Here is a 72,089-nt window from a genome sequence, read left to right as displayed (position 1 = left end):
GCATATGAGGTTGGGCAGTGATGATGCACCTGATCTAGAGGCTTCTGATGATGATGATGATGAGGACGAGGAAGAGAATGAGGAGGATGATGCTGCGCAGGAGCAAGGCCCTATCCCCATGGATTGGGATACGACGCAGACCTTTCACAGGCAGCTCCACGATGAATAGATGAACTATTGGCGTGAGCAGCGAACGTGGCAGGAAGGCCACTTTACATCCATCTTTGCAAGACAAGATGTCCACACCGAAAACCTTAACCGCATGAGAAGGGCGGTGGAAGAGAATGATAGGAGGATTGCGGCGCTCGAAGCTAGATTCGATAGGCAATTCCAGCCCTTCGGTGATAACTGATGCCTTCCTTCGACTGTCCTCGACCTTGACACTTGACATTTGATACTGCGTCTAACTAGACATTGGTTACTATGGTTGATGGCCCCATTTGAACATTAGGATCCCTATGCGCGGGGTTCCGACTTTTATTTTACTTCTTTACTTTGCTTTATTTTTATTTTTATTGCTTTATGTCATTTACTTTACAACTGCTTTACTTATCTGCATTACTATTCGAATAATTCTACTTATTTACATGCTTTATTATCTATGTTTCTGTTTTTATTGCTTTTATATTTCTATCAGCTTATAATAATTGAATAGTACTCCGAAAAACCCTTTTGTATGTTATGTCTCCATTTCTTATAGAGCATCTATAACGGGAGCAGGCCTATGCTGGAAGCTAAAGTGTGGAAAGAGGGATGCATACTTGGTTTATCCTCTTATCCCTTTTCTAATTTTAAACCTCGTTTTGATCTTTAAAGTGTGGAAATATTTCTTTATAGCTTTGTGTATGTGTCTATTAGAGCTTACCATGATTATTAGGATCGTTTGATGCATACCCTACGTCCCAGAGCAATTTCCAAAGTGTGTAAAGGGATCTTTATTTGTCTATCCTTAGAACCTCTGTTTATTCCTTTACCCGTCGCATGGAACATCGAGGACGATGTTTGTTTTAAAGTGTGGAAAGGACGCACTTTGTGCTTTACATGCTTACATGCTTAGTATAAGAAGTTGAAGCTCTTGGGAACATGCTTACATGCTTAGTATAAGAAGTTGAAGCTCTTGGGAATGATAAGCGGGTGCATTTGCAGTTTTGAAAAGAGAGTTATTATTTGTAGCGGGTGCATTTGCAGTTTTGAAAAGAGAGTTATTATTTGTGTTATGTGCATTTGCAGTTTTGAAAAGAGAGTTATTATTTGTGTTATATAGAGAGAATTTTGACTGGATGCCCAAAAATTTTTACTCTCGAAATATCTTTGAGGAAGTTACTTTTCGCACCCACGAGAGTGTTTAGAGCCAAATAAGTTTATATTCTTGCCTGCTTGCATGATGTTCACCTCTTATTTACGTAGGACCTTAGTCAAGGATCTCTCGAAGTGGGAGTGTGCACTTTTTAATTTGAAAAAGATAAAACTAGCGAGGCCAGGAATTGAACTAACCTTGGTAGGGCATGGGGCAAAAGGTGAGCCTGATAGTAAGCTTAATGAGAAAACAAAACCCTTGAACATAAATAGAAAAAGGCACGAGGGGTTGACATGAGGAGAAGTCGAAAAGGCAAAAGGCCAATCACCAAGAGTTTAAAATTGAGGAAAGCCAATTCATTGGGTTGTGTTCAAACCATAGTCTTTGGTAAGCAAAAAGCTTTATCTGGAGTCGGTTGTTCACATAAAAAGATCCCAAGAATTGAGAAAATTGAGATGAGGTGAGCCGCTTCGCTAGGATTCGGGTACCCATTGCACTGACCTTCGAAAAAGCATAGAGCTCCATGTGAAGTCGGGTGGCTCGATGACGTTATCCTAGGAAGTGAGAAGAAAGAGGGACCGCGCTAAGCCAAAAAGCGGTGAGTGGTCCATGCCCCTACCCTCATTTACATTTACGTTGGGCTTTGGCATATAAGGATGGAAAATTGATTAGCTAGTGCACATCGTTCCCACTAGTGGGATCGGCTAGAGGCCCTATTTAAATAAAAGGTGAACCAAAACCTTGGAAATGCATGCTTGCTTATGGTGCGAGGAGTGTGATCCCTTGTTTTACTTGTTTATCTACGAAAGGTTTTTATTTCCCGAAAATATTTCTTGAGTTGATGACATCTGACCAAAATCCTTTGTAGATAACACAAATGATTTCTCCCGTTTCAACAGTCATAGACACCCATCATTTTGACTTGTCAAAAGCTTTGTTTTACATGAGAAAGTATCTCGGAGACTTATGTGCTTAGATAGAAAAAAGTCTTGCTTGAGGGCAAGCAAGAAACAAAGTGTGAAAAATTTGATAAGCCTCCGAGATACCCTTAAATCAAGCACATATTAGGATGTTTTATCACGTTTATAGCATCCTTACATGGTGAATTATGCTCAAAAATGCTTGAAAATCGCTAACCGACACACAGAAGCTACTTTTAGCCTAAAGGAGGTAAAATAGGAGTCCCGGGAGCAGATAGGAGCAAAAGTTGAGCTCAAAGAACAAACCAGGCAAGAACGGAGCCCCGAAGGACCAAACTGGATGGCCACACGCGTGTGAGCGTGCGTGGAAATAATCCAGTAGCCTCCCACGCACACTCACACGCGTGTGGATGGCGTGGAGACGGTGCTGCGCGAATTTCGTCTATGGTTGCTTTTCGGAGACTATTTAAACCCCTTTGATGAATTTTCAGAGGAGGATCCCAGAAATTTAGTTTTCCCTTTCTTAGTTTTTCTTTTGGAGAACTTTCTCCATTTTTCTTAGATTTTTAGATTAGATCAATCTCCATTGTAGCAAGACAACAAGCTTGGATTGAAGATCTTCTTCTCTCTAGGTGATTTCTATTTCATTTCTATAATTTTAGTTATCTTGTTCTTAGATTAAATTGGCTTTTGTGTTGAATTTCATATCATGAGTGGCTAGTTTAATCTTGGGATTTGGATTGTGTGATTGAATGTTGCTAGTGTGATGATCTTATTTCTATATCTAGGATCTATATGTTTGTGTTGATGGATTATCTATTCTTGTCTTTTGATTGTTGTTTTGATGAGATCTTGTTTGGATCTGGCCAATCTAGATGAAAGATTGAGCTCTTGACTCTTTCATGTCTTTGATTAGAGTTAGGATTTGAAGCTTTGCACAATCATAGTTCCTATGGACTTCTTAAAAAGAACAATAGGATAGTGTGTAGCTTATGTGTTTGATAAAATTCCTCTTAGAACTTAGGATGCTTGTAGGCACTCCTTAGTCAAGAAACCTTAGTACACAAGGGTGGAAAAGGACTAAGACAACACACTCTTGAATAGACAATATCCTAGCATTCTCCGATCCATTACCTTAGTCACACTACAATGCAACATACATGAACACTATCCAATCCCTACCCATTTTACATATTTACAAATCTTTTTACTTTACTCTACTCTCTTGCACTCAAACCAAACCAAATGAACTCCTTCCACTCACAATCCACTCAACTCCACACTCGAATCCAATGCATGACCCGATCAAAGTAAACTCCCAAACACTTGACACACCTCCACGTCCTTCCTTCGAGACTGACACTCGGGGAGTCACTGACTTTCCGTTTTATCATACAAATATCTTTTGACGAATCATCCCACTCAACATTGCTTCTTCATTTACTATGAGGGCAATTTTGTCCAAACACATTTAGTCTTTCAAGGCTTATTAATTTAATACTTCCTTAATTATTAAGCCTAGCGTAGGTTTTCAATACTACTTCTTTAAGTTTTCAAAAATAAATAAATAAATAAATCTATATATATATATAAACAAAATCCTCCAAAACGAAATCCTATTTCCGGCCCAAAATATTGTACATTAAAACAATAAAAACAATAAAATAATATTAAAAGTACAATAATATTAAAACATGAAATCCTATAACATCAAAACATTGTTATGCATTAGGATTAGTACATTTTTATAATCTATATATATATATAAACAAAATCCTCCAAAACGAAATCCTATTTCCTACCCCAAATATTGTACATTAAAACAATTAAAACAATAAAATAATATTAAAAGTACAATAATATTAAAATACGAAATCCTATAACATCAAAACATTATTAAGCGTTAGGATTAGTACATTTTTATAATCTATATATATATATATATAAATAAAATCCTCCAAAACGAAATCCTATTTCCCGCCCAAAATATTGTACATTAAAACAATAAAATAATATTAAAAGTACAATAATATTAAAACACGAAATCTTATAACATCAAAACATTGTTATACATTAGGATTAGTACATTTTTATAATCTATATGTATATTAAAACAAAATCCTCCAAAACGAAATCCTATTTCCCGCCCAAAATATTGTACATTAAAATAATTAAAACAATAAAATAATATTAAAAGTACAATAATATTAAAACACGAAATCCTATAACATCAAAACATTGTTATACATTAGGATTAGTACATTTTTATAATCTATATATATATAAAAACAAAATCCTCTAAAACGAAATCCTATTTCCCGCCCAAAATATTGTACATTAAAACAATTAAAACAATAAAATAATATTAAAAGTACAATAATATTAAAACACGAAATCTAAAATAATATTAAAAGTACAATAATATTAAAACACGAAATCCAAAATAATATTAAAAGTACAATAATATTAAAACACGAAATCCTAAATAATATTAAAAGTACAATAATATTAAAACACGAAATCCTAAAAAAAAAAAAGAAAATGAAGCAAGTGTAGGGTGACATTAATTTGATAACTGCTTACTATTTACAACCACCATATGTAACCAAACTTACTCGGTAGTACAATGTCTCATTTCTGTCATGAAGTCGGTTTAAGATCCTCCATAGGACGATTGTTCTATGTTCCGCCAGGGTGTGGAGAGTTATACTATCTTAGATGTCTTTTAAATTTCGTACGCGGACCTTTTAGCCATGAAGATATTCGCACTGTTGCAGGAATCATTCATAATTCGTTTAGGGATACGTGTTATGAATTTGGATTATTAGATAATGACTAGGAGTACATTGATGGCATTATTGATTCGAGTTACTGGGCATCCGCGTATGCTTTGCGAAGGTTATTTGTTACGCTTCTCACTTCAAGTTCACTCAGTAAGCCAGAAGTAGTTTGGAATGCCGTTTGGGAATTTCTTGCCGAGGATGCACAGGTTCAACGTCGACGTGTCTTGCAAAATCCAGGTATATCGAGCTCAAATCTATTTATTTGACTTTGTTATTTGCTTTTCATTATTTATAAATAAACTAATTTGTTTTTTGTTTTTGTTATTAAGAGTTGATGTTATCGGATTCAGATAAAAAACAGTTTGTTTTGATGGAGTTGGAGAATTTGCTATCTTCGTGGGGAAAAAGCTTGAAAGACTTTCCGGAAATGCCAATTCCAGACGAAAGTAGCATGGGTTTGAGTGAAAACATGTTGATAGCCGAAGAGTTGGTGTATAACAAGGAATCTTTGAAGATAGAGCATGAGATTTGCTACACAATTGACCGATGAACAAAAGAATGTTTACGACTCTGTGATGAATGATATTGATTCAAATGGAAGTGGGTTATTCTTTGTGTATGGTTACGGAGGAACAGGCAAGACGTTCGTGTGGAGAACGTTATCATCAAAGATAAGTAGCCGTAGTGATATTGTTCTAAATGTTGCTTCCAGTGGAATAGCATCTTTGTTGTTGCCGGGAGGCAGAACGACGCATTACATATTTGCTATACCACTTTCTTTGAACGAAGATTCCACGTGCAATATATCGCAAGGTAGTGACCTTGCTGAGCTTATAATAAGGAGCAAATTGATAATATGGGATGAAGCACCAATGACGCACAAATACTGTTTTGAGGCTTTGGACAAAACCATGAGTGACATATTGAGGTTCGCCATACCGGGTAGTGCTGAAAAGACTTTTGGTGGAAAGACAGTAGTTTTGGGAGGCGATTTTAGACAGATCCTACCTGTTATTCTGAAAGCAACAAGACCAGAAATTGTCGGAGCAACTATTATTTCTTCATACCTGTGGACAAATTGCAAGGTATTAAGGCTGACCAAGAACTTGAGACTACGGACCTTAGCTTCAGAGAAAGATAGACATACAGTTGATTGGTTTTCAAAATGGATTGCAGACATCGGAGATCTGATTGCAGGGGTTGTCAACAATGGTTCATCTGATATCGATATTCCGGCAAGGTTTTTGTTGGAGTGTGGACACGATCCCTTAGCAACTATAGTTGAGAGCACATTCCCAAGCTCGAGATATGGCATGCTTGATGAGTCGCAACTAGAATGCCGAGCGATCCTCTTGCCGACTTTAGATGTCGTTGATCAAATTAATCAGTACATGTGCGACATGAATACTGCAGAAGGATGAACATATATATTTAAGTTGTGACTCTTTGTGTAAGGCAGAATCAGGCGGTGAAAATCTATCAGAAGTGCACACTCCTGAATTCTTAAATAGTTTGAGATTGTCGGGTTTTCCTAATCATTCATTGACATTAAAGGTCGGTGCACCTGTTATGTTATTGTGGAACATAGACCACTCTCTTGGTCTTTGTAACGGAACGGGGCTCATTATCACAAGATTGGAATATCACATTGTCGAAGCAAGAATAGTTAAATGGGACACATGAAGGGACCAAAGTTCTTATCCCCCGAATGTCTCTTAGTCCTTCTGATACGAGATTGCCCTTCAAGTTCCAGCGTAAACAATTCTCGTTGATGCTTGCATATGCCATAACTATAAACAAAAGCCAATGCCAAACACTAACTCACGTTGGTTATTGCTAAAAAAAACCGGTCTTTAGTCACGATCAATTGTATGTGGCTTTCTCCCGAGCCAGTCATCCTAATGGCCTGAAGGTGTTAGCGGTAGACGAGGATGGGCAAGATTGTGTTGCGACTTCCAATGTCGTCTACAAAGAGGTTTTCAATAATGTGTAAATATAATCAATGATATTATGTTTTTTTTTTCAAAATGATAAAGTTGCTATATATCTAGACAAAAAATATATCATCTATACAAATGAATTAGAATAGCAATTCATTACTATAACTAAGTTGCCAGAGAACGAGCACATTGGGCCAATTTCTAAAAACTCCTAACAATGATATATAAAATCTCTAAAGTTACAACACCGCATGCCTACATCTACACATTAGCTATTAATTTGAGCAATTATTTACTCGAATTCAAGCAATGATAACATCAACAAACATAAATGACCCAACTCATATCTTCACTTGCACTATATAATATTTGATGTTATAATTTAAATAATTGTATATCCATTCAAATATTCTTAATATATTATAACAAACCTATTCCGTGCATCGCACGGGTGTAAATACTAGTAAATAATAATAATAATACGGACTCTTTGAATCACTCAGACGTTCTTCCCCTTCACGCTACCATCTTTTCGTATCTCAAACACCTAAAATTGGCGCTTTGTCTAGATGAAGCATTCCAAAGTTTCTCGATGACTAGCCGGCGATTACTTCACTGGAAGAAAACTTCACTATAAGTTCTTAATTTTTGTTTGTTTGCTTATTGGGTTAAACTATAAATAGTGTCGTGTTACTAAAGTCTGGCGATGTCCGTCTGTAAGGGCTATTACCCTCTAGAAGGGGACTGATTGCTGAGGAAGAGAATCATCTTCCTCATCATCGTCAAATTCTAAATGTAATCATCGGTCTTTCTCTTATGAGATTGGACTATTGTCTTTTTGTATAAGGCAATGGTTCTTGGGTAAACTACCAAATCTCGCCTTCTGGGAGGAAATAGAGTTCTGAATTTTTTATGAATTAGTTACGTAATCAAAAAACTTTTGGATCCTCATATGAATACAACCACAACCGTTTTTTTTGTTATTCTTTGTCTGTCATATTATTTAATGTTGATTAGTGGTGTACTTATTTAATTGTAAAATGTATTTTGGTTTGTTAGATTCACATGAAGGACATAGTGGTGATAGGGGTAACTGTAATTCTGAGAATGAAAAATCAGCATCATTAGATGGTGAATTTGATGATTCTCAATTTTCTAGTGAAGATCAACATGGTAATATTGTTGATACTGCAACTACAAATGTTGTACAGGAATTTGGGAGTTCAATTGTCCAATTAAATGAAATAGATTATGTTGATTCTGAAGATGAATTAAGGAGTATTAGTTCAGATTCTGATGTGGAAGAGTGTAATTCTAGTTTAGTTTTTAGTAAATCAAAATTCAACTTGGAGGATTTTAAATTTCAAGAAGGGATGGTTTTTAAAGATAACAAGGAGTTTAAGTGGGCAGTTGAAAGGTATGAAGCATTGCGAAAAAAGGATGTCTATTTTGTGAAGAATGAGCCTAGGAGAGTTAGAGCAAAGTGTAGGAATGCAAATTGTGACTAGGTTATATTTGGTTCTAGGAGCAATGAAAATTGTCCTTTTAGCATTAAAACATATAGGCCTAATCATAGTTGTGGTGAACAACATGACAATCAGTTGATAAAATCTGGATTTCTTGCCAAATATTTTAAGGATGAATTCAAATTAAATGAGGAATGGGGCAGAGTTCAATTCCAAAAGCATGTGAAGAAAAAGTTTAGATGCAGCATTTCAAAATTTCAGTCATTTAGGGCCAAACAAACGGCAAAGTTGCTAGTAACTGGTTCTCCACATTAACAGTACAATTTGCTGCCTGATTACTGTGAAGAACTTATGAAAACTAATCCTGGCACTACTGTGAAGTTGATTTTGGATAACGGCCCTGTTTGGTAAATAATCAGCCTATCAGCCAATTTTGGCTTATTTGACCACTATTAGTTGTTTGATTAATAAGCTTTTTGCAACTCCAAAATGCTAAAATTCAAAAGGCTACTCAAAGCAGCCTTTTCAATTAGCTTTTTGAGAAAAGAAATTATACCAAACAGCTATCAGCTAACAGCTAATTTATCAAACAACTTTCTACAATCAGCTAATATTATCAACAAATCATACCTTCTAACCCAAACAGCCAACCAAATCAGCCAACAACCATTTACCAAACAGGGCCAACAATAATTCAATGGAGGGTAGGAGTAGATTCAAGAGGTTGTATATATGATATGGTGCATGTAAAGAAGGGTTTTTTAATGGATGTAGGCCCTTAATTGGTGTAGATGGATGCCATTTGAAGGGAAATTAGAAGGGAGGACAATTATTAAGTGCAGTTGGAGTAGATGCTAATAACAACATGTACCCAATTGCATTTGCTGTGGTTGAAGGTGAGTTGAAAGAAACTTGGAAGTGGTTTCTTGAGTTATTAGATGGTGATCTACATATTTCTCAAAACCCCATTGGATGGACCTTTATTTCTGATAAACAAAAAGGATTAGTACCTGCTTTTGAAGAGTTATTTCCATATATAGAACATAGGCATTGTGTGAGGCATCTCCATGCTAATTTCAGCAAGGATGGATATGGTGGTCAAGTCATGAAGCAGACTTTTTGGGATGCTTGTCGATTAACTACATAAAATGAATTTCAAAAGCACTTGGAAGGTTTGAGATTATTAAATCCAAAGGTTGCCCAATGGATGTTAGATAGGGAACCAAGACACTTTTGTAGGGCATATTTTTCTGATTATATCAAGTCTGACATGCGGTTGAATAATTTGTGTGAGTCATTTAACAGCTCAATTCGCCATGCAACGGATAAGTATAGACTAACAATGTGTGAGAGCTTGAGAATTTACCTAATGTCAAGGATGCAGAAGAATAGAGACAAAATGAAGGGAAGTGTAATGAAAATATGCCCTAAAATCATAAAAATTCTTGAACAAAACAAGGCACAAACTGGTGATTTGATAGCATACAAAGCAAATGATGACAACTACTAAGTTGAAGATATTTCTGGCTTTTTTAAGACCTACAAGGTAAATTTGAGTCAAAGACGTTGCAGTTGTAGGAGGTGGGATCTTAATGGAATCCCTTGTAGTCATGCCATTGCAGCAATTAGAATAAAAGGTGAAGTACCTGAAGATTATGTCCACCATTGCTATACTGTGGAAGCATATATGAGGAGTTATAAACCAACAATAATGCCAATTCATCCCTCAGATTTATGGACAAAAACTGGCCAAAAACCTCCACTGCCACCCAAGTATAAAGTGCAACCAGGTAGACCAAAAAAACTAAGGAAGAGAGATCCTATTGAGAATGAGTCTGTTGTGGGTGATAAGCTAGTTGGCAAGTTATCAAGAAAGGGTGAGAAAAAGAAGTGTTCGATTTGTGGACAATATGGCCATAACAAGCTTAGTTGCAAAAATCGGGTAATTACACTTGTATTTGTCTTTACATTATGTTTTCTATATCGACTATTTCATTCTCATTTATTACACTTTCTCAATAGAAACAAAATGATGTTGAACACACTGCTACTATTGAAGTTGAACACCCTGTTGCTACTGAAACTGAAGTTGAAACCCTTGTTGCTGATATAGCTACTGAAGTTGAACCACTTGTTGCTGAAGTTGCTAATGTTGAAGTCCAACCCCCTGCTGCTATTCCATGGCTTATTCCAGATGATAATGTCATTGACATGATAATCTCTAATGCTTTCCAAGATGAATTGGTTGGTCAATACTCTTAAACTTTTCTTTTTCTGTAAAGATAATCTGTAAATGTGCAAAAAGCTTTGATTTTCAATGCACTAAAAGTTTCTATCCCTTGTTTGCAGAACATAACCCCTTGGACACAACCATCTCCATCACAAAGCCAATGCACACAGATACATAGAGAAACAACTCCATCACAGACAGTTGGAAAGGCACCAAGAAAAAGAAAATTGAGTCAAGGCTATGCACCAAGGAAGACCAAACAACATAAATGACGATGATGCTTTATAACATCAATTAGTATGTAGGTTTAGCAAGCTTTTTGAATGCGGCTGGAAAGTTTTTTTTTTTTTGGGTAATGCAACCAATGTTTAATACAGAAGTTAATATGTAAGTTTTGGAATGGTTTTTTGTGAATCAGTTTAGTTTTGAAAGTCCTTTGTGTTGAAAAGTGAAAACTACCAACATTTCAATATATTGAATGAAATTACTATTAGAATTATTGAAAGTGTTGATTGTTGTTTTAAAATTTGTGTACTTACAGGCAGGAGCATCTCAAAGACAAAAATTTTAACATCATTTTCAACCATAAAAGCAGTATCATCACAGAACATAAATTTCGCATGTTTGAAATATGAAAAAATGGTAAAGTTGTAATACCCCGAAATATTTTCTACTAAAAGTTCCTAATAAAAAAATAAAAAATAATTAAAAAAAGAGGGAAGGTTTAAATTTTATTTTATTCTAAGGCATTGGCATGCTCGAGTTATGATTCATAAATATTCAGAATAATTTTTGCTAGTTAGCATAGTTGTTAATAAGCTGCGATCGTACGTACCGGTCACGAACCGTAAAAATTTTAGGAGTATGTGTTCTGTCCCGTTTGTCCTAGGAAGTGGGTTATTAGGCACCATACTATTAACCTTGAATTTCCTATTTAATTAGATTAGCCCGTAGTAGTGAAAATTTATTTTGATCGTAGCATCGCTGTATTTCGCGGTGTACCGAACCTTGCCCAATTTTGAGATTTAATCTGGGATAAATTTTTGGTTTCGAAAATTATTCTATCTAGATTATTTTCTACCGAGGATTTATCTGTTTTAATCCCCGGTCAGTCTAGCTAAGATATTTTTCAAGACCTAACCACAAGCAAGTGACACTTGTCACAATTTTTACCACATGTTTAGGGAAGACTAGTCAACCAAGTGAGGAGTAGAATTATAAGCATTTTTTTTCCCTTTCTTCCTCATTTGGCCGAAATACAAGAAGAGAAAAGAGAGAGAGAGATCATCATCTTCTTCCTTAGAGCTCCACCTTCCATAGCTAAAATTCCTTCACAAGATCATCATCTATTTGGTAAAACTTTAATTTTATTCGGTAGAAAGCTTTATTTTCCTTCCTAGATCTTGAATCTAAGTATAGTTTCTTAATAATTGTTGCTTTAATGTTAAATTTCTCTTAGGGTTTTGAGTGAAAAATTTGGGGAAAAGATTCAAGATTCCTCCTACGGTGTTAGTACACTCCCGAAAGGTAAGGAATCCCTTAAGTAGGTTAAGGTTACTTAAAATTAGATAATTGATAGTTTATTTGAATATGATGAGTTTTAGGTGAAATTATTGTGTACATGTTTGTATGTATAATATATATGTAATTGTATTTTACATAATATATATGTACAAAATGTAGTGTTGGTGAGATGTGGTTGTTAATGTGCCTAAATATCTAAATTAGAAATACTATGTATATTATATAGTGTATGTACGTACGTATAAGTATAGTAAAATATATTATATGCGTATTATGTATGTATGTATAAGTAATATAAAGTGTTGTATTATGTATATATATATATGGTATGTATGTTAACCGTGTATACATATATGTATGAGTATTATGGGAAATTTATGCTATGTATATATATATAGTATGTGTACCTTATGTAAGTATGCATAAATGTGTGAGGTGTTATGTTGTATGCATATATACATATATGTAGTTTTATGTACATATGTAATGTGATGATGGAAATTGTGGGATAGTTACACTTTATTATTACAGTGTATGGTAATTAGTGTACTATCAAAATTTTTTGAGAAACAAAACTTTTGGACTAGGTTAAGAGTGTTGATTGATTTCAAGTTGGGACTTGATTTTGTTGAATATTGTCCAAAAAGTGATTTGACTCAAGGAAGATGAGGAAGAAGGAAAAATGTTTTCAAACCCTTAGTTTCTAGTAAAGTTGAGGAGGACCTTGATTAGCCTTCGGGTGGCTTAAAGTGCCCTTGCCCAAGGTTGCTATATAGTATGATCATTCATACGGAAGGGCGAAGTTTATTCGCCGAGTACTATATAACTCGTTAGGATGAGGAATTCCTGCGGGGGTGTGCACACTTAAAGTATAGTTACTCTAGGAAGTCCGGGTAGGTGTCACACTTAAAGTATAGTTACTCTAGGAAGTCCGGGTAGGTGTCGTTTTTAAAGTATAGTTACTCTAGGAAGTCCGGGTAGGTGTCGTTTTTATAGTATAGTTACTCTAGGAAGTCCGGGTAGGTGTCGTTTTTATTGACCTAGTAGGGCCAGCTAGGATCATTCTAACGAACCTTACGTCCAGGGGATCAGTGTTAGACCGGGGGATGACCACTGAACCCGAGTTCGATGATCCAAGTGGTCAGAGAGGGAGTTAAGAGAATACTCCAAAGGCCTCACGCTTTCTACAAGGAAACTAAGTGGAAAATTTTGTATGAAAATGTAGTTACTCTGTAGCTACGCTAAAGAGGGATGCGATGATTGTTTAAGCAAAAAAGAGTGTCGGTGAATCCTCTTGAGATAAAAGTTGGTGGAATTTCCGTGTGAGGAAGATTTTTCAAGTACATGATTGTGATTAAACGTGAAGTTCATAATTTTCCACTACTTGCTTATATGCGTAGATGATTATTGATGCGTCGAATAATACATTTTTTTTTTGGTGAGCGAACTTAGACTGTTTTTCAATTCTTATTTATTACTTGTGCAAACTATACTTGAAGACTCGTTTGCAGGTAAAGTATCAATGTAGAGCAAGGGTAATAAAGGTTTTTAAATATCTGCTTTGTAAAACCTTTATTTAATTTTTGGTGACCCACGGATCCCCTTACTTAGCCGTCGCGCTAATTACACTTCATTGTGTTACCTACAGATGCAATCTAGCGTAAGTTCTTGTAGTGCGGCGAACTCTCCAAGTTCGCCGGAGTATGAGTGTCATGGCATGGATTATGATGACTATGTACAGCAGATGATAGGTACCGACCCATATGCGCCAGGTTATGCTTCGCTCGCTCCAGCTAGCTCTCCAGTTGCAGATAGTTTTCCTTTTGTCCAAAATGGCCCAGATGTTCAGGCCTCCTATGATTTTTATCCCCTTGAGGTGTTGACCGGAAGTGACCCATTAGAGTTTATCGTGTATTACCCCTACCCCTGGAACCCCGCTTCACCAGAGTATTGGGACGAATGGTCCATGGTTGACACCACCTCTCGCTTCCTAGACCATTTCACATGGTTTGAAGGGGAGTGGCATTTAGTCTGGGGCGAGTTCACAGGTCCGGTGTACCGCAGGATAGACTAGGTATTACGTCTTGGGAGATGCTTTGGGAAGAATTCTTTTGTGTAAATGCTTTTTGTAGCCTTAGTGGCGGCTAACTCAACTAGTCGGGTCTTGGATGACCCTTAACTTATATTTTGGCCCGATGGGCAAACTTATGTATATATAAATGTAGATATATATATATTATATTATGATGAGCGGTTGTTGTTGTTGTTAAGTAAAAGTTTCCGTTTAGCCTGTGCACCTAGAGTGGGGCCTATCAAAAGGAGATGGAACTCGTTCTAGGTGTGGCGGTAACTCCTCCGGATGTACGGCAAGCCGAGCCGGTCCGGGGTGTTACAAGTTGGTATCTGAGCGGTGTTCGAGTCTTTGGGATTAGATTGGAGCCTAGGTTGTGGAATTTTGTTAGGAGCTCTAGGTTAAAATCCTAAGAGGTAAGAAATGGACTTCAGGAGCCCAAGTTCCGAGTCAACCTAAGTTTGCTAAGACTAACCTAAGTTGCTACCTCAGCTTAACTGTGTGAGACGGTCTCACACAAGTGTTACTCAAAGTTTAAAATATCACCAAAGTATATTTTGAAACAAAACTCAGATATCAATGTAAAATTTTAAAATAATAATATTCTTTCATGAAAGGAAAAAAATTGTATAATATTTATCAATATCTATATAATAAAAAAATTATCAATTTCTCTTTTTATCCATTTATGTAGACATATATTATATTTATACGTAGTAGTATTTTGTAAAATATGAAAATATATACACATTTTTTATATAATTGTGATTACTGACATAATTATACACGTTAATTACTACAATGGTTACTTATTAAAAGAAATTATTTAAAAATATGTCTAAACTCATATTTTTAATTAAAAATTTAAAAATTTGTCTAAATATAGTTAGGGACTACATTAATCCGTATAAAGTTTTTTTTTGAATACTATTGACCCTATTACATGTAGTATCTGTACACATTGAGGCTTGAACCCATGACCTCCCACGTAAGAGAATCACTTCATGCCACTTGACCACAAGGCCTTTGGCAATCCATATAAAGTTAAAAAATTAAATTCTTTTAATTTGTAAATGTAATTTTCTTAATTATAATTAACAAAATATAAAATATAATTAAAAATAAAATTATAAAATTAACAAAATGTATATTCATAAATATTTATATTTTTAAAAATACATACATATATGTATGCATGCATTATATTAATCATACAAAATTAAAATGCTGTTTTTTAATTTATAAATTTAATTGTTTTAATTATAATATATCAATATAAATTATAATTACATAAATTATATTATAGAATTTGCATATATACATATTAATAAATATTATTTGTATATACACGTACTGTATTACACAATCATATAAGAAAATGTGTTTGATTATAGTTTAAAATCAAATATACAAAATTTAAAATTTAGATTTTTTGAATTTATAAGTATAATTTTCTTAGTTATTATTCATATTGTTAGAATTAATATATATATATATATATATATATATATATATATATATATACACACACACACACACACACGTGTGTGTGTGTGTGAGAGAGAGAGAGAGAAATAAGATTATGAATAATTCAATTTAATTATGTAAATTTTTCTCTATAAATTTATATAAATATGTGCATAATTAGAGATTATATTAATCATACAAAATTTTAGTGTTGTATGCTATGATAATAGATACTTGACCAAATACATGAATATTCAACTATATTATTATATTGTACATTTTAATATATTCATATTTTTTATTTTTTTTAATTTAAATTCATAACAACAAAAATTTTTCCATGCATGGCACGGGTAAAACACTAGTGTTAAGAGTAAAAACATTAGTGCTTTCCTTTTAAGAATTTCATAACTTTCTTTCAAAAGGTGAATCTCCAACCTCATGATCTCCTCACACCATCTAAAAGGATGTAAGTTATAGTAACTCAGTTGAACACATAAATTAAACCTGCGCAAAAGGAAACCCTCACTTTGAGATGTTGTTCTCATGCCTGGAAAGACTCGATCTCGAGTCTTTTATCCAAACTTCATTCCTATGACTAACTAAACTGTCTACACAATTGAATATAAAAAAGAATTGAAACCCATGAAACGTTTGAGTAGCTGAGTACTTGGAGTTGAGAGTAATCAAGAATTTTCAAAAATCAGAGGGTTTAATGGTTGGGTTGTTATTAACAGCATTTTCTGGCCTTTTGATTTTCTCCATGTTATTTGAAAATTTACTTGCTACTATTAAATCTACTAGAAGTCCACCCGTGCGTTGCACGGATTACATTTATAACAATATATATGTATATAATGATTAATATTTGAGTTAATTCCATTTTTGGTCCTAGATTTATAGGTGACATTCCATTTTTAGTCCTCTTTTATCAAAACATCCACATTTAATCCTAGTATTATTGTGGCATGACCATTTTTGGTCCTTCGTCAACAAAATTGTTGAAATGTCGTTAAATACAAAGGCATTTCGGTCTTCAATTACAGATTTTTTCAAAAAAAATAAACATAAAAATATAGCGGGGTCAACTTACTTTGTATAAAAATGATTGAAAAACCATTGTATTTAACGACATTTCAACAATTTTGTTGACGGGGGACCAAAAATGGTTATGTCACAATAATACTAGGACCAAATGTGGATGTTTTGATAAAAGAGGACTAAAAGTGGAATGCCACCTATAAATCTAGGACCAAAAATGGAATTAACTCTTAATATTTATACAACTATGGCGCAGTGTCTATCTTTTAAACTTCATAACTATCAATTGAATATATGTATGATTATATTCTTTATCGTTATTTAAACCAATGAAATCATTATTAATCAAATCACCTGCATCCATGGGTAACCAACAACAATAACATAAAATTGCCACGTGAACAATATAAAATTTTTTTTATTATAGAACACAATAGAAAATTATTAAGTACTTTTACAAATTACATTACATTAGTATTAAAAACTTCTTTATACATAACATTCAGTGTAGAAGAGACATCTTCTCCTTTGTCACTACAGACAAAACACATGCAGTACTACTTACACCTAAAAAGTAACCAAGAAAACAAAGGGAAAATTAAAGAAACAAAAATAAGCAGCAAAAATATATATATAACTAATACTATATATACTATAAATACTACGTAGTATATAATATTAAATAAAATCCTAAAATTACTATTGCTTTTAGACCATTACTTTTATACAAAGAAATATACATTCTCCAATTTTATTTCATAAAATTACATTAAAAATAATAAACAAAAAGAAAATAAGAAATATTAGATCACAAAAACTAAATTTAATTATTCTTTAAAAAAAACTAAATTTAATATACATGTCCTAAAATGACACAATTAATATGAAAAAACTTTTAATATGGATATTTCTTAGTTTAAATATTACGTTTTTTTTTATTCATCATGATTAAATGAAATTCAATATTCAATATTCAAAATTAATATCATATATCTATACTACTACACGTATTTTTCGTACAGTTTCAAAATCTCATGTCATCTCCCGGAGTCCCGGCACAGTATTACGGCATATTATTAGTATTTAGTATGATTTTAAAGGAAATAATGATTATTACTATAAATAATCATTAATTAATGAATAATCTCCATATAAATAATAATCTATGTTACCCAGCAACAAAAAATTCATTATAATGCATGGAAAATTATTGGGAAATTAATAAAGAAGTGAAAATTTGACTTTAAAAGAGATTACAAATCAATTCAATAAATAAAACTAATAAATCTAAATAAATTAAATAATTAAATTTAAATATAATAAAAGAAAAAGAATTCCAGAAAAATAATTAACCAACAAATTATTAACACATATAATTCAAAAATTTAAATATTTAAATATTTAGAATTAGGAGAATAAATCTTATTTACGAAAAACCTAAAAACATAATAACAACTCTAATATCTCAATGTAGAAAAAAAAGCCCAATTCAATTGGAAAAAATAAAAATCAACCAATACACACAATTATATACAACAATTTATGTTTATTTTTTTACATAAAGATAATATTAAACATAATAATTACATGAATTCAAATGTATATAATTTTAGCAAACCAGTCTCTATATTATTTAGATAACTAAGTAATTAATGTAAAGAACACAAAAACAACACAAAGCCCAAAACACAATACAAACCAAACTACAAATTACATCTTAGCCCACCCATATAAACCAATATCTATACAAATAAAAAGAAAAAAAAAAACATAATTCAAGTCCACCTTGTCCAAACCCTATCTTCTCATAACACACGCTCATCACCGCCGTTCGCAACTGCAAAATCAAACACCCACACACCATCGCTGCGACGTCATTCCCAATCGGAGGGACTTCTGGAAAAAAGGTAACCATCTTCCCTACCTTCGTCGTTTAGATCATCCATCATTACTTACCCATCTCCATAGTCTTCGCCGATTGCTTGACAGAAAACGTAAACGACAAGCAAATCGACGAAATTAAACCATCCCAGTCAGGAATCCACTAAATCAACTACGACATGGACTTTCCCACACTATAAACCAATCTTAGAACAAACCCTACCCCACTTCTGCCCAAACTAAAACGATTCCCAACCCTCCAAAGTCGAATAAGATGTTCCGAGATTTAAGACAATACCAAAACCCAGAAAGAAATCCACAAAACAAAACCCTAACACAAACATTCGACGAAATTTCGAAGCAACATTCTGCCCACTCATTCTGAAACAGCAAGAACAGACCCAGCAGCTTATCGGAACAGTTTGAGTAGCTATGAATGTTGTAACCAGTGTAACTGACTTCTGAATTTGTATTTTGTAATTCATGAATCAGTAGTCAATGTCATCATGTATTTATAGGCATAGAAGAAGACTTGTATTCTATTAAATATTATGTTCATTATGTACTTGGACAGCAGCCCATACCCTGCAGAACTGAAATCACACGCATACTCTGTTAGCCCATACCCTGCAGAACTGAAATCACACCCACACTCCGTTAAATAATATATAATCTGCTACTACTACCCTAACAGCAACTAATAAATAGGCGGGAATTGAAGAATTTTAAATCTGATAAGGTATATCTTAAAAAAAAAAAAAAAGAAAGAAAGAAACAGAGGAAAATGCAGCCCTCTCATTGGCTGGAACCCGGCTCCTTTATTATAATTATAGATTATAGATTATAGATTATAGATTATAGATTATGAAGGCATTGATGAAATAAGATGTATATGCACATGTGCTACTGTATCTATATTAGTGCCGTATCACTTCATTTCAATTTGGAATGCTGTAATGACCTATGAATATATGGAGGAGAGGAGAAAAATGTAATTTTCAAACATAACCCCCATATTATTAGTAACTTTATGAAATTCTCATGCACAAAAATTAAGATTAAGGACCAAATTCATCACTTCAAGAATAAATGAGAAATTAAAAATAGATGGACTAATAGGTTGAGAAAGTAGTTATGAACAGATACTGCATTGTAATAGAGTTAGTAGTATTAAAAAAATAGATGGACTAATAACGTAAGTAAGAATGAACATATGTAAGACCTCTTCGTATGGGACTAAGGGCTTATAATTTAGCCTGGCCTGACCTAACTTATTTTAGTGAAAAAGTCTATCTTAAGACTATTTTAAAACTTAATTAGCTAAATAAACTCAAGCCTATATTTACATTTATATACAATCTTAATAAGAACCAATAATGTTAGGGTTCTAACGGGAAAAGAAATGTTAGGTGTAATTATTTACTTTAACGAATTATTCATATTATTTTGATTTTATTTTAGTGACAATTATAATCAATCTCTCATATATTATCTTGCATTCATATACTTTGAATTACCGATTTAAATAAACAAATTCAACATTCAATTATATATGCATGAACATCTCCTATATAACCTTGTAATGATATACTTTGAAATACTTATTTAAAAATAAATATTGAGCATTATATTATTCGCACAAGGAGTGAAGAAACTAGTGATTATATATATTACAAGACCCGACATTTAAATCTACAAGTATAAATAAATAAATAAATAAATAAATATATATATATATATATATATATATATTATAATAAATTAATAAAATAAAATTAAAATTTATATTTAATTTATAATATATATTTACAATATATATAAATTACCCTGATCCCAAAATCCCCAATTTTAATTTGTAAAAAGTTAAATCCTGTAGCTGAGAGGACTGAGACTCCTTCGAGTGGCGAGTGACGAAGGATGGCAACTGGTGACGTGCGGCGATCGGCAGTAAGTCGAGTTCCCATGGTAGTTCGATAGACATCCAGACAGAGTAGGTAGGTAGGTACTACCGCACTAGGCCCTGTAGCAGACTAGCCGGGGCTTCTATACCACTGGGTAATCGAAATGGCTAATTTTCCTTTTTTTTTTTCTAATGATCATGAAAATATATTCAAGGCTCTCTACTCTATTGAACCTCAGGAATAAGGATGTCAATTTTTCCCGAACCCGATGGGCTGACCCGTTAAGCATGAAAAATTATAGGGTTAAAAACCGAAAAAATAGCCCGATAAATTAATCGGGCTAAACGGGCCGGCGGGTTGAGCCGGGTTGGCCCGGCGGGCTGGCGACGGGCTACCTTTAAAAAAAAAAAAAAAAAGCCTAAAATTCTAAAACTAGGGTTCTGATAGATAATTGCTAATTTTTTCAGTCTCCCGCTCCGGTCTCCTTTCAATATTTCACATTTTCACTTCCCGCAGTCCGCAGATTCACAGAAGCTAGATCTCAGAACGCGCCGGCCTGCCGCAACGCCCCCTTGCCGCCGCTCACCACAGTCCGCCGCCCACCGCTCATTGGAGCACCGCCGCTTGCCGGTCACCGCCCGACGCCCACCACCTGCCGCTCACCGGAGTCACCGCCGTCGGGCTACCATTTGAGATCAATAGATCATTGTTGTACCAACTACCAGTCTACCAAAAGGTTAATTGTAATTATGTAATTTATGTTTCTCAGCTCTGTACCTCTGTGGCTGAGTGGCTCTGTGTATGTTTTTTTCCTTTGAAAAATGGATTGGTTAATATAATGGCTTACAGATTTACAGAGAAGCTATACTATATAACTTATAACTATATTGCACTAGCAATTTCAAAGTACATAATGTCATAAATCATAATGTATGATTATTTGTTAATTTCTTAATCCTTAATTCAAAATTTTTACTTCTTATTTGTATGAAGTGCAGGTTGTCCAGTGTCCACTGTCCAGCAAGCAGGCAGTCTAGGACTCAGGAGTCCAACTCTAGTCTCCACGAAAAAACAGTTGACGGAGTAGGCAGTAGGGCAGTGGGTAAGTTCACTTCTTGAGTGTTTTTTTTTTTCTTAATAATTTGGCCGGCGGTTTACCGGTATAGTTGTATTTTCTCCGGCTAAACCGCCTGTGGGTACCGGACTTGAAATGTTGAATGCTTTAAATTGTGAATGTGTACAGTGTATTGATTGAATTCTTATAAATTTGTATGTTTATGACTTTATGACTTGAATTACCAATTATGGAGATTAGGATGTTAGCCACTTAGCTACTTCTTATTGTTAATTTGTGGCTTGTGAATTGTGAATTGTGGACTTATATGTAGTTTATATTTGTGGTTTTATTGGACCTTACTTATGAGAATTTGTGGTCAAAGGAAAGCTTATCAGTTTTCCCTTTGAAGTTTGAATGGCAGAAGCAACTAAGCAAGTCAAGCAAGATTTATCATTTTATGATTTTTATCTCACAAAGACATAAACAGTACACATGAAAAATTGAAAAGGACCACAATTCCACAAAGGACAAAATTCACAAAATTCCTTAGGCCCTGTGAATCTGTGATTTGTGAACACGGCCTGCCAATCACAATTCACAATTTAGCAATCTTGTACCAATTAATTTGTATTTAACTTTTTGGAAGGTAAAGTTAGGCACTTAGGCTATTATGAATATTTTAAAATTGTAAGCTATACACTAATACAGTAAGTCAGGCTTTGATAAGTTTGGTTGCTTTCTCATTGAGAACTTTTTCTCTAAACTTTTAATTTTGCAATTCAATTTATTAAATTGTAATGTGCTCACTAGTCACTACTCAATGTTCATCCGGTTGACCCGTTCTAACTTCTAACTTCTAATGTTCTATCGAATATTCAAATGCAACTATGCAAGTATTCATTTATCTCTTTATTTAAATTTTAAAGTGTCAATGCTCATCCGGTTGACCCATTCTATCGAATTTGGATCCGGTTGACTACTTGACCCGTTTTATTGAATGTAAGTATTCATTTTCGATTTTAATTTAGATGGTTTAGCTCGCCCGATAAATCCGACAACCCGAAGTTTAGGGTTAGGGCTAGCCCGAATCCGAGAATAAAATAATAATTAACCGACAACCCGAATCCGATAAGTCCGACAACCCGACAGGCTAGCCTGAAACCGATAGGGCTGGCCCGATTGACATCCCTACTCGGGAATGCTCAACTTCCTTGCCTCTTTTGCCTCTTTTCTAGAAACTAGGGTTGGTATGCAGCTTGTGCGGTTGCGCAATAGTGCGTGTCCTGTGTTCAATTGAAGACTTGAAGCTGCCCCACTCCCTCTTAGTCATGCCACCCTATATCACCACCTCTGCTCAGCTGCTGCTTTGTGCATCCAAACTCTGAATTTCCAAAGTCTGCACTCTTCAGAACTGGAAGGCAGAAATCCTCAAATCCAGGTACTTATTAGTTTGTTATGCTGGAAACTTGGAATGTGAAAAGTTCCAAGCTTTCACCCAGACTAATGTGCTATCCATATATATTTTCCTTATTGATTGTTTCATGGAATACTTTAATTTTTTTTTTTTTCCAAATTTGAACTAATGCATTTGATGAAACTATTCAACAATGAGAAATTGGGATTATCATTTGTCTCATATTAAGTTCTCAGTTCATATAGTAAAAATGTCTCATCAAGTTAAAAAATTGCTGAATTGGGGATATAGTTCAATTAACCTACTGAAACTGATTGGTTTGTTATTGTGAATATATGAGAGAATAAAGTATGTTTGGTATATTTCTCTGTGTGTAGAACTGTACAGACTACCACTACTTATACAAGAATAGAGGAAACCCTAATGGGCTTATCTATAAACGGGCTTAGGGTTTAACACTCCCCCTCAAGTTGGAGAATATAGATCATATGCTCCAAGCTTGTTACAAATATGCCCAACTCTAGGAGCTCTAAGAGACTTTGTTAGGATATCAGCCAACTGATCTGCAGAGTTGACAAAGCTAGTCTTGATACTCCCAGATACAATTTTCTCCCTGATAAAGTGGCAGTCAACCTCAATATGTTTGGTCCTCTCATGAAAGAAAGACTGGATTTGAGGCAATATGAAGAGCTGCTTGGTTGTCACATATTAATGTCATTTGAGCGACCTGACCACACTGTAACTCTTGAAGTAAATGCTTCAGCCATATCAACTCACACGTGACAAGAGCCATAGCACGGTATTCAGCTTCAGCACTGGATCTGGCAACAACATCTTGTTTCTTACTCTTCCAAGATATAAGATTACCACCAATGAGAACACAGTAACCTGAGGTTTTGGTTGGGAAAAAACCTGGCAAAAACTAGGGACGAAAATAATAATTACCCAAAAACTTGGACACGAAATTGCCTTTTCTCCTAGGCAAAGGGGATTCTGGATTTCTGGTGCCTTATGTAAAAAGATGTTTAAATTTATTGCACTTTATTGTATTGAGGATAGTGTATATTGGGCATTTGGACCCTGATCTTGTCTCTGAGTGTGGGTTGATTACCTGATTATGCTTAGTTGACCTTATGAATGCCTTGTAAAGATTACGCAGGGTAGAGAGTAGACTGTACTGATCAATACTCCATTTTGTATCTCCGCCCCCGCCTCTCTCCCCTGCGACAACGCCGACTAGAGCTTTGAACTCCCCCTCCCTGTGGACCGAAGGTAGGTGTTTGAGTGTTTCTAGTTTTCTTCTTGTTTGAGTGTTTCTGCTTCCGGTCTCCACCTCTTCTATTGTTTATAATATGAAATTTCAATCTTGAAGGCTGGAAATTGAAGATTTGAAATTCAGAGCCAAGTTAATTCCCCAACATTGTTCTCCATTCTCCAAAAAGTGTATTCGAGATCGAGAAGCCATTGTAGGTACTCTTCCCCAACATTATACTCTTGCTTGGTACTTTCTTTTCCACACTTGTTATTCTTTCTATATTTGCAAGGCTGAAAGTCCCTCTCCTAAATATGACTCTGAATTTTCGCTCAATTAGTAACCTAATGTTCTAGTAATAAGGTGGCCTGAAAATTCTTTTGGATTGTAATATCTGGTCTTTTGGAATTTTCAAATAGAATTTTCTTCTGCCGAACTCCCATATTTTGCAAAATATGGCTCAATTGAGTTTTATTTCATAAAAATGGCTCCTTTTCTCTGTGATGAATGAATACAGATGACGAGTCTGATCGAAATCCATTCTAAAACTCGTGAGGACAATTAGAGGCATTTGTCTGAGAGAAATACTGCACCCACTCTTTTCAATTTTTTGTTATGCTTTTCATGTTTTATTCTATTTGGCAGAAGAATGGCTCTAATAAGGTGGCCTGAAAATTCTGTTGGGTTGTGATTTGTGGTCTTTTGGCATTTTCAAATAGAATTTTATTCTGCCAAACTCCCATATTTTTCACACCGGATTCATTGCTCAGATAGCCCCTGTTGAATTTTATTAGTTACTGACCATAGGATGGTAACCTGCTTGTGTATTTTTCGTTGATGAATTTCCTTTCTAATATTATCATTTTACTTCTCTAAAATTATGTAGTGAACTTTTCGTTTTGCAGTCTAAAGTTGAAAAGAGAATTAGACAACTAAAAAATGAAAAGTTCATGCAAATATGTAAATACTACATATTGTTGGCTCAGATATTGTACATGTTGAGAATATTATCTATTCACTTCTGTCTTAATGTTGGGATGCACATGCTAGTCTTCAAGAGAAAAATTTACAATTACAGAAGGAAAAGGGCATTCTGTTGCAGCAAATTGTAATATAAAATCCCAATCTAAATGGCTTATGTAGTTTAAATACTTCCTTTTTTTGCCTGTTTTTTCATTCATAATCTGCAAATTTACTTATTCATAGATGGATATTGGCATTCTTTTTCTTATTTAATGATTAGTCCGGCGAAACTAGTATCACCTAAGTTAAAAAAAAAATCAATTCCCAAATTTTACCATTGCTAGATTTTAGGGTTTAGGGTTTTTATTCAGTATTTCTCTTCCCTCTTTTTCTATCTTTCCTTCAAATTCAACCTAGCTGTGAATTCGTTACTAATGTTGTCACTCTGCTATTAGGTTTTAGGGTTCTTTTCCCTCAATTCATGGACATTGACCCCGATATTTCTCGATGGATTCTTGAATTCCTCCTCCGGAATCCTCTGGATGATGGCACCTCGAACGCTCTTATCCGGGTCCTCCCTGCTAATGACAATCCGGGTCTCAAGAAGACTGTCCTTCTAAGAGGAATGGAGTCAGAGGTTTCAAACGGTTCAGTTACTGAGAAAATGCTCGGTCTCCTTGAGAAATTTGAAGAGCTTGAATTTCAAGAAGGAATCCAAGCTTCGGAGGAATTAAAGGCAGCATATTGCGCTGTGGCAGTGGATTGTACCATGAGATTTTTGAAGAAGAATGGCGGTGAGGAGAGTAGCAGAGGGGAGTATTTTAGTGCTGTTAGGAGGATATGGAGGCAGAGGATTTGCAGAATGGAGAAAGCGGATACGTCTGGGCTTGTCTCCGAGGAGTTGGGTAATTGGAGGGATGCAATTGAGGCGGCCGTGTGGGATGATAGTTTTTGTGACAATGTGATAAAAAGGAGTGAAGAAGTTGATGCTGTTGAGGCTGTCCAAGTGTTTGTTAAGGAAGCAAAGGATAGAATGGGGTCTTCGTTCCTTGAATATACAGCTGAAATGCTAAAAAATGATAATAATTTGAGGGAGCTTCTTCTATCAGAGAACAGAGAAGATAAGGGTGAAACTGATGGGAAAAATGATAATAATATGAGGGAGCTTCTCCCACTGGAGAATGGAGAAGAGCAGGGTGAAATTGGTGGGAATGATGCAGCTTTGCCTAGTGCTAGCCAGGACACGGCACACCACAATAATGGTAGAGGTAAATTTGGAGTATTTCTGTCCATTTATGAACTTGGAGTGGTGAGAATATGCATAGTAGCTATTCTGTCATTCTGTCCAATTCTGCGGCTATAATTTTTATCCTGTTGATTAAAATCCTAATAATGAATGTATATGAAATTGGAATTCCCTCTAGGTAATAGTAGCAGTAATAATACTAATACTGATGATATATTATTATTATTATTATTATTATTATTATTATTATTTTGTTGTTGTTGTTTACGTGGTCCTATTTGCTATTACTACTATTACTGTAAATTCAGTTGTTTTAATGTAATTGTAATGCTCATATATATTCTCATGAAAATTATTTTATTTCTGGATATGTCATAGTTTCATCCACATTCATGTGATACAATTATTACATCTTCTTTTGGATTGAAATCAATATTATGCTTACACTATGAAATCATTTTTTCCATGTAGAATTGCGTCACTCTGCACGCAAACATACTAAAGCACCGCTGGTTGGGATATCCAGAGGTGCCAAGATTGCTGATAGGGATGATTTGAGAGCTGAGGCACACAAACAGTATGATTTACCAGCTTCTCCTGAGGTCAATAAAGCACAAGAAGCACTTGAAACAAGTTTCATGGAATTGCGAGCCGTGGTTAAGGACCCACTTCCAGATGCTTTGCTCGAAGCTGCAGCCATTATGTGTCAACTGTCTAGGCGAAATATGGATGACCAACCTATACAAGAAAATGCATCCAAGCGAAGCTTGATGGAGCGGAACAGTACAGCCCATGTACATGAGGTGAATATTCTTGTACTTTTTTTTTTTTTTTTTTAAATTTATTTATTGACTATTCTTGAGAGAAGTTAATTCCAGTTGTCTGATGAGAGTTGCATCTAAGATTGGAAGATAATTGGAGTAAAGTAGAATAAATACAGCATAAATAAGGTGTGCATGCATAGGAAGAACTAAATTCATGGATTGATTTGAACCATTGCCAACAGATGTAGCCCCATGGGTGTAAATGTTGCCAAATTGGTATCTGCAACTATCAAATTGTTTGAGGCTTAATAGATTCTGAAACAAAAACATGTCCAATACAAATGTAGGTCATACAATCTTCTCATATGTGGCCAATTGATAAACTTTTGACGTGATGTAGTTAAACATATAAGAAATAATGAGTTAGGATGTCAAGTTCTAGCAGGGATCTAGTTCAAGTGTGGCACTATGTGTCTAAGAGAAGCCATAGGAAATTCTGTCCAGGGTTCATGTCCCTTAATTGGAATTGAATTTCTATTGTTTTCATTTTATGTCTGGAATAAATGAGGAGGTGATAGCTGTGTGTTTGCAATGAATACTTACTGATACATTTTGAGCTTTGAATTGTGTATGCAGTGGAATGATTCATTTGATAACTTACCTGAAGTATCAGGCAATCGTGAAATAAGACCTCAGTTACCTACCCCAGAAAGAAGGAACATATCTCCTTTGAAAAAGTATGAAATTAACAGATTGACAAAGAGGAGAAAAGCTAAAAAATGGAGTTTAGTGGAAGAAGACACCTTGAGGACAGGTGTAGAGAGGTATGTGATTGATTTTAGCCTCATCAATTAATAGAGTGATTTTTTTTTTCCTAAGATGTATTCGAACAACCATTTCCTTTTCATGTACGTTGTTTGAAGGTATGGAAAGGGAAATTGGAAGTTGATTCTGCATGCTTATCGTGGCATATTTGAAGAGAGGACTGAGGTGAGCATTTTGAGTATTTGAGTGTTGTTGGTGCGTTGCATATGATACTCTTGTTTGTATAAAATTAAGATTATTTTGTTCAGGTTGACTTAAAGGACAAGTGGAGAAATATGTCGTCCTAACTGGTCCATTGGAGAAAATTCAATAGTGTATATACATTTATTTATAGGTGACCCTGTATAGCATTTTCATTTTCATTTGTGTCAGGTTGTTCTTTATGATGCTGTCCTTGCCAGTTGCCCCTAAAAGCCATGTGACATGGTTGTATTGTTAGAAATGAATTTAACTCTATGAAAACAGGAAGCCTATAAAATCATCTTTTATTTTTGATTAGTCTGTGAAATTGTGTATTTTTTACAAGTTGATGAGAATAATGTAGTAGTACCTTATCTTTGGATTGTTTATCGTATTGTGGGTTGCATTCAGAGAAGTAGAATTGAAGGTTTGAGTGACTACATCTAATCTAGAGAGTCATAGAATTGTGTTGGTAGAATACATACATGCATACATACATTGTTGTCCCTGCCTGTATGGGTGAAATCAAACATTTTGGTGTAATTTAATTTATTCCATTCTTCAGAGATGAAACCATTCAGAAAGAAAGAAAGGCATGTTAACAGTGAAGCTTAGCTTAAAAAAAATGTAGATGTGTGTTAAAAGATTACTAGAAAGGTAACGCATGGTGGTGTGTGGGGGTATATGGTGAGAGGGGAGAGTTCATCACAAAAGACGGAGTGTTAGGTGTATGCAGCATATGTGGTGGTGTTCTTATAACAGGGCTCCTTGAGCTTGAAAGCATGCCACTCTGGGCAGGTCGATTCTCTCTGGACCGATTTGGGCCTTTCTCGGCCCACTTGAGTTCTTGTTGTCTTACAGCGTTGGGATACCCCATGCACCACCCCATTTGTCCCGCTTTATGTATGTATCTGTCAACACTCAACATCATTACATATTAATTTTTCTTTATTATCGAAGGGAATATTTATGTTTGTTAATTGTTATAAACGCTCAGACATGCCGGCAAGGATAACAAAACATATGTTTCTTGACAAGAAGATGGAACAAACTATAGCTATTTTAAAAAAGGAATAAGGGTCAAATAGACCACTGAATTACACACGAAACTGCAATTAGGCCATCGAACTAAAAAACAATGCAATTGGGTCCCTTAACTACACAAATTCATGCAAATTAATCCAAAGTGATTTGTTGACTTGATCTTCGGGTTACCAACTTTAAAAATAATATTTTAAAATAATTTTAAATAAATTTAATTAATTAAAATAAAAAAAAACAAAGTCAATTGGGTCCTTTTTTTAATTTTAAATTTAATTTTAATTAAGTATTTCATTTAAAATTATTTTAAAATATTATTTTTAAAGTTGGTAACCGGAAGATCAAGTCAAACAAGTCATTTTGGGTTAATTTACATGGATTTGTGTAGTTCAGGGACCCAATTGCATTGTTTTTTAGTTCAAGGGCCTAATTGCAGTTTGTGTGTAGTTCAGTGGCCTATTTGACCCTTATTCCTTTTAAAAAATAATAATAATATAAGAAGATGTTGGAAAGGAATAATTAATATATTAATTAGTTAGTAAGGAAAAAATAGGTACCTGTGACTGAATCTTCTGCCTAAACACTCGACACACTTCCTACCTTCCGCCATATCTCCCATGCCAATCCCCACGCACTGTCTGCAGTATACTCTTCCGCAAACCTTTAATTTTCACACAATATAATTATTTGCAATTTTTATTATTATTTAACAAATTTTACCTTGAATATATATGCACGTGGAGAAAAAGAAAGATTGAATTACTACATACATACATACATACATACCAGGCAGCGGTAACGGAAAATATAGATGTAAGTAGTGCAAAGGGTGCAGATATTGGAGTGAGGAATCCCGGGGCGGCGGCGGCGCGCTTGGTTTGGAGTAGCCGCCGCCATATCATCATTATCAAGATAACCCATGCTGCTGCGATGATCCAGTGCAACATGATGATGATGATGTGCATGCCCATTGATTGCATGATGGCCATAAGGACTACTGCCATGGTGGCTGGCGTGCCCATACTGATCAAGATGATGATGGTGAAGCATTGGATTATTATGAGTGGATGATGCAGCTTCAAAGGCTCGACTGAAATCCAGGCTAGGAAGCTTTGCCAAGGACGGCGGCGGTTTCGAGGAAGAATTCTCAGGAGATTTTTTGTGGGAGGAGAAGGCAGCAGCTTTTCTTTGGGTGACTTCTGCAAGTTCTTTAAAGGAGAGGTTGACTGAGTCATCAGGAACTCCCAAGTACAAGTCTTGTAGCTCTCTTCTTGCCTTGGCCAAAGTTTCCAAATCCCCCATTCTATTCTATTCTATATATTGTTGGATATGAGTGAGAGAGATGAGATGAGATAAAGATCAGAGTAGAATGCTAATGAGAGGTTCGTTGAGGGATTATATATATATATATATATATATATATGCAATTAAGCAAGGGGATCCAAGTGGAATGCGCGTGCAGGCCGGCCGCTCATCAACGTAACTTTCCTCAATCTTGCCACGAACACCAATTTAATAATTATTTTTAGTGAGATAAACAAGATTTATTCACCAATACCAACAAATATTATGAATTTATACAAGAAACAAAGGTTTGAAATATGTAAAGTGAATAAATTTTTTGCACTCAACGACATTTGATATTTACATCCTCTCACATGTTCTGTATAATCCGAGTGTGAGAGCTTTTGGAGTTGGGGCTTCAACCTTTTGAGAAGAGAATGAATATTATGAACCTAGAGCATAATGAATGATATTACACCTGATGGACTTACTGTTTTGTTCTTTTGCATCTAAGGTTTGATTTGATGAACTCACACAACAAATATTATGATCTATATAATGAATGATGATACGTGATGAACTTATATTGTTCTATTTGTGTACCTTAAATTTTGATTTATGGACGTAAAAAACATATATAATCAAACTAGAGTATAATGAATAGTATTACACGAATATCGAAGATTACTCAATCATTCAATTCTAACTCTTTCATAACCCAACACAAGAATGAATATTCAATCGCAGAGAGGAGAACTAAATCAAAGAAAGAAATTTGATTTGGACAAGGATGAATACTGAATCGGATAAGGAAAAGATGATTTGCATTGTTGTTAAGCTCCAAAGAAAAACAAATGGAAGGAAATGAAACAAAATGAAATAAAATAAAAAAGGTGGTGTGATTTTAATTGAAACCATGCTATTTTAAACTAAAATTCATGATGCGAGGTGAATTTTAGTCCATAATATAATATGTCATGGGTGTAGTAAATAACTTTTGAAATAGGCTTTTTGGTCTAAAAAATCAATTTTGGAAAAAACTACTATACTTAAAGCATCGTTTCATTTTGGCTATATTTGGTAACATGATGAGGATTGATAGTCTGTAATATATTATCATAGAATAGATACAAGGATAATATAAGACTATCATACACAGAGTCCTACTACAATACTACTACAAGAGTCCTAACACTTCCCCTCAAGCACAAGGTTGAGTAACATTGAGCTTGCTCCGAAGAAACACGAACCGCATACTAGACAAAGGTTTGGTGAAAATATCAGCCAATTGATCCTTTGTCGAGATGAAATGCACCAGCAACTCCTTTTTAGCCACCTTATCACGAACAAAGTGATAATCGATCTCAACATGCTTCGTCCGAGCATGAAATACCGGATTAGCACACAGATAGGTAGCGTCAAGATTATGACACCACAACTTGGGTGGTGACGAAGGCAAAAGAGAAACTAACCAAGTAACCTCAACAGACACATCAGCCAAGGTGTTGTATTCAGCCTCAGTCGAGGAGCGAGCCATCGTGTGCTGTTTCCGACACACCTAAGAAACCATATTACGAAACAAATTCACTGGTGGACTTCCAATCATCCAGATCGCCAGCCCAGTTGGAGTTCGAGAATGCATGAATGTCATAAGAAGAAGACCTACAGAGCTGCAAACCAAAATGTAAAGTACCCTTAACGTAGCGAAGAACACACTTGAGCATGGCCTAGTGCTCAGTGGTAGGAGCGTGCATGTGTTGACACAACTTGTTCACCGCATACGAAAAATCAAGTCTCGTCACAGTAAGATACGGCAATGGCCCAGCCAAGCTCCAGTAGTGCGTAGGATCAGCATATGGAATATCAACGCCATCAGCTACACGAGCCAATATGTCCGTCATGTACCGCTGTCATATAGTCAACCATTCCGACCCGCTTCAATATGTCTGTCATGTACCGCTGTTGAGAAAGAAGTATGCCATCCTGTATCGGGATAGTCTCAATTCCAAGAAAGAAAGACAGTGAACCCATGTCACGAAGATGAATATTGGATTATTACTCAACAACTGAATTACACAATGATAGACTACCTATACAAGAGTTGGCTACAGACTCTCCTAATCTATAGGTAGTAACAATTGACTAAATAACTAACTAATAACATAAATAATAAATACAAAGGTGCAACATGTTACATGACTAACACTCCCCCTCAAGCACAAGGGTGAGAGGAAACAACATTGAGCTTGGAACGGAGAGTTCGAAATCTCGCAGCTGGAAGTGGTTTGGTGAAGATATCGGCAAGCTGATCCTGAGTGGAGACAAAAGAGACTGTTAAGTCTCCCGAAGCAACCTTATCACGGACAAAGTGATAATCAACCTCAACATGTTTCGTGCGGGCATGAAATACCGGATTTGCAGCCATATAGGTCGCCCCTAAGTTGTCACACCATAACGTAGAAGGCTGACCGTTATGAAGACACAACTCGCGGAGAAGAGAGACGACCCAAGTGACCTCCGCAGCTACATCGGCAAGACCTTTATACTCAGCTTCAGTAGAAGAACGAGCAACTGTGCGTTGCTTTCTGGACACCCACGAAATCAAGTTTGAGCCAAAAAAGACGGCATAACCACTGGTGGATTTTCTGTCTATGGGGCACCCAGCCCAGTCGGAATCTGAGTAACCATGCAACGTGGAGTGTATCGACTTGACTATACGAAGACCCATGTCGAGAGTACCCTTTACATAACGTAATACTCTCTTCAGTAACCCCCAATGCTCAGCTGTTGGTGAGTGCATAAATTGACATAGCCGATTTACTGAATAAGACAAATCAGGACGTGTAATGGTTAAATACTGCAAGGCCCCCGCAATCCGGCGATACTGAGTAGGATTATCAAAGAGCTCAAGAGATGGCGTAGCAGACTGAGTAACAGCTGCCGGAGTGGCCAAGGGTTTGCAATCAGTCATACCCGCTCGAGCAAGGATGTCTAGCATATACCGTTTTTGAGATAAGAGGAAACCATCGGTAGTTCCAACAGTTTCAATACCAAGGAAAAATCCCGGGGTTCCGAGATCGCGAATTTTGAAGACCGACGCAAGGTGGCGTAGAAGAGATTCAACTAATGAAGCATCGTTGCCCATCATAATAATATCATCTACATAGACAAGTAGATAGACTCGGGATTCCGCTGAAGTATAAAAAAACAGAGAAACATCTGTTTTTGAGGAGAAAAACCCAACAGAGATCAAATAGTCGTGTAGCCGTTTGAACCAAGCACGAGGAGCCTGTTTTAAACCATATAGCGAGCGCTGCAGATGACATACGTGACCAGGATGACGGGGGTCCTCGTAACCTGGTGGTTGCTTCATGTAGACCGTTTCAGGTAGATAACCATTCAAAAAGGCGTTGTGAACGTCTAGCTGACGAAGTACCCATGAGTGAGAGAGAGCCAGCGAGAACAGAAGCCTTACAGTCGTCGGTTTTACCACGGGACTGAACGTATCGAAGAAATCTTCACCCGCAACTTGATTAAAACCTTTTGCGACCAGTCGAGCTTTATAACGCTCGATAGTGCCATCAGCTTTGTGTTTAGTACGGTAGACCCATTTGCACCTAATTATATTCATCACAGGAGTTGCAGGTACAAGTTTCCATGTGTTGTTGTGTATTAACGCATTAAACTCCTGATCCATGGCGTCCCTCCAATGTAGATGTTTCACAGCTTGAGTGTAGCACGTCGGATCAGTAGTTGCGGTTAAAGCGTAGAATTGTTCTCCGGTTCCCCGAGTTTTTGTACGTGTGCGCATTGCATGACGAGCAACTGATTTCGGATGAGCGGGATCTTGACTGGTAGTAGTATGATCACTCGGAACTGCAGCAGATACATGCGAGTCAGAGTTTGTCTGAGACGAAGCTGGAACATAAGCAGTCTCAGAAGAAGCTGAAACCGGAGCCAACATCATAGATGGAGTAGGTGCATTAGGACAGACTGGTGCAGTCGCCCACGGTGAGTCCTCAGATAGAGTCTGACTGGAGTCCTGCAAGATATCCTGAAAGGGAAAGATAGTTTCGTCAAAACGAACATGACGACAGGTGTAGACTTTTCCAGTTAATAGGTCCATGCAACGGTATCCCCTGAAACTGACTGGGTAACCAAGAAAGACACAGGGTGCAGACCTGTACTCTATTTTATGACGGTTGTAGGGGCGAAGGTAAGGGTAACAGCGACAGCCAAAGACACGGAAAAAAGAATAGGGTGGTGGTGTGTTGAAAACTCGGGAATATGGGGTTTGAAAGTTTATAGCTGACGAGGGTAAGCAGTTTATAAGAAACGTAGCTGACTCGAAAGCGTAATCCCAATATTTTAAGGGTGTGGAACTTTGAGCAAGTAAGGATAGACCTGTTTCTACAATATGGCGATTACGACGTTCAACTCTTCCGTTTTGTTCATGAGTGTAGGCACACGATTGTCGATGTGTAATGCCTAAGGTTTGAAAAAGATTATGCAAACGACGATACTCCCCGCCCAAATCAGACTGTATGGCTTTGATAGAACGCGAAAACCGACGTTCTACCATTGCCCGCCAAAAATTGAAAATTTTATATATGTCTGATTTTACATGTAAAGGATAAAACCAAGTAAAGCGGGTGTAGTCATCTACAAAAAGTACAAAATAACGAAAACCGGAAGAAGAGATTACAGGTGACGGACCCCATATATCCGTAAATACCAAATCTAACACAGCGGTACTGTTATTAGGAACCCTATCTAATGGAAATCTAGACGACTTGCCGAGTTGACACGCCGAGCAGACACTTAACGATGCAGTTTTATGAGACGTGACCGGAACATGAGATAGAACCCGATGTAGTAGTTGGCTATGCGGGTGACCAAGACGTTGATGCCAAACTGACGGTGAGGCTCGGGCGGTTAGGTAGGCTTTATGACCGTGAGGTATAGATAACTGATAAAGACCGCCCGCTGTAAACCCCTTAAGAAGCACCACCTGTGTTGTGCAGTCCTTCACATAAAAACAATTCTTATGAAACTCAAAAAATACGTTATTCTCATTAGTAAACTTATAAACGGAGAGTAACGAAAGAGATAATGACGGGACATGTAGTATGTTCGACATAGATAATGGGTGCGAAACTGAAGGAATAACCGTGCGACCTATACTAGAGATGTCCAAACCTGTACCGTTTCCCGTGCGACCTATACTAGAGATGTCCAAACCTGTACCGTTTCCTACTTTCAGGACATCGTTCCCGGTGTATGGTTCGGAGTGGTCCATGAGATTCGCATCGGGTGTAGCATGGGACGTGGCTCCCGTGTCGGGATACCACGACTCAACGTTAGCAGAATTACCACCGTCACCGGAAAAAGCCGCGTTGGCCTGCGTGACTTGCCGATCGTCGTAACGCCGCCAACAAGTTACCGCCGTGTGGCCGAAGTTGCGGCAAATCTGACAGCGAGGTGAGCCGCGACCTCCACGTCCATGATTTCCAGAGCCGCGACCTCGCTGATTCCGGCCGCCTCGGCCACCAGGATTCCGACCACCAGCGCTGGAGTTCTGCCGACCGCGACCTGCATATAGCGCCGTCGGCGAGGAATGCGACAGCGCGAAATCGAGATTGCCTCCCAACTCCTCTGCATGGAGGAATTCTTGCGCCTGAAGGTGATCGGCCAGCTGAGGGATGGTCATTGGCGTCGCCGCTGCTGTCAACGTACTCGCCATTGCGCGAAATTCCGGGCGCAACCCTCGCAACACGTAAAGGATTTACTCATCTGCAGTGAGCGGACGACCGGCGAGAGACAAGGCTTCAACCAGCATTTGAGCCTGTCCAAGATATTCCGCCGGCGTCTGATTCCCTTGCCGGAGGGAATGGAATTGACCGATGAGGCTTAAGCAGCGCGTTCGGGACTGCGAAGCGAAAGCCGCGTTAATTGAATCCCACACGTCGCGGGAAGTCTCCCGGCCGACGGCCAGGTACATCACCTCGCCGGTGAGGGAGGAGACGAGAAGCGACAAGATCGCCTGATCCTGCTGGAGGGAGGAGACGAGAAGCGACAAGATCGCCTGATCCTGCTGGATCCAAAGTGGGTATGCCGGGTTGGGGGTCGGCGGTGTCGACGTGGTGGCAGATTGCACCGCTGCGGGAATCATCGGCGACGGGCAGGGTACAGTGCCATCAAGGTAGCCGATGAGGCCTTGGCTACGGAGGAAAGGCATCACTTGCGTGCGCCAATGTATATAGTTGCGTGAGTTGAGCTTAATAGAGATTTGGTGGTTCGCCGGAGAGAGATTCATCGCTGGTGACGGCAACGTAGCAACGGCAGGGGTAANATCGCTGGTGACGGCAACGTAGCAACGGCAGGGGTAATGGCGCCGTCGGAGGGTGTTTGGGAAGCCATCGGTAAGGCGGCGAAAATTTTGCGTAAAGTGTGGATCGAATTAGGCTGATACCAGATGAATATTGGATTATTAACGAATCTTAAACTCAGTTCCCATATTTGCAACCAAGCCAAGTCAGACCCCATGACAAGGATATCATCAACATACACAAGCAGATACAACTGATTTACACCACTAGAATAAATGAACAATGAGACATCAATTTTTTACGGTGCAAAACCTACCGAAACAAGAAACAAGTGTAAGCGATCGAACCAGGCACGGGAAGCCTGCTTGAGGCCATACTAAGACCGTTGCAACAGACAGACATGAGCCGGAGAGTCCTTTGCTTCGTAACCTGGAGGCTGATGCATATAAACCGTCTCAGCCAAACTGTCGTTCAAAAAGGCATTGTGAACATCCAATTGCCTGATAGACCAACCACAAGACACAGCCAAAGAGAGTAACAAACGAACAGTCGTTGGCTTGACCACTGGACTGAAGGTCTCAAAAAAATCCTGGCCAGCCACCTTATTAAAGCCCTTCGCCACCAATCAGGCTTTGTGATGCTCCACCGACCCGTCAGCTTTCTGCTTAGTACGAAAAACCGATTTGCAGCCAACTACATTTATACCAGGCTCAAATAGTACCAATCGCCACGTTTGATTCTGCAACAAGGCGTTAAACTCGAAGTCCATAGCCTCACGCCATTCAGGGTGCAAAACTACCTGTGAAAAACACGTAGGTCCCGGAACGACAACCTGAGACACCAAGGCCAACAATTGAGGATCCCCATGACGTGAGCCACTTCTCGTAGTCATAGCATGAGTCCGGAACGACGGCCCCGAGCTGGCTTAGACGTCCCAATAGTCACACCACGATCCACGGGCTCAGACTATCACAAAATCCTACTTTTGCAACTTCCCGCCCAAACTATCACCCAATCTATTACTATATAAAGTCTAATAATTATTATGGTAAATAATAGCTCAATACATGTGAAAACTTATATATATATATATATGGTATAATAGTATAATGGTACAATATTAATATATTTACCTAATACTTATTATGGTAATAAAGCTAATACTTATTATAATAATAGAATAATTACAATTAAACATGAATCATTGGATTATTACAATTAATTTATTTATAATCAATATTTTTTTTTATACTTAAGGTATAATACTAAGAGAATAAAATAAATTATCATTTCTATTATTCAGTGTAATTATTATGCTAATTTTATAGTAATATATATATATATGTGTAATTATTATGCTAATTTTATAGTAATATATATATATATGGTATAATAGTATAATTGTACAATATTAATATATTTACCTAATAATTATTATGGTAATAAAGCTAATACTTATTATAATAATAGAATAATTACAATTAAACATGAATCATTGGATTATTACAATTAATTTATTTATAATCAATATTTTTTTATATACTTAAGGTATAATACTAAGAGAATAAAATAAATTATCATTTCTATTATTCAGTGTAATTATTATGCTAATTTTATAGTAATATATATATATATATATATATATATATATATATATATATATATATATATATATATATATATATATGTATGTATGTATGTATGTATGTATGTATGTATGTATGTATATGCTTAAGGTATAATACTATGAGAGTTCACTTGTCACTTGAGCTACCACATTGGGTTTAGTGTTGTTGTTTATGAAAGATTGTGAAAAATGATTTTTCTATTAAATTTTCTTTAATTCTAATTTTTATTATTATAAAGAATAATTATTAAAAGATATTCCCTCTGTTCCTATTTTAACTATCTTACTTACTATTCATTAGTCAAATCAATTTTTTTTGTTTATTTTATTAGTATTTTTGGTTATGATTTTTAAATTTGAGTTTGTGTTTAATGGTATTTTTAACGTAGTTTCTAAATATATAAATTTTACATACTAATTATAAACTTAATATTATGAAAAATTAAATTGTAAATAATTTTAGTTAAACATCGTTAACCGAACTCGACACATAAAATAGGACGAAGGAAGTATTTATTTATTTATATGTAATTAAGAATAATTTTATATTTATATCAAAAGTCATTTTACATGCTATCAATTGAAGTTCACAACTAATTATTTTTAGTCAAACCTGTTAATACAATCAGCTAAAAATTAATCACTAATTAACAAACATGAACCAGTAAAAAAAAGTTAAGAATATGTGTCCAAAACTCCAAATGGTTAGGTGTTGACTCTAAAATCTCCTAACTTTAGCTCAGAACTTCACTTCACGAGTACAATGGTGTTTTACCTTTCCTAAATCTTCTCTTAATGTGGCTTATGATCATAAATTGAATAACCCCACCAATTCCTAAATCTTCTCTTAATGTGGCTTATGATCATAAATGGAATAACCCCACTAATTTGCAATGAAAGACTAAAATATCCACTCAAATAGTGTTATATTCCAAGAAAAAATAAGTCGAATTTTTTTAAGAGATAAATAACATTACTTGAGTATAAATATAATATCCAATTGGACCAATTCCAATGATCCTATCACGATCAATTCATTATAGGATCCTTAATGATATTCATGTAGTTAGATATATTCATTAATATTTAGCCTCCAAAAAGAATTAAAAAAAAAAAAAAACTTGGTCAAAATGTTAATACCAGTGTGATTGATTTCCTTATTGTTAGGATAAAGTGTTTACCACTACATTAAAAGTTATAGCTAACAACGAATGCACAACTTTATTTCTTTATATAGTACAACATTTTCAAAAGACAGGATGTTAGACTTGACCCTACACTGATCTCCGTCCAACAATCCCGGGTGTTGGACTTGGCCTTTCACAGGCCTCCGCCCAACTATCCCCTTAGCCACCAATTACTAGTGTTGCCCATTTACTGGCCTCCTCTCAACACTAATGAAGTTTAGTTTCACCAGAGCAAAAAAAAAAAAAAAAAAAACACCAGAAAATTGCATATTCTAAACCCAAAATTTCTGGGATTCAAACATGGCTGTATTGCAAGAAACACAGCTAAGTAAGATGCAGACAGTACAAGTCCGGCCATAGTAACAAAAGAAGCTGGGCGGACATTTTCATTCTTGATTGCCTGCCTGCCTGCCCCTATCTTAAATTTCCTCTAAAACCAATCATCCTTCTATCGGATAGTTTAATGAATGGTTTTGTCCTTAGCACTAAGACACAGTCAATGAGGCAGAAGATGTGCTGACAAATGAGTCATACAGTACAGATGGCAGGCAGCCTCTTAGTAAACAATATAATATAATGTTGTCAAAGACAGAACATCATGTGCTGGCAACTTCTTGAGCTCTCAAGAACACAACTAACCGTCACTCATAGTTAAGGATTCCTGCAAATGCTAGTATGGCAAACAGCTAATGGAACACAAACATGGGCTGTTTGCTACATTGTATAAAGTGTTAACTATATGGGGTTGTACACAGATGCTCTATAATTTCCCTAGGCAAAATGATACAAAGAATATATGTATATATATATGTTTTACCCTTCAATTGGCTCATTCTCTGACTTGGTCTCCGCGGGTGTGATGTGTCTATCATCAGGGTGCTTTGACTGCTTTCCTTTGGTTTCTTCAGCAGTCTGTGCCTTACCCGTGGTCATTGCTAGATTGTACATCCTTGAGGGAAGGTCAGCCGTGTTTACAAGAGATGGCATGCACATTCCAGATGCCTCCTCGGGTTGCATGTCATCTTCACGGTTAGGGTGGCAGTTCAGGTCTAGCTGACCCTTGCTAGTCTCCATAGCATCATGGCGATCTTCGTTCTCTGGGTGATTCATAGGTATTGAGCCGGGTTCATTTACTGCAGCAGCAGCAGCAGCATGATCCATGTCTGATCCATCTTTACGAGGAACTTCATCCTTCCCCTGTGCAAGTTCTAGTTCGCGTTCCGATTGTTTTTTCTTCTTACGCAGCATCAGCGTTTTGAACCTGCGCCTCACGGTCAGGCATACATTGCATTTACACGTGGGTTCATGCTTGCCCTTCCCGCTCGGCGGCTGAATGCAAACGATACAAGTACAACCAGGGCGGTGCCGAGGATGCTTTGTGGTAGCTCCGGCAGAGGGCTCCCCCAACTCACTCATGCTCTCTCCCAACACTGCAACAGTCGCCAAGGCATCTAGGCCAGAAGGCTCACCCTCATTGCTGCTTTCAATGATTCTTCGTCTCTTGGTTTCTGGGCATGAAAATGTCGCAAATTTGACTGCAGAATTATATGATTTTACTATATATATACACGGGAATTCGACTTCCATAATAAAGCACTAATAATATGGTTCTCTAAGCAGTTTTTTTATGCTCTTTATAAATGCAACGCAACTATTTACATCAGCCATTCAGCCAATGGTAAGCACTAAGCATTCTAATTCTGTTTCTTTGTTATGAAACTAGTCTGAAAAACCAATAATAAACGGGGAAAACTGTTACAGTTAGATATAAGTAATGAGATCGTATCTGATTCATACCCTTGCTAACTCTTAGGAATGCATCAAGTTCTTTTTGGTTCATCTCATTCGGGGCAGAGCACGAGCATCTGGAATAAGCAAATATGTATATAGTGAGTCAATGAAGTTAACTCCCTCTCATTCTTCTCACTAACTTTTCATGTGGATATTAGTGTATTCCAAAGTCTAAGTCCTTGTACCAATATCATAAACGATAAAAATAACGAGAAAAAAAAAAAAATCTCCCAGACAGCAGAGCTTCCACTGGACTACCGCTGCTCCACTTTGTCACTAAGGTAGGAAGTTGTCCTAGGTTTTTTTTTACTTAGTTGATAAATCTTTTCACCACAATACCATATATAACTACACCAATCTTTCCCACAAGATATTCCCTTGCCCCTAGGGCCCCCATACCCCAGCCAGACAGAATACAAGATAGTGAAGGGTAAATCACGTTGACTCAACAGCCCATTAGGTGGGAGGACCCGTGGTTGGTGCCTACAAGGAACCCATTACATTGGGTGAAAATCCCACACTACAACTGCAAATGCTCGATCCTGTGTCTTTGTCCACAATCTACTATCCAGGAACCAACCGAGCATGAAATTTTATTTGATGCTAGCAAATAAAATTTATATAACAAAAGCCACAATCTATTCCTCAAGATTTTGGGTGGAAAGGTATGTACTAATGTACCTGTTTGAGTCCCAAACGTTATCCGAGCATGTCCAGTTTGCTGGAAGGAGAACGTGCACAGGCAACCTACGCCATTTGGAGCAATTGCCACATTGAGCCCATTGTCCGTGCTCTCTACAAAAGATATTATTCTATGTCAGCACAGGGGGTGAATTTCAAATAAAAACGGGTAAATAAAGAGACATACATCCCAAGCAGCAAAGCTGGCTGAAGATTAGTAACTAGTAAGGCAAAATAAATGGGACTACATTAGAAAGCCTATTATATGTTTCCAATTTGACCCTCTAAATAAAAGGATGTAATAACTAGTAAGACAACAAAACAAAACAACTACAGAGGGATCACAAAGGCATCTTCCATTGCCATTAACCTTTTAAAAACTCTTTAATTTATATGAGTTGAGATAGAAATTTTATACATTACATACTTGAATAGTTGAGTCAAAATTTTCCTTACCCAGATGATAGAGAGGTGAAGATTGTCCTCTTTCCAAAAACCGGTGGTTCCTAGATAACAGAAATAGGATTATGTTCTTCCGTCCATTAGTGCATACAATCTTATATGGGGTATAAATACAAGAAACATGCAAAAACACCCTGTTAGCTTACTGAATAAAGTTAGGACTTACATCATATTCTTCAAATTCTTGGTTCTCAATCACAACTATAGTTGGATTCACAGTTGGAGGTGGACGGAGCAACTCCTGTGCTTCTTCCCAAGTGATCCTGAGCTCCATAGCATCTTCGGAGTGCATCAGGAGCCTCTTATTTTTGCACCCTATGTTCCGAACTTTCTTCTTCTCTGGAGAAAGCACATTTCTTTGCAATAGCTTGTCAGTTTCTCGGCCTCCATTCTTCTCGATCATGTTTGGGCATCCAAAAGCATCCCAGTTAGATTAAAAAGAAAAGGAAATAAATGAAAAGAGGAGTGACTGGTACAAGATCACATACAGTATGGTTGTTGGTGGCAACAGAAAGCGGAATTTCTGTAGAACAGCCACCATTGGTAGGTGCTGAATTTTGAGAAACCTGTTTGCCATAGAAAAAGAAGAAGCAAATTTACTAAGACACTATAAAGCAAAAAAGCTACTACAGCAAAAATAAAAAAAAAATAAAAAATAACAGAGTTTGAAGCTCTACCTGCATTTCAGCATTATTGGTTGCTTTTCGGAAGCCCATAACTAGTTTTCCCTCAGGATCTATTCGACTGAAAGTAACTTTTGGAACAATCAAGAGTACAGTTCAGATTGAGAAATTAAATAGACAATAACAGTAAACTAATGCAAAATAGAGGAAGGATCAAAGTTTTATTCAATAAAAGATTACACTACGTCAGCCAAGATGACAAGAGATCCACACTTGTAACCACAAGGTCACGAGTTCGAATCCTTGCCCCCTTGGTTTGAGCCGGTCAGCTATGGGTAACCTAGTTTGGTTTACTTCGTTGTGGTCTTTTGCTAGCTAGGGTCAAAAGGCGAGGTTTACCTACACCCAAAAGGGTTGTGGGGTTTCCCTTGTCATCCAAAAAGATTACACTAAAAAGTCATTAATAACAAAACATATAAAGGACAAAGAAATGGAGAGTAGATCACAAGTTCACAACTAGCTAGTGAATCTAGCAAAGAGAGTGGCAACAAATTAAGATTTGAAACCAACACCATGGTTTATCAACTAACGACTAATAATGTATTTATGGTTTCAATTTGTTAGTTCTTGCGGTATAATAATTGATTACTTTTCACAATAGGGCATTTAAATTTATTTGTGGATGTATTTCTTGACTAGTAATAATAAATGAGTGACTAATTTGATAGTATTTTTATCCAAATACCCTCCATGTACAGTTAAGGTTTGTAACAGAAGTTAACAGCCATTTAACAGCTGGGGACCGAATTTGCTACCTTTTGGTGTAACTTATGAAATCACTCATGGATAATTCCCTTCACATCAAACCTGACAATAAAGGATTAATTTGACCATCTGCATATAGCTTAGGGACTGACCGAAAAATACATTTCCCCCAAATTTCAAACTTAGACAGTGATGTGGCGAATGCATTTACATAATGGATGCAATTTCATTACCATAATATTAATGATCACAGGAAAATTCACGAAAATAATAACCACCTGTACATAGCAGTGAGCAGTAAATAATTTGGTTATGCAATTTTTTTTATTTTTTTAAAAAATACACATTCACATACACAACAATTTTAAAAAAAAAAAAAAAAAAAAAAAAGCTATATTCCACCATGACATTTGATTAAATATGATATTCAAAAATAAAGGTAGGGGATACCTGTATCACCAGCTTGCAATTGCATATTCTGTATACAGGGGGTAACACCCTCCAGAACGTACATCCTGCTGTTGTTATTGGGCCAAAATCTAAACTGAAACGTCCACTCTTTCCCTTTTATATCCTGCATCTTTATTGGTATTCCTTCAGAATGGTTAATATAAGGAAAGTATGCCTGCATAACATTTGGCACAGCAAAATAACAAACTACATTATTAAGTCTTGGACAGTGATAAAAGATATAATAAACACTTGTTGTGTATGCCACAAATTATAATTATACAGAATAAAAACTTACTTCGGCGCACGCCTTGGGAAGGACTAGGCGACCAATCCGGCCAGCATCGCTGGCACTCAGAACCTTTTCAAATAATGGCACAATAGTGGATTTCAAGCTTAAAGTAACACAGTGAAGGTAAAACACAGTGGACTGGGGAAAAAGAAAGGGAAGAATCATTCATGCATTATATTAATATGGCATATAACTAACACCCAAGATAAAAAGATAATACTGAATGGATACTCTCCAGATAATTTCTGCAGTTCTTGGTCAGTAATCCTAGGCCAATATCGAGGCAATAACTGATTCCGGCCGCCACGCCCTTCAGCGGGTGGCCTTGCAACACGTGTTGGTGTAGATATTCCACTTTTTGATTCAAACCCCAAATTCGAGCCAGCTTTGGGTGGCTTGGGCAAAATATGGTGTGGTTTCTGCCCTTGTTGAAATGGAGAGATCTTGCCAACCCCAGAAGGAAAAGGTAATACAGAGCTTGAAGTACTGGTGGGAGTGCTCAAAGAGAAATTTAGAGATGGCTGGTTAAAACTGTCGGGTGTATCTTTGACAGCCTGTTTTGGTATGCAATTTTCTGCTTTTTCAAGTACAGAAGTTCTGAGAGATTGTTGATTAAGATTTGGGAAGCATGACATGACTTCCACGGCAGGAATGGTTGGTTCTTCTGTTTTAATTTTATCATCATTTTGAGATTTAAAAAGTTGGATAGGCTCACGGGCCTCTATACTCTTGCCTAATTGCAGAAGTCTTCCCTTATCAAAAATATTTCCATCCATTCTATTTTCAACACGGATGGGCTGTGTATCAGCATTGTTCTTCATGGCCAAGATGCCACTAGGCACATCATCAGTAGGTACCTGCATGACACGAACAGTTATCAGATGGTAAATTAAAAAATATGCTAGTTCTTTGATTGCATTTATTAAGATAATTTATGCATGCGACAAGTCTTTGTTAACACAACAGGGAGGGATCCTTGTCAACAAGAGGCATAAAGTCCAAAGTATAAAGACAAGCTATGGCCCAATGCGAAACAAAGAAAAGTGGGAAAATAATATAACTTTTCTCATTTCTCTATCCTTTGCTCTTGCTTTCTTCCTCTCCACTCTATCCCTTTCTTGGCTTTGTTGGAGAAGGGTGGTCTACTACAAAAGCATTAACTTCATGCAAAATTATTCATCTAAATTGAGGAATGTTGCATAATTCCAGCCTTCTCTTCCCAGCACAATATACTCTATTACAGTTGTTATATGACCAAACACGCAAACAAGCAACTCAAATCAACTAAGCTTTAATGGGTTGGTTTTGCAGAAACCTCACTAGCATGTCTTTCTTAGTTTCTTAACATCTATAAGTACATTCTGACCTACCCCTCTTGCCTAACTCCCACTATTACCATGTTATAACTCCAAATGAGCAACTGAGTTACATAAATCCTCTAATATTTTATTCTTATGCATTTCAACGCCGTTTTTAACCATCATTGTAGCATATTACCTCTATTGGTCTCAAAGCTTGACCTCCCAATCGCCTTGCACAGCTTAAACATCCTATGCCTCCAAGATCCATATATTCAAACAGATATTTTGATGCAATGCACCCGCAGTGAATACGCTGTCATATGATCGATATATAGTTAGAGCCAGAAAAGAACGATTAAGTTGTAAAAAGTTTAGACATGATTGCAGTCATACTTGCCTTTCTACACATTCTGCATTCCCTCCAACCAGATTCATCCAGGTGGAATGTTTCACAAAAAGCTACCTTTTCGTAAGCAGATCTACATCACATACGACACCAAAATGCATGATTTAGCCATAATAATTGCAGAATAAGGTATCAGTTAAACCAGCAACTTTAGGGTACCAAAACAATACAATGATAACCACACCTTACAAGGAATAAGTGTAAAAGGAAATTGCTAACGATTTTATGACAATAACAATATGACTGCTCAATTAAAAATGAAATATTTGACTATAGAAGGATTAACCCAAGCCCTTGAGACACAGATTATCCCAAGAAATTCTTAGTGCAGTCAAAATAAAAAAACTTCTTGCCTTATCCTCACATTCTACTTCTTAAGTTGGCAAAATAAGAATCAATACAACAGCTAAATTTGCAGCGGAAAATGATTCTTACCCCCTCTTAATTTTTCACCTCCTAAATTCCCTCCATGGCATGTCTTATAACCATTGGTGCCATGAATTGGCTGACTCCACTAACTTTTAATAAAAAAGTAAAGTAACCAATCAAACAATGCCATGCCAAGAGGGAAATTATGAGGGTAAAATTTTTTAGGAGTGAATAGCATTACTCATTTGCAGAATTGCAGCATCCTATCAGCATACAGCATCCAAGAAAATAAGTAAAAAAGTAAAATCAAGGAAACTTTGATAAATCAATGAAAAGTGGGAGAGGAATATATCCCCTGGCTTTCCCCCCCCCCCCCTCTCCCCCCCAAAAAAAACAATTTATTAAGATGAACATTTGAGGGATTGAGGGAATGTAAACATAGCATAACAAAATATTAAGTCTAACTGAAGACCAAGGTGACCTTAGTGTTATTAACACCTCCTATAGTTTAGGAAAGAAAAGCTCAGCCTTTTAAATTCTCCCCATATTCACTATCCCCAAATGAGGCTAATTTTAAGGAAGAAGCAGCATTCATGTAACCATTATATCCAAACCTATTCTGACACGATTTAATTTTTGTGTTCCTACTTTCAAGGGAGTAAAATGCTAAAAAAGTGACACACCAGAAAAGTCCAAAATGTAGAAAACAATTCAAATATGCAAAAAATGAAGAAGATTCCTATGCATACAACAAGCCCCTTTAATGAGCTACTCCAGGGATTCAAAATCCCCAGTCCCAGAACTGCCCTTAAATCAATCCAAATACAATTGAAACATAGGAAGGGGTGGGGAGTAGAGATAGAGAGACAGAGAGAGACAGACAGAGAGAGAGAGAGAGAGAGAGAGAGATTACCCGCAGCTGTAACAAAGTGTAGCAAATCCACCTGATTTCAAGCCCCAACCTTTTTTCCATTCAGACGACGTCGTGGAGCCGCAGAGCTCGTTCATGCAAAACTTTGACCCCATTCTCCCAAAAATCAAACCTTTGAACCCAAAAGAGCCTCTGTCAACACTCCAACAACACAAATTTCCCAGATCAATCAAAAACCCTAAACATCCGGATCAAAAAAAAAAAAAATCAAAGCGAAACACAACATTAATCACTATAATGCAAACAATACTCAATATTAAGAATATCACACAGCTCACCTTGCTCAAACTATCGAATGTAACGTACACATGGACGGCAAGCAAGCCTCACAAAGAATCAACCTTTTTCCTATCGCACAGAGTAATAAGTTAAATCTGAAGGGTCAAAGGCAGTTAAACGGTGAAAACGGCGGTGGCCGTCGGCGGGGCTTGTTTTTGTATAGTGGATAATATATCCAGATGAGAATTGTTTTATATATATTTATTTAGAGAGAGAAACTGATAGTCTTTGTAGAGAGAGAGAACCTATGCATGCAAAGCAGAGAAGAGAGAAGGAGTTGAAGAGAGAGATATGCACAAGATGCATGCACGACACTTGAATCCGCAGCCAAGTCGTCTGTCTCATTCAATTTTTTCCACGCTACTCAAAATTACTCTGAATATTTTAACCATTTTTGTAATATAGTATCTTTTTTTTTTTTCTTTTACCTTTTCTTTTCTTTCACTTTTTCTTTCTTGTGTTTGCGTTTTTGGGTCACTGAATCGGATTCGTAGATTCAGATCCCATGTTCGTACTTCGTACGACGTCAAAATTTGTAAATAAAATTCTTTTTTCTTTTCTTAAAAATAAAAATTACTGTGGGGTAAATCATTAGTCAACAATCAACGTAGACTTTAACCACTTTGACTGAGGGAGACTTACGTGCCCTACGGTCACTCCTACAAAAAGTACTATGCACGGGAAGTACCTTAGAAAGTAGAAACTATTTGAAAATTTTTTTTTTCGAAAATTTTTGAAAACACTTTTCTTTCCATGTTTATAAAGCACAAAGAATCAATAGGTCTCTATCGAGACTCAAACTTACAATCTCCGATATGATGAAGTAATTTTGTGTCACTAAATAATAAAATTCTTGGTAGATGCTATATTTTAATAGAGTCAATAATACTTAAAAAATTCATAGAAAATTTTCAGTTTTAGTTCTATATAATAATTAATTAATTATACTATTGTATATTTAATTTTTTTTAATTTAATCACATTTAATATCGCAATTTTACTAAAATTGTCATGTTTTGTTCTATGTTAGAAATTTTGTTAAAATAAATTAATTATAATTTGAAAAAAATTTAATGATTTACAACTTCTCTAAAAAAAAAAAAAAAACAAGGCTAAAGTGTCATCCCGCACTATGAACTATATTGGATTATTCATGCCACACCTTGAACTTTCATAAGGCCTATTTCAATGCACAAACCATTAATTTTTTTTTCATCTAGCAATTTTTACAGGTTACCTACAAGTTATAGGTAATCTATGCTGATTTTTTTTTCCTTCTAAACCTTTTTCAGCCCAACAACCTGTACCGAAACCGTAAATAATAATAATAATAATAATAATAATAAAATTTCTTATATTTAGGCATTTAGCTACTGGCAGTAGCTAAATATATACTACGTATAAAAAAATTATATTTATCTACTGCGAGTAGGCAGTAGCCATAATAATTATTAAAAGAAAATTATAATATGGTTTTTATAATAACAAAACATATTATATATAATTATATATACTAAAAAAATAAATAAAAAATTCAGGTTGAATCGGAACCGGAACCTTTATATAAGGTTCCGGTTCTGGTTGTGTAACCTTGGAACCGTGAACCGGCGGTTCGGAACCGGAACGAACCGCAGTCACCCCTAGGAGGAGCTGTGGATTGTGGAGGGGCTGTGGTGATTTGGTCTAGTGAGCACTGGTCCGGCTGAAGGCACAAGGGAGGAGCAACGTGAGGCGTTGATTTTTGGGGTTTACTTAAAATTTTTGAGTTGACTTAAAAAGAAAATCCACATAAACTAATTACCTGTGTCATGTCATCATAGTAACCTGGTAATCTGTGAAAAATGCTAGATGAAAAACAATTAATGATTTGTGTATCGAAATTGACGTTATGAAAGTTCAAGGTGCGGCATAAATAATCCAAAATAGTTCATGGTGCGGAATGACACTTTAATCGTCTTTTATGGCAGAAATAATGTTTATAAACAACATAAAATGTAATAATTTGGCAGTACGTTGCTTTGGTTGGATTTACCGGCTCCATGCAGAGCTCAACTCTCTCCTTTCGTCAATACAAATTAATCATTTTTGGCTTTCAAAAAACCAACATAAAAAGTAATAATTTAATTTTTTTTAAAAAAAGCATTTTGGTGAATACGTTACATTGATTTTTTTTTTTGCTATATTATGTCATTTATTGTTGTTTAATATTTATAAACGTTATTTTGGCAATATTATAATGTTAAAATTATGAAATTTTTATATTATATAAAAAAAATTAGTGTTAATTAGATGAAATTATACACAAAAATTGTAGTATTTGAAAAAAAAATTTAAAATATAATAAATAAAAATTATATGATTAAGATCCATGTAAGCACCGAAATAGAACATGTTAACCTAGTTAACATCAGATTAGTAGGTAATTTATAATTATAGAACCTAATTAGTTTAGTAGGTAATTTATAATTATAGAACCTAATTGTGTGGGCAGGCTAATCAAATTAATTAGTAAGGTCACAGGATTGAATCCCCGTGGTAGGGTATTGACTCTTTAGGCTACAATAGATGGAGAAAGCATGTTGAACATATATATGCTATCTTGTAAGTTGTAATAGAGTCGATAGTACTAAAAAAATTAATTAGTCAGATTACGTTGTTGGCTTAGTAATAATAAGCTTTATGAGTTTGACTCCTAGTGAAAATACATACTGGTCTTCTTAGTTTGAGTCGGTCAGTTTATCGACTAGGGTCACAAGACGAAGATAGGGTCCAATGCACACTCGAATAGTAGCTGTAAATTTTTATAATCATTAAAAAAATAATGAGAGTAATTTAACACTTTTATTTTTAAAGTATATATACTTTTTCTATTAATTTAAACTTTATAAAATATATATATGTGGTACCAAAACTTATTTTAAAATCTTGTTTAATGTTATAGATTCACCCCAAAATCTAATAGTGTTATGTGAAATTAAATTTTGAAAATACTAAAATATATAGTGAAATACATAATAACAATTTTGAAAGTTTACAACTATGAATTTATTAGTCATCAACAAGAATGAAACAAGTAATTATTATTAGGACTCTACATAATAGAGTCATACTATAAGTCTCAGTCCTAGTTTACTTATGATTCTCAGTCCTAGTTTACTTATGATTCTCTTGTATATATACTCTTGTATTCCTACAGTTATATTTTGTGAACTCTAATACAAACATAATTGTTCTCATCTGGTATCAGTCGCTAGGGTTTCGTTCTTGTTCCCATGGCTACGAATGACGGCTCTGCCTCTGAGCGGACCGTTTCAGATGTTGCTGTGAGTTCTGCGGCGCCGGCTCCCGTGTCGTCGCTCTCTTCTGCTCATCACTACATTAGCATCAAACTCAACCACCGCAATTTTTTGTTTTGGCGTACTCAGGTTCTCCCGTTTCTACGTGGCCATGATCTCATTGATCTTGTTGATGGATCGTGTCCTTGCCCGGAGGAGTTCTTCCTTACCGTGTCTGCTGCTACCTCGTCCGCTGCTGCTGCCCGCGTTCGGAATCCGGCGTTTGTTGCGTGGTCTCGCCGTGATCAAGGGTTGCTGTCTCTCCTGGTTTCTTCGCTGTCCGAGGAGGTGCTCTCCATCGCCGTCGGCTGTCGGACATCGAAGGAGTTGTGGGATGCCATTGAGCAGTCCCTCGCTTCCGCCTCTCAATCCCGCCAACTTCACTTGCTTAGCCAACTCCATGGTCTCCGGCAAGGAGATTCATCGACGGCAGAGTATCTCGGGCGAGCTCGGCTTATTGTTGAAGATTTAGCTCTCGCCGGCCGGAAGGTAACGCTGGAAGAACAGAACCTGTACGTGTTCCGCGGCCTTCGACCGGAGTTCAAGGGTGTCACCTCTTCGCTGGCGGTTCGAGGACATCCGGTGACGCTCCTTGAGCTTGCTGACTTGCTGGGCGCGCAAGACTTTATCGCCGGTGATGATTACGCATTGCCTGGAGGTGCTGCACCGGCGGCTTTCGCTGCTCAGGGAGGTCGCCAGTCGCGTGGTCGTGGAGGAGGCCGTTCGGCTGGCGGAGCACCGTTCGGTCGTGCTGGTTCTAGTTCTGCTCGCGGTCGCGGAGGTTCTGCATGGCGCGGCGGCGGCGGTTCTGGTCGGCAGTCACGTGGCGGTGGGAGAGACCGTGGCAGAGGCTCTTCCATCCAGTGTCAAATTTGCGGTTCATTTGGTCACTCGGCTTTGTCTTGTTACAAGTTGCCTTATGTTGTTTCTCCGCAAGCGAATTTTATTCATCAGGGTGATTCGGCGAATAACGTGACTGCTCATACCTGGTTGCCTGACACTGGTGCAACACATCATGCCACACCTGATATAGCTGCCCTCTCTACTTCTGAAGAATATGGTGGTAACGACACTTTACGTGTTGGTGACGGTACGCCTTTACTTATTAGTAACGTGGGTCATGCTTCTATTTCTACGCCTTCTAGGTCTCTTAAGTTGTCTCATATTTTACATGTTCCCCGTCTTTCTGCCTCTTTATTATCCGTTCAGCGCTTTGCGTCGAATAATCAGGTGTTTTTTGAGTTTCACCCTTCCTTCTTTGTTGTGAAGGATATTCGGACCAAGGAAATTCTTTTGCGGGGCAATAGTTCCGGTGGGCTCTATACCTTGCCGGTTCCTTCTGGTTCACCTTCCGCGTTTATTTCTGCTCGTGCTTCGGCGTCTACGTGGCATGATCGTTTGGGTCATCCGCATCAGCGTGTTTTACATCGAGTCTTGGAGTCTTGTTCTGTTAGTGAGTCGAATAAAACTTCTCATACTGTGTGTTCTGCGTGTCAAATGGGTAAATCTGCACGTTTCCCATTGCCACGTGTTGTCTCTGTTAGTTCGAATGTGCTAGATTTAGTTTATACGGACATTTGGGGCCCTGCTCCTGTACTCTCTTCTGAGGGTTATCGTTATTTTGTTTTATTTGTGGATGACTTTTCTCGTTATACTTGGTATTTTCCTATGAAATTAAAGTCAGATATATATTCTGTTTTTGAGCGTTTTCGATGTTTAGTTGAACGTGCCTTCAATCGTAAAATCAAAGCTGTTCAATCTGATTTAGGGGCTGAGTATAAAAAGTTACATTCTGTTTTTGTTCAGCTTGGTATTAGTCACAGGCAATCTTGTGCGTACACACACGAACAGAATGGTCGTGTGGAACGGAAGCACAGGCATGTGGTTGAAACCGGGCTAGCACTTATGGCTCGTGCCTCTGTGCCGTCTCGGTTCTGGCATTTTGCTTTTGAGGCTGCTGTTTTCCTTATTAACAAAATGCCCTCGCATACTCTCCATAACTCTAGTCCTCATGTCTTAGTGCACAGATCTCAGCCATCATATTCCTTTCTTCGTGTCTTTGGCTGTCTGTGCTATCCGCACTTACGGCCATATAATCGTCATAAACTGTCTTACAGGTCTTCTCCATGTGTCTTTCTGGGCTATCCTGATTCGTTTCGGGGTTATAGGTGCATGGACCTGCGTACTAATAAAGTTTTTGTGTGCCGTCATGTGCGGTTTGATGAAGCTGTGTTTCCTTTTGGTGCTAAGTCTGTTTTGCAGGCTCCATCAGAATCTATTGCACGACCTTGGGCTGAATCTATTTTTCATCCTGTGGCTGATCCATCTGTGGTAGCTCCCTCGCCTCCTGCTGATGTGGCTCAGAAGAGGCCTCGTGGTCGGCCACGTGGTCGTACTGTGCGTCCCACGGAGAGGTCTCACTCCATGGCCACTAGGAGTCGGTCTGTGGCTCCGGTTGCGGGTTTGACTGTGCAAGTTTCCTCTGTTGATCCTACTTGTTATACTCAGGCAGTCAAACACTCTGAATGGAGGGAGGCAATGGATCAGGAGTTCAATGCCTTGTTGCAGAATCAGACATGGTGCTTGGTTCCTCCCACTGCGTCTATGAATATTATTGGCTGCAAGTGGGTGTTTCGCACGAAAAGGAAGGCTGATGGATCTGTTGAGCGCTACAAGGCCAGGCTCGTGGCTAAAGGGTTTAATCAGGTCCCGGGTCAAGATTTCTTTGACACTTTCAGCCCGGTGGTTAAACCTACTACAGTCAGGCTGTTGCTCTCTCTTGCTCTTTCTTCTGGTTGGCTAGTCAGGCAATTGGATGTGCATAATGCATTCCTTAATGGTAATCTTACAGAAACTGTTTACATGCGTCAGCCTCCGGGGTATGTTGATTCTCAGCACCCTGATCATGTTTGCTTGTTGAAACGCTCCCTGTATGGTTTGAAGCAGGCTCCCCGGGCTTGGTTCACTCGTTTGCACACTTTTCTGTTATCTGCTGGTTTTAATGCCTCTAAAACTGATGTTTCGTTATTTTATTATTCTCGTGGATCGGCTACTGTTTACCTGCTTGTTTATGTGGATGATATTCTTGTTATGAGCAATGAGCATGGTGCATTGGAGGCTTTGCTCTCCAAGCTCTCTAGTACTTTCAAGATTAGAGATCTTGGTGTGCCTGGGTTTTTCCTTGGGATTGAAACAGTCAAGTGTGCAGATGGAGTGTTGCTTTCTCAGCGCAGGTATATGACTGACATACTTAAACGAGCTGGTATGACAGACTGCAAACCTGTGTCTACACCTACTACGACTTCAAAGACAATATCTACCTGTACAGATCCATATGATGATCCCACGCAATACCGGAGCATTGCAGGTGCACTACAGTACCTAACTATCACGAGACCAGATTTATCCTTTGCAGTTAATCTGCTTTGTCAGCACATGCATGCTCCAACCACTGCACATTGGGAACAACTGAAACGTGTGTTAAGGTATGTTAAAGGTACTATGTCTTTGGGTCTGCGATTGAGAAAGTCAAGTTCAGGTGAGCTTCATGCATTCTCGGATTCTGACTGGGCTGGTTGTCCTACGGATAGAAAGTCTACTAGTGGGCATGCTGTGTTTCTTGGAACCAATCTAGTGTCCTGGGTATGCAAGAAACAAAGGACTGTTGCTCGATCTTCTACTGAAGCAGAGTACAAGGCTCTTGCAGATGTATGTGCTGAAGTTCTGTGGATCCTCTCTTTGCTGCGAGAAATAGGAATTTCACCTCTTCCAGTGCCCAAACTTTGGTGTGACAATCTTGGAGCTACTTATATGTGTGCTAATCCTATTTTTCATGCTCGCACAAAGCATGTCGAAATTGATTATCACTTTGTGAGAGACAGGGTGGCTGCAGGAGACATTCAGGTGCACTTTATTTCTACTAAGGATCAGCTAGCTGATATTTTCACCAAGTCACTCGCAGGTCCCCGGTTCTGCTTCTTACGTGACAAGCTACAGGTTACTTCCGTACCATCCGCTTGAGGGGGAGTATTAGGACTCTACATAATAGAGTCATACTATAAGTCTCAGTCCTAGTTTACTTATGATTCTCAGTCCTAGTTTACTTATGATTCTCAGTCCTAGTTTACTTATGATTCTCTTGTATATATACTCTTGTATTCCTACAGTTATATTTTGTGAACTCTAATACAAACATAATTGTTCTCATCATTATCACATGTATATATCTAACGCCTTTGAAATTCATGTGAAATACATATTTCAAATCATGTATAATTTAATAATAACGTTATATTTAGGAGAATAATGAAATTATATCAGCTCGAATGATAGTGATGAAATTAGAGCAATTAGATCACTTTAATCACACTGCTCTCACTAAATCTTTGCCTTTAATTTTCAATTAAAATTTATCATCAGTTATCACTTATATAATCCGATGAATTATCCATCACTATAATCACTTTAATTGTAATTGAGTCAAACAACTTTTTAAAGAATCGTTGGATTCATTAATGTATTACAGTGGGCTATTGCTTATATAATCGGAAGAATAATACATTATTATAACTGCTTTAATTGTAATTCATTTAAATGACTTGATTTTTTAAGAATGGTTGATGTTGTGATGTGCAGTGGTTTTTTTTTTTTTTTTTTTTTTTTTTTTTATTTAATAAATGTGCAGTGGGTGTTATCCCTTACTCCACGTCAGGTTAGCCCACAAAAGGGTTTACTAGTTTGCTTATTAATTAGGCTAAACGAAGTTGCCAGAAATTTATTATTGTGTTAACCATATTATCAAATAATATACATTTAATACATAAATAATATATTTTAAATATATTAAAATGTATATTATATTCAGAGAAAGTATATTATTTGAGTACTGTGAATACATTATTTTGTATAATATACATTCAGTACATAAATAATGTATTTTTAATATATTTTGTTATGGTCTACACAACACTATGTGAACCATAATCCATGCAATAATTTACCGTAGTTGTCACGTAATAAAGTCGGTGCATGCGGAAATATATGTTTGAGTTGTATTTATATGTTTAATTTTCCCGTATTTAGTATTGGTTGGTAATTGATACTGATGGTTTTAACTGTTATGAACTCACCACATTATTGTCATTTACTTCATGCTCAAAATTTAAAGACATGTACGATATGATGGTGATTGGTGAAGTAACTATATATATATATATATATATATATATATATATATATATATATAGAGTTAGGATCATATGAGATCACTTGTTTAGGTAAGATCGTGAGATCAGATCTTGTGCATCCATTTAATAATTTAATGATCTAGATTTATTTAAAATGTTAAGTTGAAGTGTGTGCGAACGGTAATAAAATGTGTGCGAATAGTGATTAAGTGTGTGTTAACGGTGATTAAATGTGTGCAAACGGTAATTAAATGTGTGCAAACGGTGATCGATGTACAAGATTTGATCTCAAAATTTTTTAATGGTTTAGATTGATTAAGATTCCAAGTTGAAGTGTATGCGAACAGTGATTAAATGTGTGCGAACGAAGTGTGTGTGTGTCCATCAATCTAGACAATTAAAAAGTATTACATGGATGTACAAGATGTGATTTCACAATCTTACCTAAGCAAGTGGTCTCACTGGAACCCTACCATATATATATATATATATATATATATATATATATATATATATATATAAATGAGTTCCCGTGCAGTTGACATTCTCAGGTGTGGTTGTTTTAAATGCGTAATTTTTCTTCTTAAGGTGCGTGATTTTCTTTCTTAAGGTGCGTGATTTGTATGCATAAGGTGCGTCAGTGTTGAAACTTAAGATGAGTGAACCTAAAGCTTATGGTGCGTGATTTGTATGCTTAAGTGCGTGAGTTGTTGAAACTTAAGGTGTGCTATTTTAAAACCTTAGGTGCGTGGTTTGTGAATTTAAAGTGCGTGGTTTGTGCACTTAAGGTGCACTGGTCTAAAGCACGCTTTAGGTGCGCGTGATTTGTGTTTTTAGGGTGCTTAGTTTATGTGCTTAAGGTGCGTGATAAAAAGATATGTCAATTTTATAAATATTACAACATAACTTGAAAGTTTATAATATTTATAAAATAAACCTCACATTGTTTTTTACTAAAACTATAAACCAGATGAATGTCGGTCTATTGAGATTAATCTATCCTCACTTTTTACATGAGGGATTGTTCTCATTTGAACACACCTCTCAATTGATATGATTGACCATCCTCACGTTGTGATAGATGATCATTAGGAAGAGTTAAGTCGGTCTTTCTCTCCTGTAACGATCAACCAAACACTCCACGATATTATGCTCCAAATTAATTGGTCTCACACGCACATCAGCTTTTCACTTTTTAATTGATCGATTGAATTCCTAAGGTAATTTGTTTTTATTCTCTCCTTTTCCTTTTTTTTTTCTTTTTATTCAACAAATATAGGCTACTTGATAAAAGTATATGCTCCAACAAATACTTATAATAATATTTTTCAATAAATAAATTAAGTATAAAGCTCGAGTGATACAACTATAATATGCTTGGTCTAACTAAATGAAGATTGATACTAGATGTCAATATTTGTCCATTCAATTTTCTATAATTGTCACTTTCTATAACTATTTGGGAATAAGATTCAAATTAGCCACTGAACGTAATCTGAAAGTGCAATTAGGTCACTGAACGAAAAAAAATGTGCAATTAAGCCACTGAACATTCCAATTGCATGCAATTTTACCTGATAGCATGTTACCTTCCATTTCATCAGATTGCCTGCTTACATGAATGGTGATGTGGCATTTTAAAATAATTTTTTAATAATAAATATAAAAAGTAAAAATTAAAAATAAAAAATATTAATTTTTAAATATTTTTTAAATATTTTTAATATTTTAATATTTTTAATTAATTTTTATTTTTAAAATTTATTATTTAATAAATATTAGCCAAAGACCTTATGGTCAAGTGGCATAGCTGTGGCCTTTTAATATTTTCAATTAATTTTTAATTTTAAAGTTTATTATTAAAAAAATATTTTAAAATGTCAACTCACCATCCATGTAAGCAGACAACTTGATAAAATAGAAGGTAATCTGCTATCAGGTAAAATTGTATGCATTTAGAGTGTTCAGTGGCTTAATTACACATTTATTTTGTTTTCGTTCAGTAGCCTAATTGCACTTTCAGGTTACGTTTAGTGGCTAATTTGAACCTTATTTCTAACTATATGCATTACGTTGAACAAACGGGTCCTGTCAATTGGGAAAAACATATATACCTAACGTGCTCTATTTTTTTCATCAAAAGAAGGGCCTCCCTTAATATTTTGACAAAGAAATACTTTTTTGGGAGAAGAAAAGAAATAATTTTTGTCCAAAAAATATCTAGCTTTTTTTTTTTTTTTTTGAACAAAAATATTTAAAGATAACAAGTTTAGTTCTTATTAACACTTTCTTGTCTAGTGCGATTTACTTTTCTTATGTGATTTCCAAACTCTTACACATACATGAAATTTATCTAATGCACACTTTGAAATTCACAATTCTTCACATAAATGAAATTTATCTAATGCACACTTTCAAATTCACAATTCTCCAAATTATGTGCTCTTGACCCTTTTCTCCTTTTAACTAACAAGCAAACAAAAGTTCATCTAGCTGATAAAAATTAAATATAATGTGTACACGGGATGTACGAATTTAATGAGACTGGGTAATATTTTTATTAGACTATCTGCATCCATGCAAATCCAACATGACATTTTTTCTTTTTTATTACTCCGTATATATTTTTAATATTATTTTAATATTATTACTCTTTTTTTTTATTATACCAAATTGAAACATGTACTCCATCTCAACTTAAAGTCTAAGCTGATAGTTAAACTGCACATTTAACATTTATGTTTATGTATTATTTATGCTCAACAAAATTATAAATTTAATGATATAATATAATTTTGAAAGTGAGAAAATTTTATGAATGTGAATAGTCTTAGCTTTGTTTTAATGGATGCAATCAAAATCATTTGTTGGTAGGAAGCCTTAATCATAGCGACGTGTAACCACTCCCAACACTAACACTTCTTAATTATACTATGCCGCAATTATGGAACCAAATATATATAGAGGGCATAGTAAAAGCAAAAAAAAAAAAAAAAAAAAAACAAACTGAAACTACATAAAATGAGAAAAAGCCACCCAACAATGTACTAGAAAAGCAATGACTTGATTCTCTCCGGCGGAGAGTCAAAAATTTTGAGAATCAATCACTTATTGAGCTTCCAATTTAGACATACACAATCACATTTCTACATCGATTAGTTATTGAAAAAAATGGGTAATAAAAGTGACATTTTCAGTATTATTTTGAATGGGATTTAAGTGGTTTGGTCATATCAGAATAGATTCACATTATACATTAAAACTACTATTAAACATAAAATTAAATTTAAAAATAATTTAAAATTACTAAAGAAAATAAACAATGAACAAAGAGTTGATTTGACCAATTCAATGAATAGTAAACATGGTAGACAAAATGAGACAAAGGGAGTATTATTTTTTTATCAGAGAAAATTGATCTTACATCAATAAAGAGATATATATATATCGGATTATGGATAGTATACTAGGTTGACTGGAAGGACTAGTCAACCAAAAAGGCCTAGGCCACATGGACCGACCCAAGAAGCAATGAGCAACTTGGGTCTATTCGTTAAATTATTGTATGGATCATGGTCCACACAGCTGCGTGGACCATAATAAAATGTACATTTTTAATGTACTAAATGTACATTATTTTTGTACTGAATGTACATTATTTTTATACTATAAAAATAATGTACATTCAGTACACAAATAATGTATATTCCCTGAATACAATGTACATTATTTTTATATTGAATGTACATTATTTGATAGTATGGTCCACACAAAAATGATAGGGTCTATTCATAGTTTAATAGAATTAGGCTCATCATTCAGGCAAATTATTGTGCGGATCATGGTCCACTTAGTGTTGTGTGGACCATAACAAAAAATACATTTTTAATATATTAAATGTACATTATTTGTGTACTGAATGTATATTATATAATATAATGTACATTCAGTACACAAATAATGTACATCCCCTGAATACAATGTACATTTTTAATATACTAAAAGTACATTATTTTAATACTGAATGTACATTATTTGATAGTATGGTCCACACAATAATGATTGCATTATTCACAATGTAATAATGATTGGACTCATTATTCCTAATGTAGTAGGATTAAGACTTATTATTCTCAATGTAACAATTACTCCTAATATGGGCAATTTATATTGTGGACCGGTGTCCACATAGCATTGTGGAACTTGAATCAAAACGATGTCATTTTGATCATTAAATTTTAACAGACTCTCAACTTTCCTTTCCTCATGTTTATACACAACTAGTAATATATTCCATGTACATATTTCATACTCTTAAGGTACAGAATTACGAAATATAAGACACAGGAATTGGCAATACAAGACACATACATGTTATATATTTACTTATTTTCAAATCTAATTTAGGTAGCTAATTTATGTTTTATAGGCATAGAATTTCACAACACAATACATAAATTCATAACATAAGACAAATAATATGTTGTGTATTCGTGTATTACACAAGTACTAATCTATTCTAGGTATAAAATTCATACTTTTAAAGTACAGAAATTCATAATATAAGATACAAAAACTCACAACGCAAGACACATACACATTATATATTTGCTTATTTTACACAACTACTAATTTGATTTAGGTACAGAACTGATACTCTTAAGTACATAATTTCATAACAAAAGACCAAAAAACGTGAAACATAATGTAACCCCTCGTATTTTCCGATAAGTTTGAGGTTCGGAAAATAGGTCTTTAAGTTATGACATTTAAGAGAAGACGGTTTGATGCTCGAAATAATTTTTTTAAGGATTAGTTATCGATAGGCTGCGAACTACGCACCGGTCACGAACCGAGAAAATTTTAAGGATATAGATTCAGTTCGAATTTTCTAGAATTGGGATTATTAAATATCATGCGATTAAGCCTGAATTTNACGGGAAGGCTGGAAATGCCATGGCCCGAGGTTGTATGATCAATTCATACTACAGAGCGAAGTCTATTCGCTGAGAAGAGATGGAGTTATGAAAAAAAGAAAGCCTCGTGCTTACTCAGGGGAAACTAAGTGAATTTTTGACTATGAAAATTATTGTTACTCTGGGCTGCGGTTCAGATTATTATGAGCATTAGAGCTGCGGTTCTATTTGCAAATGATGAAATTCTTGGAAATGAAAGTTTTGCAAACTTGTCTGAAAGGACATGAAAATGATTTTTTTAAACTTCTAAACTAAAAATGTTTTCAAACCTTTGTCTACTTTTAAGTGACAAATGGATTTTCTTACTTAGCCGTCGTGCTAACTACACTTCATTGTGTCCTTTATTAGATGCAGATTAGTGTGGACTCTAGTAGCCCGATGAGCTCTAAACAAGATGGGAGTGGATGTCGATGTTGTAAGTTTAGCCTTAACGTTTGGGTATAGGAGAGATACCTGAGCGTGGCGGTAACACCGAGTTTTCTACTGGTTAGACGCTTCCGCAATGTATTGTAATATTAGGATTTTGTAATAAATCCCAGATGTGAAAATTGGGGTGTTACACATAAGACATACACATACACATGTTATATATTCACATATTTTCAAATCTGATATAGGTGGAGAATTTATGTTTTATACACACATAATTTCACAACACAAGACATAAATTCATCAATAAGACACATAATATGTTATGTTACATAACTACTAATTTGTTCCAAGTATAGAATTCATACTCTTAAGGTACAGAATTACAAACCATAAGACACATAAACTGACAACGCAAGACACATACACATGCTTTACAGCTTAAAAACATGTAACATATATAAATTGAATAACAAACGGTTGCCGTAAAAAATTAAAATTCAAAACTACATCGTTTAGGATCAGGGTCCATAGTCACTGCACTATAGATCCTGGTTCACGGCATAACGATTGCCCAATATGAGGCAGTCTAAGATTTCTTTTCCATATAGGGCTCCTAGCCTAAAATATGTATAAATAAGCCCCATATATAGGGAAATGAGAAGCAATCTTTACTACTCACAAACAATATTCAACAATACAACATATCTATTCTCTCTATATATTTTCTTTTCCATATACTCGTTATTTTAACGGTTGTGTTGGCAAGTCGTTGACTGCCCAAAAGTCATAAAACCAACATTGTCGCTGTCCGTGGAGATTGAAACGAAAAGTTTACGTTTATTCCTCAAACCTAAAATACAAATCTCAAAACCTTGGATCATGGTCACTGCACATTGACATACCTAGACTAACCGGTCGGTCTGAGATCTGTGGGAAACCCTTAGCCGGCCCGCCTCTCGCGCATTGTTCATTTGATCTGTGCCCTCTCGAGAAGATGATCCATCATTCTCTCCATATTCTCTGTCTTTCTCATTTGCTCTTTACTTTACTACAATTGAAACCATACAACTATTCACACAAGGATACATTCGATTTCACAACACGTTATCAACATGAGTGCTCTATATCCTCGATAAACGGTACTACTTTCTAAAACCTTAATTATTCATTCATGTTCAATCACTGCTGGAAATCTTCCAATTTCCGACCACCCACAACAAAGGTCGGAAAATGTGATATTTTTCCTTTTTCCGTCGAGGAGTTGAGCGGAAAATGGTTGGAATTTCCGACCACTTTAAAGGGTGGTCGGAAATGTTTTCCGGCCATTTAAAATTATTTACATTTATCTTTTGCCCGACCACCGTAAGTGGTCAGAAATCAATATATATACATAAAGGCTTAATGTTAGGGATTTAGACTTCTCATTTGCGCCTCTCTCGACGACTCCATGCTCCACCCCGCCATCATCTCCGGAGACTATATCGGGCGACATCTACTCGGTCTCCGGTTGGATCTCCGTCTCTCCGCCACTCACAACTTTGTTTCCGCTTCTTCGCTGGTCCCAACATTGTCTCCGTTAAGTTTCTCCACTTCTCACCCTCTGACCCTCTCCGTCCCTGATGGTTGTCGAAACCAACAAATAATAAATACTTACTCTTACGAATTGTAATAGCGATGAGTAAGGTCGTATCCACAGAGACTGGTTAGACTTATCTTTAGCAATAGATTTAATAAATAATGAAATTAGAATCAAAACTTAAATAGCAATAATAAAATGGAAAATGGAAAATAATATCAAATAGCAAATAATTATCAAGTAAATGTCAATGGAAAATTGTATCCAACCCAAGGTATAATATCAGTTTAATTCTAACAAGACAGATATTGATATGCAAGCCAAACTAACTTTACTCTTTACTAGACTGGTTATGGTTATTAACAAGCTCTAACAACCTGTCTTTCCTTACTTCGTCGGTAATCAAAACAAGCTCTTTAATTACTTCCCTAGCTAATAAACAACCCTAAACAAGCTCTTAGGATTTAATTTACTAACAACATTAAAAGAATTAGAAAGACCACCAATCCTAGCCAACAAACTCACAAGCTCGGTTCATTTAAGCTAGACTATATATCTTCATAACACAAACTGAAAATCACTTATAATCAAATTGTGCTATCTGCTACCAACATTAGAACACTTAAACAATTACGGATTCAAGGTTCTAATTAGCAATTTAATAACTTGACAATTGAACAATGGGCCCTATTGCAACAATTAGCCAAGCAATAATTCATATATATGAATATAACAGAAGATATATAGATAATAAAGTGCAAAGAATAATTAGGCTAAATAAAGCTTACTGGTCTTGTAGAATCAAACTTCCATAATCCTCGAATTGGAAAAATAAGAACTCAGCACTATATCGTAGGGATTGTTTACAAAATAAAAAAAAAAATATATTAATTCTCTAAAAAGAGAATTTAGGGACAATATATATATATATATATATATACACACACACACACGTGTGTGAGGCAACAAAAGGAAATCCAATTGAATTAAAAATGGGATGCCTCTACAAAGCAAATAGCCTACTATTTATACATAAGAAATTGCGCAATTTGCGCCAATTTGCAAGAAAGGGAGAAAAAGTCGGTAGCATGCAAGAAGTGATCGAAGCAGTCCGTCCGTCGCTCGCCGCAATCGTCGCAGGCCTTCGTCCGATTCCGTCGCTGCTGTTGGAAGCTTTCACATGTTTAATCCTTGGTGAGCTGATTATTATTATACGTACTTAGAGTTCATAAATCTAAAATAATAAATGATAAAAATAAGATTGGTGGCTGCTGGATTCATAGTAAAACAAATAAAAGAATTTAGTTAGGTTAAATTAAGCAATTAAACAATTTAATATAAAAATTAAAAAGATTAGTCCAAAAGTATTTATTAACCATAATTATTATAAGTGTAAAACTATAAAATAAAGTTTAAAATAAATATAATGTAAAATAAATAAAACTAATTTATTATAAGAATTAAATATAAATAAGTATAAAAATAGTTCTTATCAAAATTCCCCACACTAATAATTTGCTTGTCATCAAGCAAAAGACATTATTTAAGAAAACATAAATATATAAAAACTCATAACACTTCATGAACATTGGTCTCAAACACATTATAAATACTTAGCTAGTAGTTTATTTGAAAATGAAGTGGACTAAATAACCAAGCCCTCACGGGTATATCACTCATGAGTCACAAGTATTTAAATGGTGTATATATTTCACTCAAATCAATTCCTATAGAAATGCTCTACCATAGGCTTGCATATCTTCTCATTCTCCACTACAAGATAACATGCATGATCAAATCATAAGGACTTTCTCTAAGGTTGTAATGGGGCTTAGGGAGAAGGGTAGGAAATACTTGTAAAAGTAGTTCAAAAAGCCTTCAAAACTAGAGGAGCATGATTAAATGAACAAACTCAATAATAAAGACCAAATGAATCCAATCACTCTTGTTATTTTGATATTTCAACTCCAACCAATTCAACTATCACATCCCCATATGACCATAAACTATTCATATCTTATTCAGCAGGAATACTAATAACAACCAAAAATGATAATTTCATTTTCTCTTTTTCTCTTTTTTTTTTGTACGACTACTTTTCATTTTTTTTTCTTTTCTTTTCTTTTCCTTTTTTTTTATTTGATTTTTTTTTTGTAGAAGAAGAAAGACACTTTCCATCACACATTTCACCCTCTTTAGTGTAGAAACAACCTCAAATTGAAACAACTACATCAACTCATTTTCTTTTTGAAAATACCAACCAAAAAGGCTCATAGAACTCAGCTCCAACGACAATTGCATTATTCTCACTCATATAGACACTTTTGCCAACCTCTTTCCACACACTCAATCTTTATGCATTTACCCAATCAAAGCTCCCCTAGTCCTCTAGGCAAGGTTAAGGAAATTAATTTCAGGTATGGGGCTTATAATGTGTGGTTCAATAAGAACAAAAATACGGTTAATAGGCTCAAAGTGGGTGACAAAGGAAAATAATGTAACACCCCGACTCGGCTATACCGAACAACCGGAGTAATTACCGCCACACCTAGACTAAACCCAATCACATACAGATATGATTCATTCTAGATGCGCAGGCTAAAGATAAGGAAACTGTACTATGTCATCATAACCACCATAACTTGATATATATTTTTAGAGCATCAACAAAATAGTAGCTAAACTAGCTACTAACATGTGCCAAGGTTTAGTTACAGCCCACCAAGAGAGTTTGAGTTAGACCCGACCTCACTAGCCATCTTAGAACTAGCATGGCTACAAAAGATATATACACAAAAAGGCCAGACCCGACTTTCCTTCCCGAAACACAACTAGTCTAACGAGTGGTACACCGGGCCAGTATACGTGCCCCAAACGAGGTGCCACTCACCCTCGAACCAGGTAATGTGGTCCAGAAAGTTGCAAGTGTTGATGTACATCATCCACTCCTTATGATACTGGGGGACTCGGGTCCCACGGGTAGGGATAGCGAACGACAAACTCGAGGGGATCACTCTCGGGTAAAACCTCCATGGGATAAAACCCATAGCTAGCCTGGATGACGTCCATAGGACACAACGGATCAACAGGGGCAGGTGACCAAACAGGTACCGCTGGTGAGACAGAAGTGGGAACGGGGTCGGGAGTACAAGTCAGAACTGGAGGGTCTGGAGCATAGCCGGGGGCGAACGGGTCACCGTTAGATAGATACTGTACATAGTCGTCATAATCTAAGACAGGGAACTCAAACTCCGATGGATCGGAGTCCGCGGGGCAGCATGAACCCACACTAGATTCCATCTGGTAAAGGACACAATGAAGTGTAGTTAGCACGACGGCTAAGCAAGGAAATCCATAGTCACTCAAAAGTAAACAAAGGTTTCAAAAAACATAATACTCAGAAAACTGTAAGCTTTACCCATAAGTTGAAATCTACCTGCAACCAGATTAACAACAAAAGAAGGTATAGCATAGTATGTGAGAGACATCAGCATATAATACTTTCATTTTCGGAAATTCTCATCATTTTAACTCAACAAAATAGAGTGTTCAACAACACACTTCACTGTTCAAAATTCGTGACATTTTATTTTTCCAACATAGTTACGGAGTAACTAAATTTTCATAATTAATAAGTTTACTTAGTTTCCCCCTGGATAAGTGCAAGGCATTCTTGGAATATTTTCAAGAACCTCGGGCCATGGCATTCGTGCCTCCCGCAGGTCGAACATCTCAATAACTTCCGGGCCACGACTTACAAGCCTCCCGCAAGTCAAACATCTCAATAACTTCCGGGCCACGGCTCACAAGCCTCCCGCAAGTCAAACATCTCAATAACTTCCGGGCTACGGCTCACAAGCCTCCCGCAAGTCAAACATCTCAATAACCTCGGGCCACGGCTCACAAGCCCCCCGCAGGTCAAACAATTCAACATCCTCAGGCCGCGACACGCATGCCTCCCGCAGGTCAAACATCTCAATAACTTCCGGGCCACGGCTCACAAGCCTCCCGCAAGTCAAACATCTCAATAACCTCGGGCCACGGCTCACAAGCCTCCCGCAGGTCAAACAATTCAACAACCTCGGGCCGCGGCACGCATGCCTCCCGCAGGTCAAACAATTCAACAACCTCGGGCCGCGGCACGCATGCCTCCCGCAGGTCAAACATCTCAATAACTTCCGGGCCACGGCTCACAAGCCTCCCGCAAGACAACATCTCAACAACTTCCGGGCCATGGCTCACAAGCCTCCCGCAAGTCGTACATCTCAACAACATTATCCAGAAACTAAGGTTTTCAAAACATTCTTTCTTTCCTTGAGTTTAATTAGTATTTTTCACATGTTGCCTCACAACAATTACTCTTATCCAAACATGTTTCCAAAATACCCTTACTCGTCAAATGACTTTTCACCATAATATTCCCAAGTGAGAAGGGTCACACTTGCTTCTTAAAAACACGGTTTTTCTCCAAATTGATGAACATAATTTACAAAATAATATTTGAACTTTCAAAAATTGACTCGGTTGCCCGTAGGCCTTCCAAACATCATAACATTCAGGAGCGCAAACATCGGAAGAAAGTTCGGTCGAAAACGGATCCGCGTCGCGCAGACTCGTGGATGTCCGCAGCGCCAGACGCACGGCGGACGCGTGCGTCCGGGCCGCGTCCGCCCGTTCGGCTGTGACGCCAAAATACTGGCACCCACGGACGCGCAGCGGACGCGCGTCCGTGGTCGCGTCCGGCCTTTCGGCCGTGACGCCGAAACGTTGGACGCCGATGGACGCGCGTCCACCGCGCGTCCACGGCCGCGTCCATTCGGATCTGCCAACTTCGGGTAGTAAAAACCGGGTTGTAACACCTCGATTTTCCACTATTTTCACAAGTATAAGCCTATATGGACATAAACACAACATATACATGCATAAATTAGTTATGAACATGCATACAAAAATTACTAAACTTCAAAGCATAGTTTCTTGAGCCAACTAGTAGATCCACAAACTTAACACATAATTTTCACATAAAATTCCTAGTCACATAATTTACTAGCATTTGCTCATTTTCAAGTGACTAAACCAACTTAAGGGATTCCTTACCTCCCAAGTAGATTTTTAAGACCGTAGAAAGATGGTGATCTTCTCCTCCAAACTTTTCACCGAAGATCCTAAACAAAAATCACCATAATAACAACATTTTCATGAACCCTTAGCTTAAACTTAAGTTCTAGGAAGGATTCTAGCCATATTAACCGAACAAAACCAAAGTTTTTTTTACCTATTATGGAGCACTTGAGTTGAAGAAAATAGCTATGGAGTAATTGGATCACAAAGTAGAAGAATGAAATTCTCTTCCTCTTCTATTTTCGAAAATGAGAGAGAGAGTGATGGGAAAGATGGCTTGAAGCTTAAGTTAACAAGTATGATCATCCCATACTTCTTATGACAAAACATTATTTAATTACCATGTGGTAATAAGGGTGACACTTGTCAAAATTCCATGGTAGATCATGAAGAGTAGGATTTATTTTGCCAGTTTGGGATTAAATCAGATAAAGGTTCGGAGGATTATAACTTAATTCGGGAAAATTCTAATACCAAAATTATTCTAAAAATAATCCCGTCGTTAACCGCTAAAATCGGGAATTTTCCGGTATCTCGCGAAATACAGGTACGAAGGTCCGTAACAATTTTACTCTTACAGTCCGTTTAATTTTCACTTAAACTAAATAGGAAGTTCAGGCTTAATCGTATCATACTTAAAAATCCATTTTCTAGGAAAATTCGAACTGTATATGCATCCTTAAAAATTTTCGGTTCATGACCGGTATGTAGATCGCAGCTTATTAATAACTAGTCTTAAAAAAAAAATCCTTTTTAAAAATACCGAGAGGTCTTCTCATCAATGTCATAGCCTAAAAAAAAAAAAATTTCGAACCCTAAACTTATCGGAATAGCTGAGGGGTTACAAATAATTACGGTATGAACAGGCTATTTGGCTAGTGAGGCTAAAAATCAAAGATGGCCTTAATCATATTAAAAATCATGCATGAATCAAATTAGCTTTAAAGAGAATCAAGGCAAGTTCTAGAGATACAAGTCCATGGAAGATATCACACAAGAACAAAATAATTGGACTGAAGTGTCAGTCAAAGGCTCAAATATCTCACAGGTTCATGCTTGGTTAGTTTAGCCACCATCATATCAAACAAAACACTAATTAAATGCTCATAATATGCAAGACCATTTATTCAATTATGTTATGAATTTTAGTAAAAATACTATTATTTTTTTGGAAAAATTTTAGTATAAAAAAGAAAGATTTTTTTTTTTCAATTTGAAGAGAAGAAAATAATCATATCCCCTCCCCACACTTATTCTCAATATTGTCCTCAATTGTTGAATAAAATTAAAAATTAAGACAAGTAAACAAATTTATTTAAAGAATGGAACAAACTCCCCTGATTATAAGTGGCATGTCACTGGCTGGACATCATCTCTTTTCAATCCTCATAAACGGGGCACTGCAAACCAATCTCCTCAACGTTATATGCCTGAAAACCTTCATAAAATAGCTTTAAACGATTACCATTTACTTTAAAAGTTTTTCCAGTTTCTAAACTGAGTATTTCAACTGCACCATGAGGAAAAACATTAGTGACAACAAAAGGTCCTACCCATCTAGAACGCAATTTACTAGGAAAAAGTTTCAATCTAGAATGATAAAGTAAAACTTTTTGACCAATATAAAATATTTTCCTGGAAATCTTTTGATCATGAAATGCTTTTGTTTTTTCCTTGTAAATTCTAGAGCTTTCGTATGCATCATTACGAATTTCTTCAAGCTCTTGCAACTGCAACTTCCTCAACTCACCGATTTCATCCATCCTCATGTTACATTGCTTAACAGCCCAATAAGCCTCGTGCTCCAACTCGACTGGAAGGTGGCACGGTTTACCAAATACTAAACGATAAGAAGACATACCTATTGGAGTTTTGTAGGCTGTTCGATAAGCCCATAAAGCATCATCAAGTCGTGTACTCCAATCTTTCCTGTTTGGGTTAACAGTCTTTTCAAGTATGGACTTGATTTCCTTGTTTGAGATTTTGACTTGTCCATTGCTTTGTGGATGGTAACCTGTAGAAATACGGTGAGTAACATCATACTTTTTCATCAACGCTTCCACCATTCTATTGCAAAAATGTGTTCCACGGTCGCTTATTATTGCTCTTGGCATCCCAAACCTGGTAAAAATATTAGATTTAACAAATTCAACAACAACTTTAGCACAATCAGTCCGGGTAGCCTTAGCTTCAACCCACTTTGACACATAATCCACAGCAAGAATAATGTAGACATTATTGTAAGAAGAAGGAAACGGACCCATGAAATCAATACCCCAAACATCAAATATTTCACAAACAAGAATAGAGGTAAGTGGCATTTGATCCCTATAAACCAAATTTCCAGTTTTTTGACACTGTTCACATGTTTTGCAAAACATATAGCAATCACGGAATAAAGATGGCCAAAATAAACCACATTCCAACACTTTACGGGTTGTTCTTTTTGGACCAAAATGCCCTCCACATGCATATGAATGAAAAAATTTCAAAATGGAAGGAATTTCTTCTTGAGATACACACCTGCGGATTATTTGATCATAACAATGCTTCCACAAATAAGGGTCATTCCAAACATAATATTTAGCATCACTCTTTATTTTATCTTTTTGGGATTTAGACAAATCAGGGGGTAATGTTATGGTAACTAAGTAATTCACAATATCAGCATACCAGGGAATTATCTTTTGGACAGAAAAAAGATGTTCATCAGGAAAATCATCTTGTAATGGCGAAGGTTTTTCACTTGTGATTAGCCTACTAAGGTGATCATCAACTAAATTTTCTGCACCCTTTTTATCTCGTATCTCCAGGTTAAACTCTTGTAATAAGAGCATCCACCGAATGAGTATGGGTTTTGCTTCTTTCTTTGAAAGCAAGTACTTTAGAGCTGCATGGTCAGAATAAACAATCACTTTAGTACCAAGTAAGTATGAACGGAATTTTTCTAAAGCAAAGACAATAGCTAAAAGTTCTTTTTCTGTTGTGGTATAATTGCTTTGTGCACTGTCAAGTGTTCTTGAAGCATAATATATAACATGTGAAACTCTTCCAACTTTTTGCCCAAGTACAGCGCCAACTGCATAATTGCTGGCATCGCACATAAGTTCGAATGGAAGATCCCAATTCGGTGACTGAATTATTGGTGCAGATGTCAACATATCTTTCAGCGTATCAAATGCAATTTTGCATGCCTCATCAAATTCAAATGTCACATCTTTTTGCAACAACCGACACAATGGATTGCTGATCTTTGAAAAATCTCTGATAAATCTCCTGTAGAAACCTACATGACCAAGAAAAGAATGAACCTCCCGCACACTAGCAGGGTAAGGCAACGATTTAATAACTTCTACCTTAGCTCTATCCACTTCAATCCCTTTAGAAGATACCACATGACTCAAAATAATGCCTTGATCAACCATGAAGTGACATTTTTCAAAATTTAATATAAGGGTTTTTTCAATGCATCTTTCAAGCACT

The 72,089-nt window shown here is 36.3% G+C and overlaps 4 protein-coding genes, 1 long non-coding RNA gene and 1 other non-coding gene across 15 annotated transcripts; 3 read left to right on the top strand and 3 right to left on the bottom strand.

Moving 5' to 3' along the window:
- The first annotated feature begins 20,967 nt into the window (after positions 1-20,967).
- Positions 20,968-28,632, top strand: LOC116025316. 7 transcript variants are annotated; one of them, XM_031266521.1, is made up of 10 exons: positions 20,968-21,257; positions 21,520-21,623; positions 22,814-23,016; positions 24,143-24,264; positions 24,365-24,462; positions 25,663-26,475; positions 26,925-27,256; positions 27,854-28,041; positions 28,141-28,207; positions 28,291-28,632. In XM_031266521.1, exons 6-10 carry the CDS (start codon positions 25,689-25,691, stop codon positions 28,327-28,329), a joined length of 1,413 nt encoding a protein of 470 aa, XP_031122381.1. In that variant the 5' UTR covers positions 20,968-21,257; positions 21,520-21,623; positions 22,814-23,016; positions 24,143-24,264; positions 24,365-24,462; positions 25,663-25,688; the 3' UTR covers positions 28,330-28,632. The 7 variants fall into 7 exon arrangements, with proteins under 7 accessions (XP_031122381.1, XP_031122383.1, XP_031122379.1 ...); XM_031266523.1 differs by lacking the exon at positions 22,814-23,016 and having other exon boundaries at positions 24,152-24,264; XM_031266519.1 differs by lacking the exon at positions 22,814-23,016.
- Positions 24,740-24,828, top strand: LOC116026383. Its single transcript, XR_004099851.1, has one exon. It is a non-coding gene; the product is annotated as a small nucleolar RNA SNOR75 (small nucleolar RNA).
- A 122-nt stretch (positions 28,633-28,754) lies between the features above and the next one.
- On the bottom strand, positions 28,755-30,618 carry LOC116025320. Its single transcript, XM_031266529.1, has 3 exons — positions 30,050-30,618; positions 29,821-29,924; positions 28,755-29,133 (listed from the first exon to the last, which is right to left on the bottom strand). Exons 1-3 carry the CDS (start codon positions 30,563-30,565, stop codon positions 28,872-28,874), a joined length of 882 nt encoding a protein of 293 aa, XP_031122389.1. The 5' UTR covers positions 30,566-30,618; the 3' UTR covers positions 28,755-28,871.
- A 9,586-nt stretch (positions 30,619-40,204) lies between these two features.
- LOC116025314 (B3 domain-containing transcription repressor VAL1-like) lies at positions 40,205-48,324 on the bottom strand. Of its 4 annotated transcripts, none has more exons than XM_031266516.1 (14): positions 48,040-48,324; positions 47,744-47,939; positions 46,453-46,534; positions 46,252-46,368; positions 44,986-45,611; positions 44,761-44,857; positions 44,463-44,592; positions 43,302-43,378; positions 43,113-43,190; positions 42,791-43,015; positions 42,619-42,668; positions 42,163-42,276; positions 41,488-41,555; positions 40,205-41,225 (listed from the first exon to the last, which is right to left on the bottom strand). In XM_031266516.1, the coding sequence occupies exons 2-14, from the start codon at positions 47,854-47,856 to the stop codon at positions 40,504-40,506; spliced, it is 2,499 nt and encodes an 832-aa protein (XP_031122376.1). In that variant the 5' UTR covers positions 47,857-47,939; positions 48,040-48,324; the 3' UTR covers positions 40,205-40,503. The 4 variants fall into 4 exon arrangements, with proteins under 4 accessions (XP_031122376.1, XP_031122373.1, XP_031122374.1 ...); XM_031266513.1 differs by having other exon boundaries at positions 44,463-44,637; positions 48,040-48,322; XM_031266514.1 differs by having other exon boundaries at positions 44,463-44,637; positions 47,744-47,893; positions 48,040-48,322.
- A 5,589-nt stretch (positions 48,325-53,913) lies between these two features.
- Positions 53,914-55,326, top strand: LOC116025321 (uncharacterized mitochondrial protein AtMg00810-like; the record flags this gene model as incomplete). Its single annotated transcript, XM_031266530.1, has 2 exons — positions 53,914-54,118; positions 54,389-55,326. Coding segments are annotated over exons 1-2 (1,143 nt in total), but the record flags the coding sequence as incomplete, so codon positions are not given.
- Positions 55,327-62,900: 7,574 nt separating this feature from the next.
- Positions 62,901-64,333, bottom strand: LOC116025329. Its single transcript, XR_004099678.1, has 2 exons — positions 64,274-64,333; positions 62,901-63,525 (listed from the first exon to the last, which is right to left on the bottom strand). It is a non-coding gene; the product is annotated as an uncharacterized LOC116025329 (long non-coding RNA).
- Positions 64,334-72,089: the final 7,756 nt, after the last annotated feature.

This window comes from Ipomoea triloba, chromosome 7 (genome assembly GCF_003576645.1).
Source record: "Ipomoea triloba cultivar NCNSP0323 chromosome 7, ASM357664v1".
In the NCBI taxonomy this organism is placed as follows: domain Eukaryota; kingdom Viridiplantae; phylum Streptophyta; class Magnoliopsida; order Solanales; family Convolvulaceae; genus Ipomoea; species Ipomoea triloba.
Note: the sequence above shows the minus strand (reverse complement) of the source record. Positions and strands in the feature narration are given on the sequence as shown.

What these genes read in the sequence shown, in the direction of transcription:
- LOC116025320 (XM_031266529.1), bottom strand. Translation starts at nt 30,565, where the DNA reads ATGGGGGATTTGGAAACTTTGGCCAAGGCAAGAAGAGAGCTACAAGAC. An exon ending in TTTTCCGTTACCGCTGCCTG is followed by an intron (nt 29,925 to 30,049) that starts GTATGTATGTAT and finishes TGAAAATTAAAG; the next exon opens with GTTTGCGGAAGAGTATACTG. An exon ending in GGCAGAAGATTCAGTCACAG is followed by an intron (nt 29,134 to 29,820) that starts GTACCTATTTTT and finishes GAGTGTTGACAG; the next exon opens with ATACATACATAAAGCGGGAC.
- LOC116025314 (XM_031266513.1), bottom strand. Translation starts at nt 47,856, where the DNA reads ATGGGGTCAAAGTTTTGCATGAACGAGCTCTGCGGCTCCACGACGTCG. An exon ending in AATGCAGAATGTGTAGAAAG is followed by an intron (nt 46,369 to 46,452) that starts GCAAGTATGACT and finishes ATCATATGACAG; the next exon opens with CGTATTCACTGCGGGTGCAT. An exon ending in AACGTTTGGGACTCAAACAG is followed by an intron (nt 41,556 to 42,162) that starts GTACATTAGTAC and finishes TGCTTATTCCAG; the next exon opens with ATGCTCGTGCTCTGCCCCGA.
- LOC116025316 (XM_031266523.1), top strand. Translation starts at nt 25,689, where the DNA reads ATGGACATTGACCCCGATATTTCTCGATGGATTCTTGAATTCCTCCTC. An exon ending in ACACCACAATAATGGTAGAG is followed by an intron (nt 26,476 to 26,924) that starts GTAAATTTGGAG and finishes TTTTCCATGTAG; the next exon opens with AATTGCGTCACTCTGCACGC. An exon ending in TTGAGGACAGGTGTAGAGAG is followed by an intron (nt 28,042 to 28,140) that starts GTATGTGATTGA and finishes CGTTGTTTGAAG; the next exon opens with GTATGGAAAGGGAAATTGGA.